The sequence below is a fragment of the Acomys russatus genome, chromosome 15 (genome assembly GCF_903995435.1).
Source record: "Acomys russatus chromosome 15, mAcoRus1.1, whole genome shotgun sequence".
Lineage (NCBI taxonomy): Eukaryota > Metazoa > Chordata > Mammalia > Rodentia > Muridae > Acomys > Acomys russatus.
Window position 1 is genome coordinate 49591173 of NC_067151.1, and position 72089 is coordinate 49663261.

General features: G+C 37.7%; 1 protein-coding gene across 1 annotated transcript; it reads left to right on the top strand.

Moving 5' to 3' along the window:
* Positions 1-16179: 16179 nt before the first annotated feature.
* On the top strand, positions 16180-46242 carry Serpini1 (serpin family I member 1). Its single transcript, XM_051157309.1, has 8 exons — positions 16180-16443; positions 17487-17717; positions 19714-19908; positions 22174-22378; positions 29128-29225; positions 42273-42359; positions 45329-45418; positions 45873-46242. The coding sequence occupies exons 1-8, from the start codon at positions 16194-16196 to the stop codon at positions 45947-45949; spliced, it is 1233 nt and encodes a 410-aa protein (XP_051013266.1). The 5' UTR covers positions 16180-16193; the 3' UTR covers positions 45950-46242.
* Positions 46243-72089: the final 25847 nt, after the last annotated feature.

Here is a 72089-nt window from a genome sequence, read left to right on the forward strand (position 1 = left end):
GAAATAATTAAATCCATTTCTCTCCTGGTATCTTAAAATAAGGAAGTACTATATTAAGAACCTTCTGGAGAAATACAATAAAACCTAGCTTTTTCCCCCTTCCTAACAAACGGTCACATTGGCTGACTTCCCTGACATGTCTTCCTACGTACTTCCTTAAAGCTGTTACTGTATTATGAATGCTGCTCTGAATATGAGAGTGAATGAAACCAGAATCCTTCCATGGGACCTTATGTCTTACTTGGTTGCCCACACTCAGTACTGCAAATAATGAAGTGTTCCTCAGTCATTCATGGCAATGAGCAGGATGAAAAAAACTGAGGTTTCCCCTTCTGCAACAGATTCATATGCGGCTAACAGGCAGATGTGTTCCCTTAGCCTTCATATAACTCTAGAGAATGTCAGGGAGTTTCATAACAAAGCAATAAACTTATTTTTGAACTCTTAATTCACTCTTCTCATAGTCTCTAGTTCTTAACAGGAATGTTGAAAAGTAATGTGTACAACTTCATTTCTCCATAGTAAAACCACTGGGTGCCATGAGTAGTTTCAGCATATACAGGAAAATACAAATACATATGCATATGGAACAGCAACTGATTAAAAAAAAAGAAAAGAGGCCATGACTTTGAAAGTTAGCGGGGGCGGTGGTAAGAGAAGGTTTGGAGGGAGGAAAATAATGTAAAATTATCTCAAAAAATAAAAACAAACATATTAAAGAAGAATTAAAAATAAACAATGTGCAAAAGGAAGAAAACTAGAACCCAAGAAGTGCTTCACTAATGTCGAAGCACCAGAGTTCTTTCTGTCACCCACTCTGCCTGTTCAACTGACAGAGGACAGAGTTCTTAGGGAAGTGATAATAAAGATTTCAGTCCAGATTCCTAAGTTAGTATGCATGTTTCAAAAAGCATCACAACTCTATGTCTTATATAAGGTGGAAAAATAGCATTTAATTGGCTTGTCTTCATGTTGACACACAATAAAGGCTCATTGTGTAGCAGGTTGAAGCACATGACATTCTTGATACTTGATGTCTTTGACATATTAAAAACTATGACGTCATAAGTGTGAAGTTAATTTAAAAGTTCTTCCTTATTTATTTGATAGCCAAATCTCATTAGCCACACTGCCCCTCTGAAAGATTCTGGAAAATGCTGTGCTTGTTAGCCAGACAAGAAAATAGCTTTGTGTGGTCTCAGTAGAGAGCAGAGTGAGGGAAACCTAGGGTGTTCGCCTCAGCAAAGTGTATGTTGTCCTCAGATCATCACATGTGTTCCCTAACAAAGGGATTGGGATACAGCTACAGAAGCTGACAGAACACAATAGCTCAGGCTACGGTCACAGGGAATGAGGTTCGGAAAACCCAAGAATATAAAGGAAAGCTTCTCTAAATACAATCTAGTACCATTTCATCTGAATTCTTTGCTGTGCGCCTGTAGTCCCATCATAGTTCTTGCTGGGATATCATTATGTTACAACAATGTATTTGCGTCTCTGTCATCAAGACGGGTCTAAAACTGACCTTGAATATTATGAAAGTTTCTGTAAGACTTTCCGTTTTCTTTTTGTATAGTAAGTGAGTTCTCTGAAGATTTTTTTTCTTCATTTCCCGAGCCCACAAGAACATACTCATGTGTCACTTTAATATGTAGATGTCTGAAAAGTGAGCCAAGGCACAATTCTTTGCTCAGCAAAATAAGTAAAAGTAATCTTACTTCTGGGTATTTTTAGACTTTTTTTTTTTTGAGAGAGAGAGACAGAGACATAGAGAGGTAGATAGACATACACAGATAGATAACATTTCAAAACTTTATGACATAAGCAGCATTTTTATAATGGAAAATCAGAAATATCTAACTTATAAAAGCTTGACTTGAAAAGATGAACATTAATTTGAGCGATATAGCTGTGTTACATAAAGGAAAACGCCACATGACAGGTCACTAACGTGATCCTGTCTCCTTCTACTTCTCTAGCACCTTGAAACAGGACCTGACATGGATTGGGCAAGGATTTATTAAATGAGTGGATGTGACAAATAAAATCTGAGTTATTACACATGCAAGTGAGTGTTTCTTTAGCTCTGAAATACCTGTGTCCTCAGGATTTCAGTTAATATAAATGACTACTTCTTAAGTAGAGAAAGATGGGCTCAAGAAGGTATTTCTACTAGCAAGACATCCAAGACCAGTGTCAGTGGAAGAAACTGTAGAGATTTCACAAAGAATTACTGGGGAAGTTGAGGTTGGGTCCATTAATGAGTGGCCTAGCTCTGAAGTGGACTTGGGTAACATGTGTCTTTGATTAAGGATGAGTTTTTAATCCATTTCTCTGAAGCAGCTCACTGAATCTTGCCTTCTGGTTTCATGTCTCTTATTTTGTTCACACACACACACACACACACACACACACAAACCACTTGTTGCCAAGTATGATTTTTCCCAACATGTGCTAAAAAGAATAATTTGTTATTATGTGGAAAACACAATTACATTTCCTGAATGCTTGGGGACTTGCCAGCTTACCTGGGATTGTTTAGGTACTGTTTCCCACCCCCCTTCCCCCGCCACTTCTCACCAGCTGAAACTAAAGCACATTGAATTTTAAATGGACCCTTCTTATTATTTGAAATTTATGAAGAAATGGAGTTTGTTTTTAAGTCAAACCATCTTAGGCACAGAAACATGTGTTGTAGGGTCCTAGATATGATCTTTTTTCTGTTATGGGCTATTTGATTAAGAAAAAATGTTATGAAAAGTTGATCACCTTCGTGGGGTGGCCACTAAAAACATGATCTACTTAAATGGCTTAAATTTATATAAAATTAAAGTATAAATTTTAGCTCTACTAACCACATTGCATAATACCTACTAACTACACGTTCCTAGTGACTACCTAATTGGACAAGCTTGTGCAGATAATAAATCTGTCCTTGGAAGAAATGGAAACAGTACTAAATAAAACTCTCTCTGCTAGGATACATTTCTGTGGACTCTTCAGTTATATATGGGATAGCTATACCCCTCCGCCAAGGTTCAGAGAGCACCCAGGGAAAGTGGGCAGAAAGATTGTAAGAGCCAGAGGTCTAGAAGGAGCAGGGGAAACATCTCTTCTGGACATGACAAAGGTACTGAACTTATGAGCTCACAGCAGTTGTGGTTGCCTACACAAGACCAAGGCCCTCAATATTCCAGCATGGAGTTGTGGGGAGCTCATCAGCCCCTAATCCCTAGCTGAGGAGCCATTGAAATGTGATAGCTTGTGTGACGGGGGGCGGGGGAGTCAATTTTCTTTTAGATTGTAGCCTTTGGTAGGTAGATAGCCCCACACCCATGAGCATGCTGGTGGCACAAATTGAATCCAGTGATGTGAAATTGGGAAGAGGATAGAGAGTAGAGATGGATCTAATAAGAGTTAGGGGACAGGCTTTGTGGTGCGCACTTTAATCTCAGCACTTGGGAGGCAAAGGCAGGAGGATCGCTGTGAGTTCGAGGTCAGCCTAGTCTACAAAGTGAGTCTAGGACAGCCAAGGCTACACAGAGAAAACCCTGTCTTGAGAAACAAAAAAAAAAAAAAAAAAAAAAAAAAAGAAAGAAAGAAAGCAAAGCGTTGAAATAGAGAAAATCAAAAGACATTATACACATGTATAAAATTCTCATCAATTTAATAAAATTATATTAACAAAATTCTCACTGCTTGACCAAAATCAGTCAAGTTTCTCAGAGAACCATTTTATCAAGTAGGCATTGGACTCTCCTGGGCCTGATTAAACCTCTAGTTTTAGTAGGAATCCAGCTGAGTCAGCTTTGCAATTATCTACTTCATTTGGTATCTGACCAAAGTTCTCATTTGCTGTCTTCAATATTTTATCATCCTGGTTTGTCTTTCACAAGAATACTGTCAAATCAAGTTGGGCAAATTACCCCCTTTTCTTTGAGTTTCTCTTAGTAATTTTTCTACTTATCTGTCCCCATTTTGTACACAGACACACACACACACACACACACACACACACACACACACACACACACACTTAATATATATCCATTAATCCTTTTGTTTATAATCATGTCAATCTCTCTCTACTACTTCAAATCACTCACTTCAGTATATTCTCTTGAGTAAAGTCTTCCTTATTATTGTTAACAGGTGTCACATTTGTGGCTGTTTGAGTAGGTTTGGTCCCTATAGATTCATGTGTTTGAATGCTTGGCCAATGGGAGTGCCACTCTTAGGAGGTGTGCCCTTGTCGTCACTGTGAAGGTGGGGCTTTGAGCTCTTAAATGCTCAAGCCACGCCCAGTGTGAAACATACCCAGTCTCCTCCTGACTGCCTTTCCATCAAGATGTAGAACTCTGAGCTCATACAGCACCATGTCTGCCTGCACGCTGCCATGCTTCCCACCATGATGATTATGAACTAAACCTCTAAAACTGTAAGCCAGCCAATTAAATGTTGTCCTTTATAAGAGTTGATGCGGTCATGGTGTCTGTTCACACCTATGGAAAACTTAACTGCAACACACACATTTTAATCATGTTACTCTAGATTAAAACAAACAAACAACAAACCACTAAGTATTTTAGCTCTTAATTTTTGAGACGTCTTTTAAAGAAAGGGATCAACTAGATATTTTTTTGTTCAATAGCTGCTTGATAGAAAAAAACAGTTTTCCAAAAAAAGTGATTGTAGTTATTAGTCTTGGAGGGTTAGACACCTTATCTCCTACAGGGCAAGTAATACCATAACCTAGGAAAGATCGTGGGAAAACTAACTGCTCTTGGAAGCCACAGGCATCGCCAAAGAAAGGGAGTCTTCTAAGTCCAAGTTCACTCTGATCCCAGTTAGTTTTGTGTTGATATGCTCAATTCAGAAAAGATCTTAAGCATATGCCAGAGGAAGTCATAAAGTCTGGTGAGCCCTCGCATCATATATACTGGCTATCTAACGTCAATGTTCATAAGACTAGACACGTTAGTCCCCAGGTGACGGGGCCTTGGACCAACATTCCTCCACATTGCAAGCAAAATATCCAATAAGTTAAGCTAGTGCTGGTTGCTATGTGATCAATAATTCCCAGGTGCAGAGTGCTACCAAATCATTGTGAGGCATCATGAGTGTAGTACTCATGCAATCAGTAACTAAAGGATATGTAGTAACAATTGAAACTGTTTTTATTTCACTTTTTTCCCACCCAGATTCTTGGGTTGTACTATGTAGAAAATATTCTTAACAGAAAAATTTCTAGCTTTAGGATTTTTAATCAATTAAAAGATAATTATTTTTTAAAGAGTATAATCTTAATTCACACAAATATTAACTAAAGATATGTTAGGTGATTTATTTAGATCCTTATGAGAGAGCTAGTAAGGGATGACCAATTCTGTGGAGAATTCATAAGGTAGACTAAAATATAAAGAATATTAATTTCTTAGTATTAATACTATTAATGCTGCATTAATATTATAATATGTATAATAATATGTATCATATATTGTCTGAATTCCTCAGCATCAATGGAAAGTTAATTGGATACCATTACTTAATAGATACAGAGCTGGTCTTGCCAAAGAGCAGTCATCAGCTGTCTTCCATCATGTATATGTGATGTGCATTTTTGTGGACAAGGATATTTGCATCACTGTCGGTCTTGTAAAATTTTAAAGGCTATAAAGCTGTTCAGAACAAAGGTCCCCAAACTTACAGAGTCATGTAAACTGAAAATATAAATACGTGTTTTAGGCAATATAGTTCTTCATTCAAAACACTTTGTCAGCATCTTGGCCCATTTCTTTCATAGTTTATTCTGATAAATTGAATCTTTACAGCTTACTCTATCCTCAGTTCTGCCCTTTTGATTTACCTGGCATTTTCCCAAGTTCAACTTTTTTGAGATAAGCCTGAAAGAGCTTTCCTTTTTGCCTGATTTAATCCCATGGGGGAGAGGGGAACACAAGCATTTATAATGCTGAAAACTGCAAGTTAAGAACACAAGGAAAGATGTGCTGAGTGGCTTCATTTTCATAAAAGGAAGAGGAAAGGACCAAATTGTTGCATTGTAGCAAAGTCCAGACTTTCCCTCTGCAGATTCAACAATTCAGTTTGCTGAAACAAACAGTATAAAACTTAAAAGGGAAAATGTGCAACAACACTAGATGTGCATAGCTTGGGAGCCTCACAACATGAGATCTCAAGGAAGGGCAAGATGTTGGAAGCTTAAATACTTCTTCACAAGGGGGGACAGCAGAGTACAGGCAATTTGGAGTAGTAATAAATGATGAGAAATTAGCTTTCCTTTTCGACGCTAAATGAACCTGGGAGAAAGACAATACCTTGTGACAAGGTCCATCCAAATACAATTCTGCTATCCCATCTTCTTTCTTGCAGCAGTTAGGAAAATCCAGGGATGGGTAGAAGGTATGCCATGCTCTTTGGCAGTCTGAGTTTAAGGTAGATAAGAGGGTTCCGACTAAAGCTGCTTCTAGCAATTGTTAATCTCTAAAGACCTTTAAGAGAATCAGCCTACAGGGAAGTCACCCTTGAGGGTATTGTTTTCTGAGTCCCAACGTAGACTGAAAGAACAGTCATGCTCCTAACTTGCCTCGGCCTACAGACTAGCTTGTTTCTTTCAATTAGAACAGTTATTTGCATTTCGGAAAAATTAAAACTGAGAAAGAGGAGAGAGACCCTGCGAGTTATAAATAGAAAATGTGCTGAATTACAGACCTGCTAAGGTGCAGGATGTTTTTTTTAAAGAAGCGCTGACATTTTCTATCTTAGTCCAATTACTCAGTAAGTTTCCCAGCATCATTGCTGCTGATTTGATACATGCCTTTCTCTAGTATAATAGAAAATATAGACCTGGATATTTCAAATTTGGTCAGAATACTAATCAAAACTGAAACGTTTCCAAACACTTTCCCAAATGCTCATCATAAAGTTTTTAAAGCTTAAGGCAAAGTTTTTAAAAATGTGATATTTTATGAACACAAAAACATTCAGTTTAAGAAACTGAAATGTCTTCCGTCTCCTTCTTTTTCCTCTTTCTGTTACTTATTTATCTTTAGTTATTTCTACATGCCTTTTTTATGGAGAAATGACCTTTATCCACATTATTCTCAACTTACATTAATGAAATCAGGGGCCTTTTTGTTGTTGTTTTTTGTTTTTTTGTAAATGTGAAATAATTGTGTTATTAAGACATCAATAAAAGGAATATTTTGAATAGTCTTACTAATTAGGTGAGGTGCCAGAAAGATCTTGTTTGTTTGTTTGTTTATGTGTGTGGAAGAGAGAATGTGTGGGATGGGTGGATGGGATGGGCACTTGCCACAGCATGCTTGTGGACGGCAGATACAGCTTTGAAGTCTCTTCTCTTCTTCCACCTTGTGTGCTCTGTGGTTGTCATGTTTGACAGCAAACTCCGTTACCAGCTGAGCTGTCTCAGAAGCCTGAGAAGTTTTTTTTAAAATATATTTTCAGTCATATGTACATTGATTGACTCTTTGTGTGTGTACTATGTGCATACTGGCGACATTCAGGGCTGTGACAGGATGTCAGATCCCCTGGGTCTAAGAGGTACAGGTAGTTGTAAGGAGCCCTATACAGGTGCTGGCAATGAAACTCAGGTCTTTCGTAAGAACAGCAAGTTCTCTTAACTCTTTACCCACTTTTCCAACCTCTTGAGAAGATTTTTTTAAAACTATCTATTTCATAGTCCTGCCATTTGCTTATATGTTTCCCATATATCAATTATATGAGTTTTGTTCCCTAATATGCTTTATGCTGTGTTATGTAATATAATGTGCATATATTCATATGTGCACAGCCTACCCTACCACTCATAACAAGGAGAAATGCAAAACTTATCAATAGTTTATTCAAAGCTGAATTCTTCTACCCTTTCTACCACTGTAGCATGTATCTCCTGTTATTTCAAGTACTGTAGCCCCTTGTAGTTCTTGTGTTAAAGCATTTAATTCTGTCCGTTGTAAATAATAAATCTCCAAAGGAAAGTTCCCTATGAGAGCAACTGGCTTGAGAATGTTGGTTGTTGATACTAGTGGACCTGCCATTTTGTAGACTAATGTTATCACAATGACATTTGGGTGGCCCCTGCGCAATTGCTCAAGGAGGTACACTTGTTCTTACTGCTTCCAGTGGCCAGCTGTCACATTTTAACAGTGTTGGTGACAGTCCTACTTTATCATACTGGAAAAGTGGCCTCACATTCAATGAGGAAACACTTCATCAAAAGGAATAAAAAATAAAAATGAGCTACTATCTTTGGGTTCAGAATGAATTAACCCTTAGTGTTAAGAAACGTCTACTGCTCCGGCTGTGCCTGCTGATGAAGCACTGTGTGACTGCATGTGTTACAGCCTACCAACTCAATAAACATTGATTTGTCATGTCCTTTATGTAATGCAGGCAATGCTTATTCTCCTTAGCCTGGGGTACACAAAAATGCCCTTCATTGGTGCCCTCAGAACCCTAAAAGAGATGCCACTTACATGGAATCACCTTTAATAGATGGAAGCAGAGGAGGACATTGTTGAAACTCTAACTGAAAAAGCAAGAGGGTGTTCATGAAGTTGTAGGGGCAGTGCAGAGACTAAGTCCTGGTTAGACTTGGAGCACGGTGAACTGTGGTAAGGTGCTTCCAGAAGGAGTTGCACAAGCCAGCAAGAAGAGTCCAACTTCCAGGGTTGTGCTGGGAGTCTGGCAAGAGTGGCAGGGTACATGAAGGAGGGTGGTGTATAGAAATGTTTACAAGGTTACAGTGCAAAAGATTATATATATAAGACAGATGACTTGGAGCCTTGTTCTACAGGAATGAGGGGGACTCTGGGGTTTTCTGAAATCAAGGAAATGACATACTGACACAGTTGTCTGGAGGCTACCAGCATGTTAGCTCGAAGAGGGTAGTAAATCGAGAATGCTGGTTTAGTTCTCAGGATGGATCAAATGATAATAGCCGCATGTGTGGCCTTTGAGTAAACACAGCAAGAGAGCTGCAAGGGATACAATATGGAAATACTGACAACCCACTGAAAATAAAGGAAACAATTAAGCTAGAACCAAATATTGATACTGTAAGAAAAAAATCCTTGATAGAGTGAGAAGCCCTGTTTGAGCCAGATGGAATTAAAGTGCTCATGTGAGTTTTAAAAACCACAGCTGCACTTAGCAACGCACATTGGAAAGCAGGCTTGAACATCTTTGAGACTATGTTAGCTATGATTAATAGTGAGACCCAGAATTTTGTAGAATGATAGGGGAAGTGTGTCCAGAAGAAGAGAGCAAGCCCTGATGAGGCATGGGGAACACATGCCCTTATGAGGTGTGTTAGGGAAATGAGATCTTACCCCAGGCAAAAATTAAATGACCAAGAATCAGGTTCATCGCACCAGAAATAGATAACAGGATAGCAAAGAAAACTTGGCCTGTAAACTGGAAGCTCACTTTCTGAAGCTGGGTATCTAAGCTTCTAAAATGCAGGTCTTTCTGTATTTTTGAAAAATGTTTCATGGTCTGACCTACTGACAGAGTCCACACCAACAGGCCCTTAATTTTCTAGTATAATTTTTCTCTCCAAAGCTATCTGTTCCTGGCATTGCCAGAAACCTCTCCCACAAATAAACCTGGTGCTTATTACTGGTATTTGCTGTCCTCTTGTTACTGGGAGATATATTAATAGTTTTGCCAATGGTTTCCTGAAGACAGGAGACTTGCAAAAAGCTGGGCTGCCAAACACAGATTCTTTTTTTCTTTATTATTAATTTATTCTTGTTACATCTCAATGGTTATCCCATCCCTTGTATCCTCCCATTCTTCCCTCCCTCCCATTTTCTCCTTATTCCCTTCCCCTATGACTGTTCCTGAGGGGGATTCCCTCCCCCTGTATGTGCTCATAGGGTATCAAGTCTCTTCTTGGTAACCTGCTGTCCTTCCTCTGAGTGCCACCAGGTCTCCCCCTCCAGGGGACATGGTCAAATGCAAACACAGATTCTTTAGCTGAGCTATCTGCTGTAGACCAGGGCATCTTCATCTGAAGTCCCCAATTATCATGCATAAGGAATATCTACTGCTCTCATCAATGTGACACCATTTTCTGAAAGATCAATTCGCTTTGTCCCAACTTTAATTGGATTGATTTTCTCTAAAACATAAAACTATGTATTCAAGTGTATATCCTCTACACTCTTGGTTGAATGAATGGACAAATATACTATATTGGCTAGGTCAGGGAGAATGATAAATCCTTCCTTATTTTTACAGACTCTTGTTTAACAGATGGGAACATGGAAAAAAGTTTTCTCATAGTAATGCCCCTGTTATTGTAAGTTTTATATTAAAATGAGTACTTCATACAAATTTTTTCCTCACTATTTCTTTTAATAATTTTGTACCAGGGGGTTAGCATTTTCCTTTGCAGATGTGGACACTAAGGCTGAGAGAATGCATCTGACTTGCTAGGGTCATTCACTGTACACTAACGCCTGTTCTCAGGGGCTTGTATCTTTTTGTTTATTCAAAGTCTGGAGGAGTACTACCTTAATATTCTAGGCCATATAAGGACGACTTTAGTCCCAGTTTTGGGTCTACAACTCCTATAATAATGGAAAAGTTTATACCCTCTCAGGTTACATTATTTTCGTTTATAAAATGGGAGTACTACTTAAGGGCAGCCACAAAATCTAAGCAAGATGTTTTGTTTTGTTTTTTAAGATCTGTATTATTTACTTGGAGATAAAACTATCTTATTTCATACTATGTAGACTTTAGAATTTTTAAACGATTGCATTCATTTATTTTGGGGGGGGGTAGTTTGTGTGCCTATAGAGGTCAGAGAACAACTTCCATGAATCAGTTCTTTCTCCACCATGTAGGTCCTAGGAGTAAAGCTTAGGCCTTCATATTTGATGGCATGTGTCTTTACCCACTGAGTCTTCTCACCACACCTTTTGTTAAGATTTAATTTTTTTCATTTTTATCTGATGCAGATGTGTGTAGGTGGGTGCCATGTATGCCAGTGATTGTGGAGGCCAGAATTGGGTGTTAGATCTCCTGGAACTAGAGTTATGAGCAGCCATGAGCTGCTTGATATGAACTTAGGTCTCAGGAAAGAGCAGCAAATGCTCTAAACCACTGAGCCATCTCCCCTGACCCCATAGTTTTCTGGGGTCTCCTTAGATCAAACAAAACTCAGCCACCAGGTCAATACAGATGACAAAAATTTATTGTAACCAAGCTGCTATTGGTCAGTCATGGCCACTGAACTGGGAACCGGAGCCACAATATTACAGAGATTTTAAGCTTGAAAATCACAAACATCTGTGCCAATTTAGTTACATTTCTTTCGCCAGTCGGACTTTCGGGTGGGGGCTTCCTTAGGAGCATGTCTTTGTGGTGCACTTATCCTGTTCTCATTGGTTGATTTGTTCAGGCAGGGCAGCTTGCCTAATGTTCATGTCTCAACTTGGCAAGCGGATGTCAGTTACCAAGGTACATGTCTCTTTCTAACAAGTGGGATGTCAGTTACCCAGGTTCATGTCTCCTTCTTCCAAGTGGGATGTCAGCTACCCAGGGAGGTCTTGGGAACTTAAACTATGTTTGACTCCTATTCAAATGGAAGTTTTACTCAAAATGGCTTCAGTTTGGTTTGGTTCCTTATAATACTACTTACTCTTAAATGAAAGTCATGTGGCCCAGGTTCAGATCCTCACAGGAAAGAAGTTAGATGGCATACCAGACCTGCTGAGTGTACTGACAAAGAAGATAGGTTTGGAGGGCTCATGAAATGGCTCATCAGTGCCTTACTTACTTGGAAGCGTGATAACCTCAGTTCTATGCCCAGAACCTACGTAGTAGAAGGAGAGAACCAACCTCCTCAAGTTGTTCTCTTTAGCATGTACATGTCCCCTACTACAAACAAACATAGAAAATGAGGAAGTAAATACAATCTCAGTTCTATGACCAGAACCTACATAGTGGAAGGAGAGAACCAACCTCCTCAAGTTGTTCTCTTTGGCATGTACATGTCCCCTACTACACACAAACATAGAAAATGAGGAAGTAAATATGTAAGTAAATGTAAAAAGTAAAGGCAAGAAGGGATTTTGAATCTGACTTGGATTTTTGATCCACTAAGGATTATTACACCCAATGAATTAAATAATAGATACGTCTTCAATTATTTTTAGAAGAGAGCCTGCTAATTTCCTTTTTGAATTCAGAAAGAGGAAACTCCAGCTATGTTCTCTGGGGAATCCAAGGAAGCAAGAACAACCAGCAGCTGTGGTCCTCAGTGCTGGACTCTTGCCAGCCGACTCTGCTTCAGGGCAGCCTGAATCACAGAGCAATTTACCTCCCGGTCGCCATACCATTTAAACCATAGGTTGTGAGAGACCCTATTGAGGCTACCTTCCTACAGGAAGGAGGATTTCTTAGACCTCATTACAAAAGCAAGGAGATGGGGGTTTTGGAGAGGACCTTTGGACACTGTAGACAAAAAGAAAACATGTATCCAGCTCTGAAGTGTGAAAGTAACCAAAGAGTTCTCTGAAACCAGAATCACAACACAGAGCAGTTAGAGTCTTCTGGATGAAAGTCTGTTGGAAGTGCATTCTCCTCAGTCAGATCCCTGGGTACACTGTTGTTTGATTAATTTAGACTATAAATCTAATTAAAATACAATTTTCCAAACGCGTTTGTTCATATTACTCTGTGTGGTGCTTTAATGATAGATTAAAAAACTGATCAAGAACAAATAAGTTACTTAATTGTTTGAATAAAGAGTATTGCCTTCCAGATGCCTATAGTGACGTAGTGGGAGGTTATCAGAGAGAGGGGGGGCGACAATACCAGATATTTTTTCAGTGTATAGGTCAGACTGTGTGAGAACTCTTCCAAAAACAAACAAAAAAAAAAAAACTGGTGCACAATAGGCAGAAACAGTATTTGGATAATGTTGGGCTTTGTTGTCAGTCAGAGGTCTCTAAAGGAGTACAGCCCATGAAATATGAATATATAATGTGTGTACATACAGATATATATATTAGAAGATGATTTATTAGATTGGCTTACACAGCGTAGTCTTGATAGTTCAACAGTGGCTATCTGTACCATGGACAGGCTGAGAATCCAGTAGCTGCTCACTCCAGGGACTGTATGTTCCAGCACTCAAAATCTTGTGCAGAAGGCCTGGAGAATTCCTGAAGAGCCACTGTGCACACTGGAAAACCCGAAGAAACAGGGCTCCAATGTCAGTAAAGATAGCAGTGATAGCAGCATTATAGATGCACTCACAAGCAACAGTTAAAAGGAAGCACACTTAAAGCTTTTTTAGGTCTAGTCTAGAACTTAAAATCAGGTACTCACATTTCCAGGACAAGTCCTGAGTGAGCTCTCCTCCCAGTCCTCATATTTATAATTCTAGCTAATTTTATGCAACTTGACATAAGCTAGAGTCATCTGAAAGGAACAAACCTCAATTAGAAAGGCTTCCATAAGATCCAGCTGTAGGACATTTTTGTGATTGGTTATTGATGCCATGCCTGTTGTGGGTGGCACTATCCTTTGGCTGGTGGTCCTGGATTCTATAAGAAAGCAGTCAGAGCAAGCCTTGATGGACAAACCACTTAGCCACACTCTTCCATGATCTCTGTATCAGCCCCTGCCTCCAGATATCCCAAGGCTTTTGAGTTCATGTCCTGATTTCTTTCAATAATGAGCAATAGTGTGGAAGCAAAAGACAAATAAACCCTCTCATCCTCAAGTTGCTCTGGTCATGGGGTTTGATCACAGTAATAGTAACCCTAACCGAGACAGAAATTGGTACCAGCACAGAGGGGTATTGCTGTAACAGACCTGGATTGTGAAAGGACTTTGGGACTTTGTTTAATAAAAGCCATTGGCTGTTCAAATCTTGGTGAGCTATGTGTGTGTGTGTGTGTGTGTGTGTGTGTGAGAGAGAGAGAGAGAGAGAGAGAGAGAGAGAGAGAGAGAGAGAGAGAGAGAGAGAGACTAGGTTTGGCATTTTTTAAACCTCAAAGCCCACCTCCAGTGACACACATCTACTCCAACAAAGCTACACTTCCTAATCCTTGTAATCCTTTCAACAAAAGTAGCTCCCTATTCAAATATCAGAGTCTATGTGGGCCATTCTCATTCAAACCACTGCATTCCATCCTGGCCCCTAGGCTTGTAGCTATAGCATAATATAAAAATGTATTCAGGTCAACTTCAAAAGTCTCCATGGTCTCAGCCAATCTCAACACTGGGTAAGAGTCCGGAGTTTCCTCTGAGACTCAAGACACTCTCTTAACTGTAACCTCCTAGAGGAAAGATAACATAATGAGGACACACTGGACCAACACAAGACCAAAATCCAGCAGTGCAAACTCCAAATTGTATATGTCCATAGATGATGCTGAGATGTTCATTAGAACTCCAACTTCCAGCTTTGTTAACTGCAACACACTTCTCTCTTGGACTGGATCCACACCAACTCTGGAGCTCTTCTTCGCTGGTATCCCAAGGCCTTAGTCTCTCCACCATCTTGAGATATCAAAGAAAATCGAAGCTCACCTTCACACAACAGCTTCTCTGGGCTCTCTGCAGGGACACCCCTGACACTCACCTGGTCTTATGGCTTTCCTTAGCCACAGAGGAAGATTCCACAACCCCTTTCCTCTATTCTTGGCCATGAAGCTATAACCACACAGTAGAAGCTGCCAAATTCTGCTGCTTGGTGTGCCCTGAAATCTCCTCTGCCAATACCATGAACCAAAAAATCTTCAGTTTATCCTCAGGCAGAATTTTAGAGCAAGGGCAAAAAGTAGTCACATTATTTGCCAAAATGTCACAAGAATGGTCTTTTGGGCACTTGCTAAAATTCCTCTCCTCTGAAATTTCTTGCACTGGGATCCCACAGTTCAAATTCCTCACATATTGTCTTCCTTACTTTACTAGTTTGCTCCACTAAGACCTGCTTAAAGCATTTAATTTCTTCCAAGCTCCTACAGAATAGATCACCAAGCTTTGAACATTCGATTGCTTTTCTTGCCCAAAGTCGCAAAATCCTTCCACAGTTCTCCCCAAGACAACATGGTCAGGTCTGCACAGCAATACCCCACTGTCCAGTACCAATGTCTATCTTAGTTAGATTGCTATGACTGTGATAAAACACCATGACCAAAGCAACTTGAGTAGAAAAGAGTTTATTTGGCTTACACTTCCATGTCACTGCTCATAATTGAGGGAAATTGGTACAAGAACTCAAATAGGGCAGAAACCTGGAGGCAGATGCTAATCATAAGGTTATTCAGCCTGCTTTCTTCTGGAACCTAGCACTACCAGCCCAGACACAGCACCATCTACTGGGCCCTCCCCATTAATTACTAATTAAGAAAATGTCCTAAGGCTGGATCTTATAAGTTCCCTCCTTTCAGATGATTCTAGCATGTGTCAAGCTGACATAAAATAAGACAGGACACCATATATACTCTTAATGTCATGAATGTTATGGTAATGTCTATCTTGCTCCTTATAGAATCCTCATAACTTGGTAGTCTCTTTTGTTCTATTGACGATTGATTGATTCTTTTTAAAAGTAGAACTTTGGGGATTGTGGCTTGTGATCGTTAATCATTATTGGCAACAGAACATATGTGGCAAGCAGGAACCTTGATTGAAGAACTACATCTATTGAACTCACCCATGGGCATGTATTCTGCCTTGTTCTTGATTTCTAATTGATTCAGGGGGGTCCAGTCTACTGTGACTGATGCAGTGCCTTCACTAAGCAAGTGGGCCTGAGTTGTATAAGAGAGATACCTGAAAGGCAAATAGGCCATTTCATCCTCAATTTTTTTTGTCCTGTGATTTATCATAGCAACAGAAAGCAAACTAGGACAGGAGTTTACCCAAAATTTAGAGCATGTTCTTGATATATATGCCTTCACTTCCAAGCACGCGCACACACACGCGCGCGTGCGCGCATACAAGCACGGCAAAGGATTTCTGTGAGTTCAGGGCCAGCCTGGTCTACAAAGAGAATCCAGGACAGTCAGGGAGAGGAAAAAAAAAAAAAAGTTCAGGTTATAAAACATTTAAAAATTAATCTTGTAACTCTACCAGTTTCCATTAACATATGAATTTTTTTCCAGACTTGAAACCATTTCATTATGGCTCACGTTGGACTGTTCTCTTTGCTGATCATGCAAAGTGTGGTGATAGGAGCAACTTTCCCAGATGAAAGCATAGCAGAGTGGTCAGTGAGCATGTATAACCACCTTCGAGCCACTGGGGAAGATGAGAACATCCTCTTCTCTCCAGTGAGCATTGCCCTTGCAATGGGAGTGATGGAGCTCGGGGCTCAAGGATCTACTCTGAAGGAAATCCGCCACTCAATGGGATATGATGGCCTGAAAAATGGTGAGTGCTTCGGTTTTATTTCTCACAATTATTTGAATAACCTTGAGTTCAACTATATTGCCTTATGCTAGAAAAAGCAATATTTACTACAGGAAAGAAAATGTCTTACTGCAAAAATATGGTTAGGAAGAGTTAGAATAAAATAGAGGGTTCATTTTTGTCTCCAGCTCTAGCTGAATAAATCTAAGGAAAGGGCATCTTCTCAAAAGCATTATTTAAATAAATGTGCATGCTAAAGAAAACAAAAAAAGTAGTTCTGTAATTTTCTGTGTAAATTGTCATACAAATAAATGAAAAAGTAATTGTGATGGATTAAAAAAGAAAGGAATCATGATTCTCAAAATATATTATATTTTGCTTATAATCAATGATATTCTAATTGTTTAAATAACATCCAAACTTTAGAAGTGTTTTATTATTATAAAAATTATATGTATTATGAGAAAATAAAGTGATTTTTGTTTTAATGGTTCTTTGTGTGTGCACATAAACAGATTCATGAGAAACTTAAAAATGAAAATAATGGATTTTGTACTTTTAATATTTAAATAGTGTGATGAAAATAAAATTTAACAAAATATCCCCTAGATAATTAATTTTTTCTTGGTAACACACACACACACACACACACACACATACACACACAAAGTCTAAGACCAATTGAATACAACTAAGTCAAGTACTTTGAAAAAACACAAATTCACTCCTTCTTTGTAGAGGTTATTGAAATAACAGTGAAAGGCACAGCAGTATCTCTGGGGCTGCAGTTGAGCCTCCTTGACATATGTAGGGTCCTAGGCTTGATCTCAGACTCTGCCAAAGTGACAAAAAAGAGCAGAAATGTATCACTTGGTACATTGGACTAAGTTAATTTGATCATCTACAAATAGCACTGGACTTTTCTTACCTTCTTACCATGTCTCTGTGAGGGGCAAACCTGCTGTTTTTCACTGGCCACTGTTCTCCTAATGTCCTTCACTTTGTTACAGTGATCTTTCACCATGTCTGTTCCACTGATAAACTTGTCATTTGTCACCTTGCAGATGAAGAATTTTCTTTCCTGAGAGACTTTTCTAATATGGTCTCTGCTGAAGAAGGCCAATATGTGATGAAAATTGCCAATTCCCTCTTTGTGCAAAATGGATTTCATGTCAATGAAGAGTTTGTGCAAATGATGAAAAAGTACTTTAATGCAGAAGTCAGTCATGTGGACTTCAGTCAAAATGTAGCTGTGGCCAACTACATCAATAAGTGGGTGGAGAATTATACAAACAGTATGTTCTTTCTTTCTCTACTTAGCTCACTTTTAACCATCTTTTACTTTGGGGTGTATGTGTGCCCTCACTTTTACTAAATAAGTTAAGCTTGTAGTGATGCTCTGGTCATCTGCCATCTATGTTCTCTTCTTGAGGAAACTCCTGGTGTAGCTGTGTGGAACTTTTTTAAAGTATTTAATATATTACTCAGAAAGAATGATAGTTGGTGATATTTTATCTGTAATAGTAACACAGAATAAGAAAGGGGAAAAATCAAAGTTTGAAGATGCCTCTTGGTTTTATAACTACATAGTTAATAGGTGATTTTAAGAAGTGAATAGTATCCATTCTAAAAAAAAGTGGTCCATTGTAGCCTACATTCTAATTATAGAATTAGAACCTGGGTGCACATTACTCTGTGTTTTATTTCTAACCCATGTTATATTTTTTGAATTTTATTTTTCTTTTACATGTTTGTGTGTAAGTGTTAGAGTGTGCATGGGAACCACTCACATACCCATGGAGGCCAGAAGAGGGCTTTAGATCCCCCAGAACTGGAATATGAGCTTCTCGGTGCTCTGAACTAATAATCCTGGGACCTGATTAAGAGTAGTAAGTAGTCTTAACTGCCAAGACATCTCTCCAGCCCCTTTAATTCATATGTTAAATGTATTTAAAACTTCTAGTAGATAAAACCTATCATTTATTTTCCAATTAGCCAGGAAGATAATTGAAATAATAATTTAAAAATTGATACAAATTTAAAAGTAATTTAATGGAAGAGAAAGGGAGAAGAAAATTAATGTAGGAGAATATATGGATAATCCATACAATAAACAATATATATGATGTATGAAAACTTAAACATAAATGAATTAAAAATAAATTAACATTTTCAATAGATTAGTATAGCTGCTCATTACTAAAAAATCTTAATGTCAAAATTCCCCAGATAGTTTTATTCTAAAATGTTATGCTACAACAACAACAACAACAAACCCCATTAAACACCCTAAACACGACAATTCACAGAACCCTAAGATATCCATAAGAAGAGATATGGTTGATAAAATGAGAAAATATTAAATAGTTTTGATCTTACTTTTTCGAACTATAAGATTGATTTGTGCTGTAAATGAAATATTTTAATATTTTTTTAAAATTCAAAAAGAATATTTATCTACCTGATATATATTACATTATTAAAATGCTGACTTTCAATTTTTTTTTTTTTTTTTTTTTTTGGTGGAGGAACCTTACCAAATCTGCTATCTTTATTAGGCTTGAAGAAAATTCAGATGATACAAAGTAATTTATCATGAGTTAAACTTCCGTTTAGCCATCTGTTTGTACCTCATCAAAAACAGTAGGAAGATGACCAATACTCAAGAGAGGCAAGTTTGAATGATGCCTATGTGCCTTGTATAAGAATAAAATTAGACAGGTGGAGAGTTGGCTCAGCAGTTAAGAGCACTTGATGCTCTTCCAGAGGACCCAAGTTCAGTTCCCAGTACCCCATGGTATTTTACAGCCATCTATAATTCCAATTCCAGGGGATATGATACCCTCTTCTGACTTCCATCAGCACCAGTCACACATGAAGTGCTTAAGCATACATCCAGGCAAATGCACATACACGAAAAAATGAGCAAATAAATATTTAAAATATAAACTTTGAAACATTAGTGTGCTTTGTCTGTGTTCATAGTTTTACATGTCTCATTGCACCAAGGAATTGTTGAAGGCCAATACGGCTTTGGATGTGGGTGGGTAGTCTTTGCATCAGGATGCTATTAGGCACACTCTCGGTTTTGATGCCCTTAATTGCTAATGATGTAATTATGTGTGTATGTGCATAGCACTTTCCACTTAAAAGTAAGACGCTTGTATTTCTGTTACATACTCACTTTATAACCTTAAGGACCACTCTATCAGATGGCGGCATTGACAACTCTTTTGTTAACCCTTCCACTTTTCAATTTAATGTGGATTTTCATCTGCTTCACCTAAATAGGTCTGTTGAAAGATTTGGTGTCTCCAAGGGATTTTGATGCTGCCACTCATCTGGCTCTCATCAACGCTGTATATTTCAAAGGCAACTGGAAGTCACAGTTCAGACCTGAAAACACCAGGACTTTTTCCTTCACTAAAGACGATGAAAGCGAAGTGCAGATTCCAATGATGTATCAGCAAGGAGAGTTTCATTACGGCAAGTGTTCTAGATTCTTGTAGTGTGTCAACAAGTCTTTTATAAATGTGAGATATTCATTGCTCCAGCTCCTTGTGAGTATAATTGAGGATATAGTTCAATTTGCTTTGCTGCATTTCCAAAAGCTTGCTATTAGGTCATGGCTGACTATTATTAGGTATTGACAGTTTTCCAACACGCTTCTTTAATTTATAGCCACCTTCCAAGTGGCTTTACTCATCTAAAACTGTCTGATATTGGATTGGCATGGTGTCTCTATGGGTAAGGTGTTTGCCATGCAAGCATGAGGGCCTGAGTTCAGATCCTCAGAACTCAACCGTCCAGTGCTTCTACCTTGAGATAGGAGATAAAGATAGAAGGCTCCGTGGAAACTCATGACACAGGTAGGCTGGAGTATACAATAATAAAACAATACAAGACCATATATCAAATGAAGAAGAAGGCAAAGGAAGACCTTTGTACATGCTCCAAGCCGTATTTGCACGTGCACACAGACACACAGACACATACACACACACACACAACACACACACACACACAGGAGCATGCATGTGTCATAAGTTCTGATCTTGGGTGACAACATTCTAATTAACTTTGGCATCGTCTTTAGCTGTATGGTTCACCCAGAGCCTGTGTTAGTTTTACGCATTGTTACTATTTATTTTTTTTATATTTATTTGTTTGTTTGTGGGATTATATACAGTAGCACATGTGCAGAAGTCAAAGGAAGACTGAGTTGCTTTTCTTCATTCACCAAATGTGTTCTAGGATCATAATAAGGTCATGTGACTTGGCATTAATTGCCTTTATCCACTTTTTAATCTCTTATACAGCCCATGTAAAATTTTTCTTTAAAATTCAAATATCAGAGGGTGGAGGTATAGCTCAGCAGTTAAAACCACTGCTACTATTGTAGAGGCCGCAGGTTCAATCCCCAGAACACCTCACAACTGCCTGTGACTCCAGCTCCAGGGGACCTGATGCCCTTTTCAGGCCTCCGTGAACACCTGTGCACATGCAATGCACTTACATACAGCCAGGCACAGATTCATAAACATAAAATTATAAAAATGAATCTTGAAGCATTTTAAATCTCAGATTTGTATATGTATGGCTGAGAGAACTGTATATGATGTAATTCAATAATCTTTGACATTATTTTCATTGAATTTCTTTGTATTCTTCAGATACTTAAGGTATTATTTCCTCCTGAATTATAATAATTAGTTAAGTCATTGGCAAAAATGCACTTGTAACTAAATATATGTTAAAACTAACAGTTCTAACTAATAGTCAAAGTAGAAAAAAATACCTATTTATATGAAAACCGAGATGATTAGTACCATGTCTAGGGTACCTAGGAATATATGCAAACAAGTATTATTCTCTATTTTGATGATAGAGAACAATTAAAGCAATGACAAAAGTTTGTGTTCTAAAGACACACCACAATCTCTCTCCATGTGTGTGCAATGTGTATGCACAGATGCATAAGAAATCCTGCTAAATTTATAGAATACAAAATAAATTATCTCACTTAATACCTAACTTTGATAATTTTATTATCACAAATACACTTGATATGCTTATGTAATATACAAGTACATAATGCTTAGATTCTATTTTAGCTGGCAATATTGGCCTTGTGTATTGCAATTGTGGTAACAATGGGGTGCCCAGCACTATATATTATCTTCTTAAAATTCAAGAGTATGGGTAAATGTGCACATTGGTACACCCAACGTAAAGCCGGGGATTTATTTTTAGAACCAGTTTTTACTGTGTTAAATTGAGTTATCTTACTTAAAAATAAAAAACGGTCTAGAGAACATAAAAAATGTGAGATAATTCAAATTAATTACATTTTTTTGGTGGTGAGGACTCACTTACTTTTGAGGTCTATTTTCCAATAAGTCATTTTGCTTTGGATGCCGAAATTTCTTATTTTATAAACATTATTTTCTTTTTCTTTTAGAAAAGAATCAATTATCTATAATAGTGCTTTTCTTGCATATATGTAGCATACTACGTGTGTGCTGGTCCTAGAGGCAGCCAGAGAAGGTACTGGATATCCTGGAGATAAGTTACATATGATTGTGAGCCACTGTATGGGTATCAGGAACTGAACCCAGATCCTCTGCAAGAGTCTCAACTATGGAGTGTTTCTCCAGACCCCAATATTCATTCTAAGTGAAGACATAAAAAAACTGAAATCATCTTCTGAAAGTTTTGATGTGAGTTTTAAAGCTGTCATTTTGTTTGCAGGGGAATTTAGTGATGGATCCAATGAAGCTGGTGGCATCTACCAAGTCCTTGAAATACCCTATGAGGGAGATGAGATCAGCATGATGCTGGTACTGTCCAGACAGGAAGTTCCACTGGCCACACTGGAACCTCTGCTTAAAGCACAGCTGATCGAAGAATGGACAAACTCTGTGAAGAAACAAAAGGTGGAAGTGTACCTGCCCAGGTGAGGACGTCCTGTGAGGCCCTTTGCATAGCACAGTGCTATGATCCACAAAAATCTCTTGCAAATGCATTGGAATTTCACTCTTCTTTTTTATCCTATTTCTCTTTCTTCATCCTCCTTTCCTACTTTTCATCCCTTCCTCTCTTCTCTTTCTTCAACCTCCTTTTCCTCCACAGCTTCCTCCTCCATCAACTCTTCTTTTTCCTTCATCTCATCCATCTTCTCTTTCTTCCTTCTCTCTGCTTCCTCTTCCTCCTTAATATTCTTTAATTCGGACACGATCCTACTACCTGAAGATACACATCTACTTTTTTGATTTGTTCAGCACTGAGAACCATGTGTTGTTGAGTTGATTATAAGTAAGCGGGAAAACCTCTGCCGTTATTGGAAGCACTTGCAAACAGGCAACTGTAGAGGTACTGACATATAGTCGTATATAAACAAGATACAAATCTACTCCAAATACTCTCTGTGGTCAACAAGTAAGATATATGCATAGACTTACTGCTCCGACGACTGTTCTTTTCTTTACTCCACTGCAGGTCCCTCAGAACATCCCTACTTAGCAGCATGTTGTGTCCATTTCCTGGTAGCTATGGCACGTACCTGACTCTCCATTTCTATTTCTGTATTGATCTACAGTACCCTTCTCCAAGTATTGTTCATTTAGACATAAAGGTCACCTGTGACACTAGACCTTCCAGGAGGCCTTTCACAAACTGTAGGCTTACAAGCATAATGAAAATAATTTACATTAGAGAACAAGATACATCGATTAATAACATATGTAATGGGCATATGTGCACATGGCAGTACAGTTCTGGGTCTCATTTTACATTAAAATGTTCAAATTTAAATTTCTATAAATACGAAATCATGATGAGTAAATTAATAAATCTGGCTTATTAAAACTTATTAATTTCATCCCAATTTTAGGAGGTTGATATATCAGTTATATTTTATATAAATATGCCTATTTTTTCAAAAAATGTAGATGATGTTTGCCTTTGTAAACGAAAGAGATCTGTTTGTATTGATATTTGTAGGAAGAACATGATTCAGCCTTCATATCCTTCTATACACGTTGTGGACATATATAAAGACATATACACTTATATACGGATATGTACATATAGCTATCTCTTCCTTAGTCTTCTTATAAAAACTAAAGTGATCATAACCTAAATAGTTCAGGCGTCTAAGATAATTAGCATGAATCACTTTCCATGATAATGCGTTTACCTAGAAAGATTCTACTAGTCTATTCTCAAGAAAAAGTCAGTGACTATCTTAACAAATAACAATTTGTTAGATATAAAAGTTGATTTCATATACATATTTTATGAGCTATGGTATTTTAAACTATAATATTTATTTATAAGTATTAATGATTGAGTATAAAATATTGCCTAAGGCATAAAGTTGTAATCAATTTAACCCATTTTAAAACTCATTAAGTCATTTTTTTAAAATCATGAATAGTTTTTCTCATAGGAAAATCCTTGTTATAATGTAACAAATTCAATACAATGTTAAAGCTTCTGTTAATAAATTCCATAAACTCAGTGTAGTATCTCCAGAGGCTTAAGTTCTATGAAGATATAAAATTGCTCAGGGGTATTTTAGCAGAATTCTAAATGAGTGCTTAAGAAATATTATATATTCTGTCTCTTCCACATTCACTAGAAAATGTGTCTAGGTCATGTCCACTGAGAAATAGATTGTGGCAGCAGAAGAAAATTAAATTTTCATTTTCTCAGTTATTCTTCATTTATGAAAATTCAGTTCACTTGCTCTCACTAATGCCTGTTACTAAACTAGGCTCAGCTAATTACCATGCCTCCATTCCTTCAGGAGTTTTGTAAACTTTCCCTCTGTATGCATATATAGGAAGAGTAAATAGCTCACTGGGACAAACTTGGTTCTTCTTCTGTAGCAAGGTGACTGTTGAAACAGTTGTATGTTGCAGTAATCAGTGGCGAAGCTCCTGCACATTTTGTAGATGTAGGAGCCAACTAAACATTTTAGGAAGGTAGTGGCTTCTGCGCCTCAATATAAGGAAAGGTCAAGAGTAATCTAACAGCTAGATTCCAGTTCTACTCAGGGATCAAATTTTAATGTCTCATGCAATTATCATGCGGATATATTATTCTAAAAATGCAAGGTTGAATTTTTTGTAAGTGCATATTTGTTCTATCAGACATAGTTTCACTCATACTAGAGTTTGAATGGACAGTATAAAATACCAACCATCCTTTGGGCTGTAGAGTAGAAGGGTACAGCTGTAGCTCAGCTGATAGAGTGCTGGCTTAGCATTCTTGAAGCTCTGGGATCTGTTCCTAGCACTTAAACTGGGCATAGTGGCACACACATTTAAATCCAGAACTCCTGAGGTGGAGCCCGGACATCAGAAGTTCAAGGTCATCTTCAGCTACATACTAAGACTGAAACCAGAGATCTGTAGGAAATTTGGAAATTTGTGCAGTCAGAAAGACCACAGTTACTATTTTCATTTTTCCGCCATGAATATGAATAGAGCAAGTGGCCTAGTTTTTTAGACTTCAGTTTTGTCTTTTGTAGCCTGGAGAAAACAATACTTCCCTCTAGAGATCATGATAAGAAACAACCCAGACTGTAAAATGTGTGAAGGGTGATAGTAACAGATAACCATACTAGTAGTCTGTACTAAGAGGACAGAGGTGATGTTTGACCAGTAGCTATTTTCAGTTGCTTGCAAGGGAAAAAAGATAGGAACAGACAACTGGAGATTATTAACAGTTTTTCATTAACTTTGAACAAAAATCTTATAAAAAGCTAGATATTAGCTATTTGGACTGATAACTATTTTCCTATTCAAGATATTTCAAACATTAAAATAAATTCGACGCCAAACAATTCTGCTTTCACAATCTTCATTTTATGGTATAAACCATCACTAAAGTAAAACTATAATAATTTTCAGTATGTGGATTAGTATGTTTGATATACAGAAAATTTTCTCTTGGTCTTTTTTTGGAAACATTAACTTGCCAAAATTATTTTTTCTCAACCATTCATCTTCATATGTGAGTGTTGTTTTGATAGTTTTTTTCTTCCAGTTCATACAATGTCAGATATTATGCTAATATAATGTCTAGGGGGTGGTTTGACATCTTTCATTAAAGACGTATCCTGTTGCCTAAAAATTTATATGTAGCATGTATATACAGCAAAAGGTAGTATCAGAAAAAAAAAAACATTTCTTTCTCATATATTTTGTGTTGTTTTTAAAGTATTAAACATGTTTTTATTTATCAAATTAAAAAGTATAGACATGTTTGTTCTGTATCTCTTCCTAGAATGACTAAAAGTATGACTCATTAGTTTAGGGAGAAATTATATATTAATCAATAAGCCTTACCATAGAAACCATTTGTATAAAGTTAAGATCTCATCTATGGTTATGATAATTAATGTTTCATATCTTCTTAAAAAGCTGATGCATTTTTATATATTATTTTGTGCATAATAATTCAAAATCTTTTAAAAATCAAAATTTTGTTTTTGCTTTCAAAAGCTCTACTGTAATTGGAAAAACATACAGCATTGTATACATAATATTTACCCAATTTTCATTGATAAGTAACTTTTTGCAATGATATCATGAATATACCCTTATTTATATATAAGCATTTAGTATAACTACAATGATTTTTTAAGAGGTTGCAAAAAATGGAGTTGAAATGCTTACTATATTAATATATTAAGTTTGTTGCTTCTTTTACTCCATACATGGTAGGTGGCAAATGGAGAGGCAGTATCAACTGACCAGATGTGTGTGTGTGTGTGTGTGTGTGTGTGTGTGAGAGAGAGAGAGAGAGAGAGAGAGAGAGAGAGAGAGAGAGAGAGAGAGAGAGAGAGAGAAACAGAGTTTATTAGCTCTGTCAATAGAACAAAATGGCAGTTGACAGATTGGGAAAAGATCTTCACCAACACTATATCTGACCAAAGGCTAATATCCAAAATATATAAAGAACTCAAGAAAGTAGACACCAACAAACCAAATAATTCAAAAAAAATTTAAAATGGAGTACAGTGCTAAACAGAGAATTGTCAACAGAGGAACACTGAATAGCTGAAAAACATTTAAAGAAATGCTCAACTTCCTTAGTCATCAGAGAAATGCAAAACGAAACAACTCTGGGATTCCATCCTACACCCCTCAGAAAGGCTAAGATCACAAACTCAAGTGACAGCACATGCTGGTAAGGATGTGAAGAAAGGGGAGCACTCCTTCATTACTTGTGGGTGTGCAAACTTGTACAACCACTTTAAAAATCAATCTGTAGTTTTCTCAGAAAATTAGGAATAGCTCTATCTCAAGGCCCAGCTATACCACTCCTGGGCATATATTCAAAATATGCTCCATCATACAACAAGCACACTTGCTCAGCTATATTCATAGCGGGTATATTTGTAATAGCCAGAGTCTGAAAACAACCTAGGTGTGGCTCAACTGAAAAATTGATAAAGAAACTGGTGCATTTACGTAGTACAATACTACTCAGAAATAAAAACAAGGAAATTATGAAAATTTCAGGCAAATGGATGGAACTAGAAAAGATCATCCTGAGTGAGGTAATCTAGGCCCAGAAAGACAAACATGGTATATACTCATTCATAAGCAGATATTATCCATATAGTATAGGATAAAGATAATTTTTATACCCAAAGAAGATAAGTAACAAGGTGGACCCAAGGGAGGATGCATAAAACAGAAGGGGAAATAAAAGAGACAGAGGTAATGGTTGAAGAGAGAGAATGAGGTAGGGTAGGGAGTGAGGAGAGAAACAAGGGTGAAGATCAGACTTGGGGAGAGGTGGGGAGCAGGAGGACAAGAGAGCCTGCAGAGAAAATAGAAACCAAACTGTGGGTGGGGCAGCTCTGGAGACCTTAGTAAGGGTAAGGTTTTTTTGGGGGAGGATATGGGGGTTATTCTAGCTGAGACTCCTAGTATTAGGGGTCATGGAGACTTAAGAGGACACCTTCTATCTAGACAGAACTCCTATTGGACAGAGGGGAACACCAATTTACCCACAAAAACGTTGACCCAAAATTTACCCTGCCTATATGATATGTAGGGATAAAGATGGAACAGAGATTGGCGAATATCTACCAATGACTGGCCCAATCTGAGACCCACTGTATGGGAGAGAGCCAACCCCCGACACTATTAACAATACTCTCCTATGCTTGCAGATGGAAGCCTAGCATAGCTGTCCTCTGGGAGGCTCCTCCCTGCAGCAGATGGAAGCAAATGCTGAGACTCAGATTCAAATAGTGGGCAAAGTACAGAGAATCTTGTAGATTAGGGTGGAGGGGGGAATAGAAGGACCTGGAGGGGTCAGGAGCTCTACAAGAAGACCAACAGAGCCAACTAACAAGGGCTCAGAGGGGCTTTCAGAGACCAAGACACCAATCAAGGACCATGAATAGATTGTGCCCATCCTTCCTGCACAGATGTAGCCAATGAGCAGCCTGGGCTTCATGTGTGTCCACTAGTAAAAGGAGTGTGGGCTGTATCTGACATGGACTTTGTTACCTGCTTTTTGATCACTTGCCCTGGCCACAGGGAAAAGAGGATGCACTCAGTCCTAATGCGACTTGATGTGCTGGGGAGGGCTGTTGGAAGGGGAGGGGGCTCCCCTTTACTGAGGAGTAGTGGAGGTGGAATGGGGAAAGGGAGGAGGGAGGGTGGAAATGGGAGGAGAGGATGGAAGGGCTGTGATCAGAATGTAAAATAAATACATATATAAAAATTTAGAGGTCATTATTAGCTTGAAAAATCATGAATACTATTTAATACATTACAGTATTTTGAAAAGTATTCATTTAAGGATTTTAAAAAATATTTGTGTGTGTGTGTGTGTGTGTGTGTGTGTGTGTGTGTGTGTGTGTGTGTGTACAGGCACGCATGCATTTATCAGGCTTGATAACAAGAGCCTTTACCCACTGAGCCATCAAGTTTTACATAGTACTTAACGGTACCTAACCTCAACATTCCTTTAAACTTTCATGTACTTTAGTTGACTGTCTATAGCAAATATTTTTGTACTAATGAATTTAAATCCTATTATCTTATGTCATTCTCTTTGATCCCTTCCTTCTTATTGAAAAAATATTTTTATATAATATATTCTGATTGTGATTTCCCTTCTTCCAAATTCTTCCTAGATTCTCTTTATTTCTCCATCTACACAACCCCACCCTCTTTCTCTCTAAATATCAAAAAAAAAAAAAAAAAAAAAAAAAAAAACCTCTCTTTCCTCTCTCTCACCCCCACAGAAACCACAGAAATCAAAATATATAAGCCAAAGACTGATAAGACAAAAAATTCAAACTAAACAATATGAAACAAAAGCCTGAAAAAATACTACAGAGGTCAAGTTTCTTTTGTGTTGACCATGATCTGCATAGGTTCAAGGCAGAAGGGCTCCCTCCAGTTGAGAAGGAGAATAAACACAGGTTCCCGCATCTAACCAAGAATCTATGTGTAACTGGTACACACTTGCAAAGGAAAACTTAGTCCTTTCCAATTGTGACCCCCATTTTCATAAGCACAATTACATACTTCTTTCAGTCCAAAGTCAGTGTTAGCATAACTTATCTACTATAGAAAATACTTTTGTCATCAACATACTTAGTATTTTATTCTTACTGCCCATAAGAAGCTGCTATACTTAAATATTTTCCTCCCATCTCTTCTTTAGGTTCACAGTGGAACAGGAGATTGATTTAAAAGACATCTTGAAATCCTTTGGGGTCACTGAAATTTTCATCAAAGATGCAAATCTGACTGCCATGTCAGGTAAGAAATGAATATCAATTAAAATGGTACTCATAAAATGCTCAAAATAATGAGGGTCTACTCATCAATTCTTAATGGATTTCTTTAATATAGTTATTATTTATCAAGTAAATAAAACAAAGGGTGTATTTACTTATATAAACAAAACCATAGATATAGCTATAGAATCTTGTATTGCATGATGTGAGCTCTTTTAGTAGATTGCTTTCCAGAATACTTTATACATATTCAAATTCTCCATCCGATCTAATGTGGTATCTTGTAGAATAGATAATCAGTGAATATACTTGTTGAATATCTAATTATATCTCTCTGGAATAGGTTATAGTGGAAAAGTGAATGACCACCTCTTCCTGCTGTGATAAACAGACTAAAGATTTTTTTTAAACAGAATAAAACCTACCCAGTGAGATGTGGTAAAGCCTTTCCTAAGTTTTCAGTAAAAATAATATATTTTAAAAGTAACTTTAATGTATTCTAGAAAATAAAAAATAACTACTTGAATTATTAAAGGACAAAGTTAAAATGTTAGTACCATTAAAACACTTATGATCTTTAAGTAACTTTGGATATAGTTTTAAGTGATTATCCACAAGAAAATTGCCATTGATAAAGGCAACAATAAACTTAAGCCTAAATAAATTTGTAGAATTATGGTTTTCTATTATTCTCTGGAAAATAGAAAAATAAAATCATTTTTATAAGAGAAGACAAACAAATATTAAGATAAAAGAAACTAAACTTGTAAGGCCTCTTTATAGTCAATATACTTGGACCCAGTATTCCAACTAGAGTAAGAAGAGTTAGAACCATCCTAATCAGTTCTTGGGTTAAGAAAATGATTTAGTTTTCTTCTCCTGAATATGCCACCTGCATGAAATCACAGCTTCTATGCCTCAGCTGAATTCTGGAAATACCTTCTCTACTTCTAAAAGTGCTTATACATTTGTGATTCCATATTCTTGTATACGTGTATTTTTGGCGGGGAGAGAGAGACAGACAGACAGAGGCAAAGAGACAGACAGAGAGAGAGACACACAGAGACAGACAGACAGAAACAAAGACAGAGACAGAGAGAGGGAATGAATCATAGAATTCTACGACATCCTAACACTAACCCTCCCAGAATTAGGACAGTGAGCGTTTTTTAAAAGAATCACTCATCCTCTGACAATAAGCTGAGACTGGTGTCTTTCTAATGTATTTGTCAATGTAACTTCTATTCCTCATTCAAGGAGCTTGATGTTCTAAGAACCAACAGAGTTTGAAAGCTGGCTGTGTAAGTGGCTCTGTCTACACAGGAGAGATGTGTTTTCCTTTAGTAAAGGTCTTCAGGGTTCATGTCACAGTTCCTAGAGTTGTAAGCATCCCTTTGGAATAATCAGACTAGTGGAGATTCGAAAGACCATATGGTGTCTTTGTACCTGAGTCAGGAATATATTCATAGCTGAAGCATAGCATAAAATCCTAATGCTGTCTTCCTTATAAATTTAAAACATTGATCTTACTTCACTGGCTGAGTTCCCACTGGATAATTACATTCTACTTTTTTTTTTACAGTGATTCTTCACTGTCTTCCCAGCATCCAGGCAGATATTTTACCCAAATATAACACCTACTGCCACTCGGTCCTGAGGGGTTAGCTCTGCTAAAGCAAGCCAATCGCTGTGGTCAGTGTAGCTTATTTTAGACATATTTGGGTTCATAAGGTAATATTTCATTTTGTTTACCATCACAGAGATAGTACACTATAGCTGTTTGCTATGAATCAAATGGCTTGGGGATTTAGAATAAGACTAAAGTCTTCTACAGAATTCTTTACTAGTCTGTATGCAAAGCATCTAGTCAGTTGATCAAACCTATTTGAAAGAGTTGGAACACAGTGATTGCTGAAGACTAAAGTGGAGTAAAAGAAGGGAATCAGGCTGTTAGAGTCCATCTTATACACTATAGTTCTTGGGAACTGAGTTACCATGCCAGGACTTACTGTCTTAGGCATCACCCTGTTTAGGTGTCGGAGTTACTTGAATGGATCTGAAGAAAACCTCTTACAATTTGCAATGAGACTTTGTTGATTATTAACTTAGTAGTTCAATAAAACAGGGATAGCTCTAGGATGTTAGCACCCCAACTAGTCTTCCTTTCTCCCTCTCTCTTTCAGTTTCCCCTTCTCTCCTTCCTTTTTTATTCCCTCTCCATTTCCCTCTCTCTTTCATTAATTTATGAACCATTCATTTGATTGCCTCTGCTTTTTCTACTTTCAGTGTAGTTTCTTGGCCTTGTTTATTTGGGTACCATATGTTCTACCTTACATGGTTCAAATCCTTTTTAGATGACTACTTTTTTTACCTCCACAAATAACACGAAAACCTTGATGACCAGAGCTCCTGTAATCCTTAGTGACCTCCACAAGGACTCAATTAAAATATTTGCATGTGTTTAGTAAATATTTTCTACTTTCTTAAGGTTTGGGGGCACTAAAGATATATAATATGAATGATAATTCGTGCTGTACTTATTACTTTGATAAAGTAGCCACTAGTGAGGCAAATGTTTAAGAAAAGTGCTCTGCTATAAATTTAAGAAACTCTTACCTGACCCAAAGAAACAATCACAAGTTTTAAAACATGTATTTGTCTATTTTTATTTGTAAGGGTAAATATGTTGAGACTATATTTGTGTACCACATGAGTGCAGGGCCCACCAAGGCCAGAAGAATGGTGCAGATCTTCTGTGACTGGAATTATAGACAGTCGTTTGCTTCCATGTTGGTGTTAGGAATCCAACCTGGAAACTTTGGAAGAGTAGCCAGTGCTCCTCACCACTGATCCATGTCTGGAGACCCAAAACCTGGAGGGCTTATAGGGAGGAAGATTCAGCAGCCTAATTTAACATAAGAAAGCCTGAGAGAAATGTTTTATCAGAACGTGTTTCTCAAAATGTCAGGTGTCCTTTTCACATCCCAGGGATGTGTCAGCAATAGCTCCAGACTTTCTTGTCTATCACAATGGGAAGTGGTCCTGGTCTTCAGCTAGAGGCCAGTGATTCCTCTATACATCTACAATGCACAGTACATGCTCCCACATTGACTAGCTACCCAGTCCTCAATGTCATCCGTTGACCAGCAGATGGGAAATCATGGATTAGAGAAAAAAGTTGTGGAAAGAAAGAAGAAAATAAACCAAAAGACAAATAAAACAAAAGACAGTTGCAGAAGACAGAAATGAATCAGTACAGAAGTCTTTGATTATTAATAGAAAGAAGCATTTGAATGCTGAGAATATTTCTGAGCAATTTAGAAAGTAATAGCATCTCTTGGCTGTAGAATAGAGATTTTCCTAGGTGAAAGTGGAATCCTCATTTCTGTGTTTGTAACTGTGTATATATGTGTACGGTGGTTGTGGTGTGTGTGTGCATGTGCGTGTGCGTGTGTGTGTGTGTGTGTGTGTGTGTGTGAGAGAGAGAGAGAGAGAGAGAGAGAGAGAGAGAGAGAGAGAGAGAGACGGTACCCATGTGAATATGTGGAGGCTGAAGGAAGACCTGGGGAGTTTTCCGCTTTTATTCTCTGTCTCCTTTTGAAAAAGGATCTCTCCTTGATCTAGTCATTGTTATTTCAGCTAGACTGGCTGCCCAGCAAGTCTCTGGTATCCATCTGTGGCTGCCTCTTAGAGCTGGGATGATAGGTGTATTTTGCCACCCCTGGCTTTTTAACATGGGAACTGGCAATCAGAACTTGGGTCCTCATGCTTCTATGGCATGCACTTTACACATAGAGCCATCTAATTAGCCCAAAATTTTTATTTCTTACAGATCTGGGTGTTGTTTGGAATGTTACCTTGTACATGTGTTACGTTGTCAACAAAAATTCTATACAGTGTTTAAGAAAACCATTTAAACATGTTAATGGTAGAATTAACCTGTGAATTTGAAAACCTTCAAAGAACCATGCAAAAATACAAGATTCTTAAGTCATGTGTGGAAAAGAAAACAAGCTACCAGCTCCACCTCCTTTCACTTCAGGGGAAACCGAGTGACTTGAAATCCTTTGCTAAGACCCCTTGGCAGAGAGGCTCATTCAGTTTTATCCCTTTGAATCCATTCTTGTTTGGATGCTTATTATCATTGCCTTAGGCTACTCCAATACTCTGCTAAATGGCTTCCAGTTTCTCTCCAATCTAATCTGTTGTATCTTCCACTGCCAAGATTAATCACCTTGACACTCGCTCTCAGGTCATTGCAGCACCAGCTCTAAGCTTCCTTAGCTTTGTGGGTCACTATCGCGTGCTCCACAGAAAACAGAGAACACCTCCCTCTCACCTACAGCCCTTCGACTTAGCTTGTGTTCTAGTCACTCTGCACACTTGCTCTGTACCTCCTCTCTCCCCAGATCCTCACATCTGCGAGATCTCTTTCCTTTTCACTGAACCTCCAGATAGCCCAGACTTCATCATGCCACCAAGATTCCATCAACTAGAAATAGTCACTTATTAGGTCCCTGGAATTTTGTGTTCCTCTTTGTTTTACATAACACATATTTCATATTTATGTTACTTATGCCTTTAATATCCCAGGTAAGGATAAATGTCCTAAAGATTGATTCTGATGCATGTTTCCTCAATGGCCACCACTCTAACTGAATGGAGAAGCAAATGAGGTAGGCTGTTCAGTATTTATCATGTTGCCTTCATCTCAATTCAGTATCCATTGCTTCTAATGCTAAATTTCATTAACAAAAAGCCCAGCAAAGACTCATACAATAAATGTGGAATGCACAGTACTGAGGATCATTTTTTTCCTCAGGTTCCATTTAAAATGCTCAGCTCAAGGATCCTCCTATAAAGGAGGACTATTTTTATAATGGAAATGAATGACATTTGGATTAATAGGTAATCTTCTTGGATGGTATAAGAGGCAAGAAAAAGACTACTAAATCCTTCAGCATAAAGTACAAGCTTTAATAAAGGAGCCAATAAAATAAAGGACTTTAAAAAAGGCACAGTGAAAGGCATATTCAGGTCAAATGCAAGTGCTGTAGATTGATGCTGGCCCAGCTCCTGTATCCTTCCCCCCTGTTGCTCTTTCTCCTTGCTTTGTAAGCCAGAGGGCTTGCTTCTCTTTCACTGTCACAATTTTACTTCTGTTCCTACTTTCTTGCCTGACTGTTGTAAAAGGGAACTTGATCTTTCTGCCCCTAGGTATTTTCTCATTTAAATAATCTCTTCACTGGTATATTCTAAATTCAAAGCAGACATATGGCATTATTTCTGGACCAAGCTCAGGCTCTCTGACCTGATGGTCAAAACTCATAACAGGAGACACTTTGCTGCTCTCCAACTTCTGCACTCCACACTTCCATAGTCCACACTCCATTGAGAACTTTCAGTCGTTCCTCCTATTTCTCTCATTTTGATATTTCAATCCTATGTCCAATGACCTTGCCTCCTTCTTTTTCACTCCTCAGCTTATTGTTCCAGCTGTCACCATTGCCTGGTAACCCTCTGTCTTCCTAGGCAGTTTCCTTTTTTTTCAACTGGAACCCAGTAGAGCTTCACACCTATATCTGCTACCATGCTTCACCTTTCACTTGGATTGTCTGTTCGTACACTTGTCTCTGAGCTACAAGCAGTTTCAAAGTTTTGGCTATGTGGGAGAGGTCATTCTGACTTCAGAGATCAACATGGTTGCTGGCATAGCATGGAAGATGAGCGAAGAAGTGCAGGGAGCCTGACAATGGATGCTGCCTGGATTTGCATGAGGCTGCTTCTCAGTAGATGGGGGTTTTTCTGTAACCTGTGTTTTTCATCCACACCCTTTTTGCCAGAAATAATGATTATGATGCTTAAATATATTTACAAAATCCTAGGCCAATATAGCTAGGCATGTCCCATGCCTTGCTCATAACTAATATCCCATTTATTTTATTCTATATTGTACCTGTGGCTGGTTACCGCTGCTTAGGTTTCATGCATATGCCCTTATCAGTGCCCCAGGGAAATTACCTCCACCTCTATCGGAATTCCTCCCTCCTATTTCCTGCCTTAACTATAGGCAAATCAGCTGTTTATTGACAGGTGAAGAATCCATACAGTATGCAGGCGATTATACCTACACTTCTCCCTGCTTTCCACTCTGTCTACTTCCATATTCAAGTCGCTGGGATTTCTTTAGGTCCCTCCCTAAATGTGCACAGTTTGAATTTGTCTCTGCGCAAGTTTTCACCTGCACCTTCAGGTCTTCTCCTGGCTGATTCTTTCATATTCACTTAGACTTAGGTCCTATTTACCCTCCCATCTTTCCTCACCTAACACTCTTCCAAGGAGATGCTCCCCACTGCCCCTGTCATCTACTAGCATACTGTTTTACCTTGTTTTCTGAGGTACAAGGACTGCATCATGGTCATTTATGGATTTGCTTTATTGGTGTTCTTTTATTTATGTCCCCCTGCCTTTGTAAAGAAGGGACTATCAAGTGTCAGTAGTATGCCTAGTATACACAGTAGTTACTTAGTACATGAATGAACAAATAAGTGAATACTTTCTGCTTCTGGAACTAAATCTGAATGAAAGCAAACACTATTCTAATCTGAAAAAAAGTCAGATTCTGGGAAAGTTTTCTAGAGCTTTAATAGTGGTGCAGAAGCTAAAAATTATGAACACATTAGAGACACTTTTTTCTAGGGTTCTGCTATGATACTCTTTTCATTTTGTTATTTTAAGCCTGCCCCTGGTGACACAGATGTCTATTTAAATTGCTTGTATTCAGAAACAGTGCCACAAAGGAAGTAGAGGCCAACACTTGCCTGATGGCCCCCTGCCAGCAGGATATGATTCTCAGATGCTCAGAGCCTTGGTGTCCTGGCCAATAAGTTGAATGGAGTGCTTGCTCAATAAGTATTTGCTCAGCTACTGAGTGGATGACTTAGTACTTTGCTCTGCTTTCTTCATAAGAGCTTGGTTTGCTGCCCAGCTCGTCTCTGGATAGCCTAGGATTTGCAGGCTTATTAATGTCTTATCCATTGTAAAATGTCTGGGCCTTGGCTGCCTAGAGCCAAACATTGAACAGCAGTGCCTGCAGTGACCAGAAAATCGGTCTGTTTGGGGTCCATGTGTAGACATTAAATACAAAACAATTTACAAAAGAAAGCAACATTTGTAGACAACAAATACAATACTTGACACATTAAGCATGGAAACCTAAATTCAATCCCTGGATGTACATTAAAATGCCAGACTTGTAAGGAGGTAGGGGTACAGGCAGTCCGTGGGGCTCTTTGGTTAGCTAGACTATACAAATTAGTGAGACCTCCACCACTGACAGAGCTTGTCTCATAAAAACAAGGTGTATGGCTCTTCAGGGCCGAAACCCAAGTTTGACCTTGGGAACCATGTGCACACATGTACATCCCTACAAACATATGTACTCACATGATCACATCTACATGTACAAACACACACACGCACACACACATACACACACACACACGCACACACTAATATCTATTTGCTTTGATGTACTTGCTGAGAGAAGAGCTAATTTTTTTTCTAGTCAATAAGAAAAAAAAAATCACTGCAAAAATTCTCCAGTACTCTTCGTATTCTAATTAAATACATTAAATATCTGAGTGCATGCTTAGTGCCTGGAAATGGACAGGATTTAGATGAGATGAATAGAGCTGGTGAGATGCCATCGCTTGTGGGTCATATGTCCTGATTGGCATATGATGTCACAGGACAAAGTAGAAGCACGTGTGTAAGAACCCATGAACTTCCCTCAGTCCCCACATGTCTTGATCCAGTTCTACAATTTGGTTGCTACCCACACGTGCTTGCTCTAGCCATTTTCAGTTAAATTTGATTTTAATGTGATTGTTTGAAGCTTATCCCAAGAGGGAGAAAAACTCTATTTTACTTAATTGGAAAGTGTTACTATGTTACCACAATTCCTTACTTGTCACATTTCTTCCTACATGTACATTTATCGTAATAGATTTTCTTCAGGTCAAGTGTCAGGAGATATTGTTCCATCTTCAGACACTGACCTAACCACTGGGAGGCGGTTAGTCATGCTATAGAAAGATGAACACCGGATTCAATCTTTGCTTTGCTGCCTTTGAAATAAAGACAGTAATGCTGGACCACTAGATCCCGTTAGCATTGCCTTTAAACTGCATCTAATTTTTTGAATCTTTTAAAGCATGTGACTTCCATGCTCTTTTCCGCTCTTACTGCTCCTTTCTTGGAACATTTACTTTGTATTAATATCAAATATTTTATTACAAAACTGAACCTTACAGGCATACTTGTGAGCAGAACTGTGACCATGGTGTCCACGCATTGTCACACAAAGCTGGCACACCCACAGTCTCATATTGTAAAAGAGCTAAGAGCTTTCATTAAACAATTACTGAACCCTGTGAAGCATGGTATGCTGGGTTTATACTAGAAAATAACATATCAGCAGAAATATTCCCTCTATTCATGAATTCACTTTTCAGACCCAGCTATATACCAGAAGCTAAGAGTGCTCAGATGAATGGTAGAGCCATTGCCTTAAGAGGGTGGCAGTCCAGGAGGAGACAGACATTAATGTGAATATAATATACTAGAAAAGTTTCATAGAACCAGTTTCTAGGTCCATGGGAAAAGAATGGTCAGATCTAATGTAAAGATACAGAAATCAAAGGGAAGCAAGAAAAGTCTCCTGGGGTAGCAGCTGAGCCTAGGAGTACAAAGGCTAAGGGAGGAACTGGGAAAACAAAACAGGGGTGAGGATGGAGCATTTTTAACTCAGATGACATGAACCACAGAGTGCAAGACAGAGAATGTGATGAGGGAGGTGCTGCCTGGTGGAGGTGCTCCGACATATGTAAATGTGAGATAACCCTGAAGGTGAGGCAAAAGGCAGAGGGGTAGAGGGGAGGGGGTGCTCTCAGCAGAGTCCTGGTAAATGTTGGTTTGCATTTGAATGTGATCATCCTGCCCAAAGCCTTTGTGTAAATAGTGCAGGCTGCTGAGCATTCTTTCCAGCACCTAGGTCTGACATAGTGTGACAGCCACTGCAGCCTAGTGAGCTTCATTTATACATGCTACCTGGTTTAACTTAAAATGTTTATTCCTAGATGACAGAAATAATAGAGAAATTGCGTTGTAATGATATATCAGGTAATATTTCAAATACACACATGGACCATATGCTATTTTACAATTCTCAGTCACATTAATTTCTTTATTTGGGGAAGGCATGCACACATCACAGCACATTTGAAAAAGTCAGAGAACAACTTGTGAGCCAATCCTCTCCTCCACCATGAGAGTCCTGGGGATTGAACTTGGGCCATCATACTGTGGGATCAAGCACTTTTACCAACTGACCAGTCTTGCCAACTCTAAATCTTTAAAAATTAACTTTTCATTTATCATTACTTGTGTGCATGTTTGTGTATGTGCATGTGCCATGATGTGCATGGCATATTGGCAAACAACTTTATGGAGCCATTTCTTCTCTTCCTCATTTATATGAATTCCAGGGAGTAAACTCAAGACTTCAGGCTTACATTGCAAATAGCGACCATCTGGGCAGTTCGGGTGGCTCTTGACTAACATTGAAATTAGGCTGAGCACAACTATCTCCTTAAACATTTATTCATTTATGGTTAGAAAAAAAAAAACAAGGAAAAATTCAGAAATGCTTCAGTGTAGCCATTTGAAATTTACAGTATGTCATCATTTGGAGCTAACAAGCAGAACTTCTTACTCCTATTTAACTGTAATATACTGTCTATTGATGAACCTTTCCCTATCCCTCCAACACTTGGACAGAGGCCATGTGTAAAGGGGTCATGTTTTTCTTATTTTCAGGTGTCTAATGCATATACTAGGACAGGTCTGAGAGCTGCAGGCAGTTTCGTCTGCCTGATGTGTTTCTGCTCATCAAGTGTCTTTGTAAATGCCCCTTTAGCTTAGTTAAGTGGCAATTAGCTGGTAAAGTAGGCATCCATTGCCTCAAGGAACTGGGTTCTATTGCTCTTGCATTCAGGCCCATAATTGTTTCTTGATTCATTACCTTTCATTAACTTACAGGATGAAAAACAAAAAGCATCCGAATTTGAGAATAGTTATCAGTTATATATTTCACAGCCTTTAGATCCATGTGTTTGTTTTACCAACTAAAGATACCTGATTAATAAAATGGTTTACATATCCCCTTTTGTTAAATAAAAACAAAAGAAGTCTTGGGATTTGAGCAAGCTAATTATGCTTCATATTTCTCATATTTTCATTTTATTTTTCTTTTAGTCATCAAATGTATTTTGTAAGAAAATATAATATATGAGATGGATTATTTAATATTGTGATAATTATTACAGATACCAAGTATAATCTAATTAATTCCTATTAGAAATATATTAACAGATGCCATTGTTGGTTACCATGGTGATCATTCAAAATAATCAGGTGCCATTTAACAGACATATCAAAAAGTTGGTGAATATTGTTTTCTATGTATAGAAGATAATTACGTGTTTTTGAAAACTTGAAAGAAAACGTGAAACAGGTTGAAGTACATGCATGTTTAGGTACACATCTATACAAGTGTATGCAAAGCTCAGAGGTCAACATCAGGTGTCTTCTCCAAATCTCTGCTTTAATTTTCTGAGACAGGGTGTCTCACTAACTGGGCTAGACTGGCTGGCCAGGAAGGCCCAATGGTCCTCCTGTTTCTGCCTTCCCACTGTATCTGCTTTTTCTTGTGGGTGCTTGGGATCTGAATTCATGTCTTTGTGGCTTTGTGGCAGGCAATTTACCAACCTATTCATCCACCCAGCCCATGGATTGTATCTTTTACAAGTGATGCTGGACATGAACAATGCAGATATTCATCTGAAATTTAGTATATATCTTCTAGAATTGAAGAAGAGGAAAGAATTGTATGGAGTAGAACACACTTGAGTAATCCTTTATCTTGCTGTCTGTGTTTCTCCTTTTCCAAAAGAAAGAACTTGGTTCTTTTATTTTCTTATTGGGGAACAGTTGTGAACTCAAAGCTGGAAGATATTTTATAGTGTGTGTGCTAGGTCATCCATAACAAGAAAGCATAGCCTGTGAGAACTTCCAGGCTGGTTTACAAATACCTAGTGGTCAGCCTTGAACAAGTAACAAGTTACTTTATACAAGTAACATTATACAGACTGAGCAGGCTGTATTTATGTATTTGGAATATATATATATATATATATATATATATATATATATATATATATATATATATTTATATATGACATATGTGTAATAAAAATTTTAATGGAGTGCATGGAGTAAAGGAAAGAAGAAAAATGATTTAGTTGTACTTTAATTTTAATTAAAATATTTTAAAAATTAGAAATTCATATTCTTACTTGTTCTATAGCTAAAAGTCCAAACTAAGAAAGTCAAAAGGATTTGGATTTTCTTTTCTTTCTTTATTTTTTCTATTTACCTATTTATTCTGCAGTTTCCCCTTCCTCCTCTCCTTTCAGCCTCTCCAGCCCCTGCCCTGTAATCCATACTCCCTTTAGAAAAAAGGATCAGCATTTTCTGAGTTCTCCTTCCTTGGCTTTTCGATTACAGCTTCTCTACTTATCTTCACATGTACAATATATGTTCCTCCAAAGACATAGGTCATATGTGTGCACATATGTGCATATATGTGTCCAAATATTATATATTTTATATGTGTGTTTATACATGGATACTTTCACATTTGTATAGAAGATGGATAGTTAAAAAAAGAAGATGGATAGTTAGCCGACCAGATAGAGAAGGTATATAGATAAATGATGGGAGAGAGAGAAAGAAAAGAGAGAGAGGACAGAGAGAGATAAAAGAAAGAAAGGTGATAAATTTGTTTTTAGATATTGGATCATATATTGTGGAGCTTTTGTAAATGAAAATTCTACAGAGCAGACACACAAGGAAGAGTCATAGTTGAGTCCAAAGCTGTCTGGTGACTAAATTCTTTCTTGCTTAGAAGAGATGTCTTTGTTCGAATACAACTTCTTCAGCTGATTGGATGAGGCCCACCCACACTGGGAAAGTAATCTGTTTTATTCAGAATCCACTGATTGAAATGGTAAATCTCATCGGAAAACATGATCACAGAACCATCCAGAGTGTTTGTCCAAGTTTCTGAGTACTAAATCTTGGGCACAAATGGACACATGAAAGGGAGCATTCCATCTCCGCTTTTCTCTATGGCTATCTCAGTTCAAATTCTTTTGGTTGAGTGGGAACTAGTCGTATTTAATGAGCACCCTCTACAGTGACGTCATTATAAGGCCTTGTTTTTCAATATGGTCACATGCTGAAGTCCTGGGAGCTAGGACCTGACTATGTGAATGTTCAGGGATCATAAATCTGCACCAAGTGGCATAAATTTCAAAGTAAGTAGAAACTCAATTCAGTGTGGAAAATGTTCTTCCTTTTACTAAAACATGTATTTGCTAATGCTCAGATAAGCCAGTAAACCAGACTAGAATGCCGTTTTATGTATTTTTCATTTTCACATTTCTACAGGCTAGAAATCAATTTTACTTTTCTTTGTTAATGCCATTGATATTATTATAAAATTTATTTGTTAGGTTTAAGAAAAGAATATTTTTATTTCTGGATCTTTACCAGTTTCTATTGTGTACTTTTAATTTCAACTTAGAGAGCAATGAGTAACATATTTTTATCATGAATTATAAAATCATTTGAGGTCACTATTAAAAACAGAGTTTCTGCTCCCCTACCTCCAGCAATAAAAGAAATAAACAATAGGGAAAAGAGAAATAAACACTGGGAATTGGCTGATAAAAAGAAAGGAGTAAATTCAGAATGGGGTAAATTATAAAATGGGGAAATTTAAAAAATTATACCATTGGTAGTTCTCCTGTGCCATAAGTAAAATCTGCCATGATTTTGTCTTTTCTCTCTGTGTTTTGGTTTCTCAAAGCTCTCAAACTCACTTACCCAAAGGGTCAAACGTGTCTCTGTGTATGGCACTAATGATCTTATTTCTTCTTTGCAGATAGGAAAGAGCTGTTCCTCTCCAAAGCTGTTCACAAGGCCTTCATCGAGGTTAACGAGGAAGGGTCGGAAGCAGCTGCAGCCTCGGGTACACACTAAGTCATTTTCTGAACGCTTCTTACTTCTTCCAAATTTATGTTTCTAAACAATTTTGGGTGGAAATAGAAATCCCTTTCAGAAAGGCCAACTATCCCAAGTCAGAAGTCAAGCAGATGTTAAAGCAGCCAGAATGTTCTCAATAGAAAATGAACTGGGTCATAGGTCCATGGCTAGCCTCCCACTGAGGCATCACACAGCGGCAGTTCTAAGAGAAGATACCCCTGCTGTGAAATTTGCACAAATATTTTGATATTCTACTGTGCATTCAAACATTTTTCTTCCTAGTTATTCTTGGAAGTTAGTTCTTAAGTTTTGTCTATAGAAAGTTGATTTTTAAAAATATCATACACAAAGTTGATAGATAGAAAAATCCTTTTAAGTACTTTTAAATAATAATAGTCATAAAAATACTTTTATTTGTTTTTGGCTTTTTGTTTGTTTGTTTGTTTTTGTTCTTTGAGATGGGGTTTCTCTGTGTAGCCGATGCTACCCTGGACTTTCCTCTGTAGATCAGGCTGGCCTTGAACTCAGGAATTTGCCTGCTTCTGCAATGAGTGCTGGAATTGAAGAGATGTGCCATCACCTCCTGGCTAAGAAAATAATTTTAAACAAGCAATTTTTAAATGGATCTGTATTCCATTTCCAGATTACAGTAATTAATAGTCCTCCATCATTTATGTGTTACACTTTGTATGTACATACATGAATGTGTGTGTTAGGGGGTGTTTGTAAGGCAGAGGTAGATATCAGGTGTTTTTCTCAATAATTTTCCATCTTATTTTCTTAAGACAATTTTTTTTTTCACTGAATCTAGAGCTTATGAATTCAGTTAGACTTGTTGGCCAACAAGCCTCTGAGAGCTTTCTACTTCCTCAGCACTGTAATTAAAATGCACCCCATCCTACCATGCCTAGCTTTTTCCATGGGTGCAGAGGATCAGAACACAGGGCAGGGACTTTACTGACTGAGCCTTCTTCCAGCCTCAGCCTTGATCACTAGGTGGTTGTGATTGCCCCTAGATAACCAAGAATGATTTATCATTGCTTTTCCTTCATTACTTCCATGAGTGTTGAACGGATAAAAAGCAAGTTTAATAAAGTTTTCTGTCAACCTGTAATATATTACCTTACTGGAATGTATTGTTTCTGGCCTCAGCAGTGATAACATTCTTAGGTTATCAAAAAAGATTAAAATCATCAGATAACTAAGCAGACTATAGCAGATAAGTAAGAATGGAATGTCCTGCCTTTCTTACTGCTGCATTTTCCTTTATCCTCGCATCCTGTTCATTTAGTGGAACTCTATAGAACCACAATGTACAACCTTGCTACAGGCAACAGAAATAACTTGAAAATATAAAAGACTGCCTTCACTTTGACAATTCTTTCTTCTTCACCGTAGTTGAAAAGGCAGTTTGATCAAAGCACAAATATTTGTCTTAGACTAAGGATAACATTTTTTTACAGCAGGAAGAGTAGTAAATTACCCTACTATTTTTTATGGTGTGGAGGGAAGAAATGACTTGTATATTTGTTGTAGTTGTTTTGTTTTCTTTAAAATACCAAGTATAAATGTTAAGACTTTTAAAACATTTATTTCTTCTTTTTCATTTATTTATTAATTTAATACAGTATTAATTTAATACAGTCTGATCCAAGCCCCCTCCCTCCTCTGCTTGAAGTCCCACCCACCTCATATCCACCTCCTTCCTCTCCCTCCACTGCCCTCTCTCCTTTTCCTTAGAGAAGGGGAGTGAGCCAAGGGGTATCAACCCAACCAGGCACCTCAAGGCAAGCACCCTCTCCCACTGGGCCTAAGGAGGCAGCCCAGCTAGGGGAAAGGATCCAATGACAGGTGGCAGAGTCAAAGACAACCACTACACCTATTGCTAGGCAACCCACATGTTGGCCATGGTGCACATCTGCTACCTATATGTAGGGGGTCTAGGTCCAGTCCACGCCTGCTTTTTGGTTGGTGATTTAGTCTCTGTGAGTCCCCATGGGCCCAGGTTTTCTTGTGGTGTCCTCGACCCCTCCAGCTTCCTCTATCCTTCCTTCCTACTCTTCCATAGAACTCCTTGAGGTCAGCCTACTGTTTGGCTGTGCATCTTTGCATCTGTTTCCATCACCTGCTGAATGAAGCTTCTCAGAAGACAGTTATGCTAGGTACTCATATGCAGTCATAGCAGGGTATCACTAATATTGACAGGGATTGCCTCCCTCCTATGGGGTGGGTCTTGAGTCAGGCCAATCATTGGTTGGCTATTCCCTCAATCTCTGCTCCATCTTTACTCCTCTACTTCGTGTACACAAGACAAATTTGGGGTCTAAGATTTTATGGGTGAGTTGGTGTCCCCCTCCCCCCATTGGAAAGAGCTATAGGAGGTGGCTCTTTTAGGCTCCTTAACCACTGCTGCTAGAAGTCTCAGCTAGGATCATCCCTATAGACTCCCGGGAGCCTTCCCTGTCCCAGAGATGCTTCCCCACCAATTTCTGTTCTCCCTCCTGGTCCTCATCATCTGCCCCCATACCCCCACTCTCTGCACACCTTATCCTCACAGCAGCTACATAGTGGCACACATCTTTAATCCCAGCACTTGAGAGAAAGAAGAAGGTGGATCTTTGAGTTCCAGGCCAGCCTGGTCTACAGAACACGTTCCAGGACAGACAAAACTACACAGAAAAACCCTGTCTTGAAAAACCAATAAACAAACAAAGAAGCAAATAGAAAAGGACCGTAGACACATGATGCTGAAAAAACAGAGAAATCTTCAAAACATGCATGCTGTGTGGTGACAGGAAGGAGACACAAAGGTTACATAGCATTTCTGTCTTAAAACTTCTGCTTTCTGTAGATTGTTGCCTTTTCATTAGTGGATAGACAAAGACTGTTTTTGACAAACTGTCGTGAATTTCTGCACATCCCTAGATATGTAATTACTTTCTCTCCACACCATAGGAATGATTGCAATTAGCAGGATGGCCGTGCTGTACCCTCAGGTTATTGTCGACCATCCATTTTTCTTTCTTATCAAGAACAGGAAAACTGGTGAGTGTGTTGTGTGAATACAACATTATTTCACAAGCCACAAAGAAGCTAAATTTTTCATTTAAATTTATTTATTTATTTACTTTACAGCCAGATCGCAGCCCGCTTATCTCCTCCTCTTCCCACTCTCCCTCCCTCTCCCCAATTATGCCACACCCCTAGTCCTCTGGGAAGGGGAGTCCTCCACCCACACCAACTGACCCCAATCTATCAAGTCTCATCGGGACTGCTGGAGACATGGCTCAGCCGTTAAAGGCTAGGTTCAGGCTCACAATCAAAAATACAAGCTGCCTATTTTCAAATGATATATATTTTTAAAATAACTTCCAATGTTCTTATTTTTAAAAAATCAAAATAGTGCACATTTTAATTTTTTTCAAACATCGATAACAGGAAGTTTGTATCTCATTGTTTTATTCTCTCTCCTCTCTTGTTCACTTCCAAACTAATGCAGGTACAATCTTATTCATGGGACGAGTCATGCACCCTGAAACAATGAACACAAGTGGACATGATTTTGAGGAACTTTAAATGATGATGTTTGAGCATAAAAAGAAAGCAGTAACAAAGCACATTATATTTGCACTTGGTATATATTTAGGATTTTTGTTTTGCAGTATTACTTAAGGAAATATTTAAATAGTACTGGATAGTAGTAATACACGTGACATATGAATCAGCCTGTCAAGAAATGTTAGCAGTATAAAGTAAATGGTCCTGTTGTGTTATTGTGTCTGTTATGCTCTTGTTTAAAAAATAAAAGTACGTATTGAATATGTGAACAACGTTTTTTCACTTTAGAGGTAGTTGTAGTATATACCACTATATTGATATTTGAAAACTGTGCTACTTCTTTAGTAGTTGTAGTAAAATGATCCCACAAGGCAAAATGTAGAAACTGTCATTTCTGAGTTTCTTCATAATCACGCAGAATCAACACCAAAGTGAGCAACACATGTATATAATAAGCAATAATGTGAAGTGGAGGCAAGTAAGCCTCAGGAATAGGATTTGTCATTTACTGTAGGGCTCCATGACAAAATTTTTAGGGGAAAAATGGGATATATAAAGCCCGATGATGTTAGTGACTTGTATGTATAATATTATACTTTTAAAATCATTAGAGTATACCTCTTATATTTATATTTTTGAAAGTTTGCCGTGAATTGGTATGCCAAACGACTAAGAAAAAGCTCAGACATCTCATTACCCATTCTCAATGGCCTCAAGAGGCCCCATGAAGGGGTTATCCTGCACCATTTACGTTTAAATGAATTTCTTGATGTTTACACAAAGATGAAGTCACCCAGTGGCACATTCCCTAGAATACACCCAAGACATCATATGGTGTAATGGATGTAATGACTTTACAGAAAATCATTGGTTTTCTATATGTCTGCATCATATGGAATAAATGCTTCTCAAAGTTAGTCTGTGATGTTGTCACCTGGTCACTTATTACAAATTTCAAGGTATCCAAGGTAGAGTGGGGATCATAGCTTTCTAACAGCTTCCAAATGCTGCTACAAGTGCTTTACCATGCAGTTTGCTATTTATCACCTGAGTAGCAAAATTCTACTTAATGTAAGCATCACATGTGTGATATTTATATACATAAATGGAAAAACTATCTCACTGAAAAGGATTAGAAGGAATCAGGGTGAGCACGGGATGAAATTTACACTAATAATACAATACCCTGTCAAGAATTGGTGTGAGGCCAAAGTTTTTCTAGTACATTCTATAGATAAATGTGTGAGATATTTCTGTGTATTGCAATACTTGAAATACAGTGTTTAAAAATATGGAGACATTTATAGGCAATACCCAGGAAAGAATTTATGAATATCCAAGGACACAGTACTTAACATTGAATTTTTTTACAGCTTATATGTTCAGAAGACTTGCAGTTTATTCATAAATCACATTACTGTAGAATAGTGCTCTTGTTTTCATTTATAATTTATGTAGCTGGGATGGCTGATGTTAATTTAGTGTTCACATTCTGGGCTAAGAACAGTCTTTATTACTATATCCTTCTTGTTAATATTACATGTATGCCTACACCTGTATGTTCATTAGTAAATGTATTGCCTGTAAGGAAGAATAAACATCGTTATGCAATAATGTGATTCTGTAAAGTCCCAAATGCTATTTTTATTAACAGATATAAGATGAAATTCTACCATTTGGAATATTTATCTTAAAAATTTTCAGTATAAGTTAGGTGTTACTTAATTGACAGTGGACGTTTCCATGCTGTCAGAAAGCTTAGAAATAATAACTTACAACACTAAGCTTTTCTTTTTAATTGTGTGTGTGTGTGTGTGTGTGTGTGTGTGTGTGTCCTATATAGAACACAGATATTCATTCATATGCCACAGTATGTACACCAAGGCCAGAGGACAAATGGGGAGAATTGGTTGCCTCTTTCCATCTTGGGGTCCCATAATCACACATGAGTTACCAGGATTGTACAAGAAGAACTTGTATCCACAGTATTGTGTGTCACTGGCCTTCAAGCTTTTCTTTTGCTCTGACATTGCTTTTTAATTTCAATAATTTTCTTTCTTTCAAAAAAATAACACTACGTATTTCCTATTTGTTTCATTCTATTTACAATGGATAATTACTATAAGTATACATATGCACATGTATGCATGCATATGCATACACACACACATACAAACACACACACAAACACACCATTCATAGACTTTTGTTCTTTGAACTTATATTTGGAAGATGAGATTCTTATTTTGGTTATTTATGTGTATGCAACAGACTGGACTTAATAATTATAGATAATATAGTCCTACATATTTTGATATCACCATCATACCAAAATAAATATTAAAATTATTACATAAGTGTTTATTTAAATACACCTAAAACATTCACTTTTATAAGAACAATGACAATTAAAAGAAAATACAGTAAAGAACATGTTTCATTCTCAATAAATATGTAGACAATAAATAATAAAACTTACTTATTTTTTTATATATAATCAGTTTATTAAATGTATAATGTAGTCATTTTTTCTTATCTGCAAGCCTGTCCTATTTTTTTCTCTAATACAAGAGTGATGGTGGCATTTCCCTTAATAGCTGAAGGCAAGTTGAACCAGTTGAAACTTATCTTTGTGAAGCAAAGGCCTTTGCTGCAATCTTGAGCAAAGAAAAAATACAATTATAAAAATAAGAGAAATAATAGGAATAATATTGTTGGTGAAAACTCTGCAACTTTGCCTTATACAGAGAGCCTTATGACATCATGGTCCATTATAGAGGGACTCTTCTAGAAACAGACACAGTGCAAGATTTTTTAGTTAAATGATTAATCTGAAGAATATCCTAGGGTAGAGAGAGACTCAATAAAACACCTTACCAAGGTCCCAAGGTTGTGATAGCTTCCAGGAGGGCTAAATGGCATATTATGATTCTGGTGCATATGAAAAACTTGCTAGTAAAACATAGATACAGTTAATATTATACAGATTGAGCAAATTGTGCTTAGGAATATATGTCAATATAGTGCATATATTAATTAATTATAATTGTAGTTAATATAATTAATTGAAAAAAGAGGTCAAGAATGTGAAAGAGAGCAAGGAAAGTATATAGAGGGAGTTTAGAGGGAGGAAAGGAGAAATGTGGTAATTATATTAATTTCAAAAAAAATTGGAATAAACCGAGGACAAATATCCAGTTGACTGAAGCACACAATTAAAAAGAACTTTCAGACTTGGGGGACCATCAGTCCAGATCCTGCAGCTCCATTCTTTGTCTCTAGACAATGATAGAATCAGGAAGGCTGTGCGATTTCCAGGATAAGAAGACACATGAAAGAGCAATGGTAAAGTAGGCAAATTTTAAGTAAACAGTCACAGGATCTTACTAATTGATAAGTAGACCACTAACAAATCACGTATTATTCAAAAGATTTAGTTATTTTCCTATTTTCAAATTGAACTGGTAAGTCATTCCATTACATTCTTGTCAGGTTGTGTGTCTTCATGTGTGTCTAGATATATGTATATCAGTGTATGTCTCCATATGTGTGTGTTTGTGTGTCTCATATTTGTCTCGGTGCAGGTTTCTTCTACCTGTGTGTGTTTGTGTCTCAGTATGTATATGTCTCAGCATGTGTGTGTGTCAGTGTGTGTATGTGTCTCTGTATGTGTATCAATATGGTGTGTATTTCACGGTGTACATGTCTCCCGTGTGTGTGTGTGTGTGTGTGTGTGTGTGTGTGTGTGTGTGTGCGTGCGTGTGAGTTTGTGCCTCAGTGTGTATGTGTCTCAGCATATGTGTCTTAGTTTGACTCACTGCCCCATATGGTCATGAGGCAGGCAAGCATAGGAAATAGTTTAGCTTGGAACCTTCATTTGAATTTAGGTTATGTGCGCAGACACCCTTATAATACTGAGTTACAATGCCTAGTTCCCTAACCTTCACTTCCAGCCTTCCCCTCAAATAAAGAAACTATCAACTTCAAAACCGCATGTGTCTCAGTGTATATGTGTGTGTGTGCGTGTGCGTGTGCGTGTGCGTGTGTGTGTGTGTGTGTGTGTGTATGTGTGTGTTGGCCTGTTTTGTGTGTGTCTTCATTATTTTTCTGTTCCTGTTTGTTTTAACAGCTTACTCTCTGCACTGGAGATTTATCTCCTTAATGTGTCTGTAAATGAGAGTCCTTCCGCATTATTCACTGGGGAGCCATTTGCTATTCCACTAGGACGCTGACTGTAATTACTCTAAACCTTGAAGAATCCCCTTTAGAGAAAAGAAAATGTTTTTATGACATGAAACTCATCTACATCTAGACTGTTCTGAAAGTACTTTCTCATCCAAATTTTTAATATTTTGAAATAGAGCAAGAAATATTGCCAGTTTTAAAAACATGTAAGCTGAGTAGTATTCCATAGTGTATATGTACCACAGTTTCTTTATCCACTCTTCTACTGAGGGACACTTAGGCTGTTTCCATGTTCTGGCTATTATGAATAAGGCTGCTATGAACATGGTTGAGCAAATTTTCTTGTTGTGTGCTAGAGCATCTTCTGGGTATATTCCAAGGAGTGGAATAGCTGGGTCTTGAGGAAGCCCTATTCCCATTTTTCTGAGATAGCACCAGATAGATTTCCAAAGTGGCTGTACTAGTTTGCATTCCCACCAGCAATGAAGGAGTGTTCCTCTCTCCCCACATCCTCGCCAGCATGTGGTGTCGCTTGAATTTTTGATCTTAGCCATTCTGATGGGTGTAAGATGGAATCTCAGAGTTGTTTTTGATTTGCATTTCCCTGATGACTAAGGAGGTTGAGCATTTCTTTAAGTGTTTCTCAGACATTTGATACTCCTCTGTTGAGAATTCTCTGTTTAGTTCCAAGCCCCATTTCTCAATTGGGTTATTCGGTTTGGTGGTGTTTAATTTCTTGAGTTCTTTATATATATACACTATGGAATACTACTCAGCTATTAAAAACAAGGAATTCCCGAAATTTGTGGATAAATGGATTGAGCTAGAAATGATCATAATGAGTGAGTTAACCCAGAAGCAGAAAGAATCAAATGGTATATACTCACTTATATCTGCATACTAGCCCAAGGGGCATGTCCCACGAAAGCCTTCACTTACCAGGAAACTGGGACAGAGGGGAAGGCATCCTATTGGGACTCTAAATGAGAGACGCATGGGAGAACAGCAAAATAAAAGGATCCAGAGGGTCCTAGAAATCTACAAGTAGAACAATATGATAGGCAGATTTGGGCCCAGGGGTCCCGCTCAAACTAAGGCACCAGCCAAGGACAATACAGGAGGTAAACTTTAAACCCCTTCCCAGATCTAGCCAATGGTCAGAATATTCTCCACAGTTGAGTGGAGAGTGTGATACGACTTTCTCACATACTCTGGTGCCTCACATTTGGCCATGTCCCCTGGAGGGGGAGACCTGGTGGCACTCAGAGGAAGGACAGCAAGTAGCCAAGAAGAGACTTGATACCCTATGAGAATATATAGGGGGACGTAATCCCCCTAAGGAACAGTCATAGGGGAGGGGAATAATGGGAAAATGGGGGGGGGGGAGGAATGGGAGGATACAAGGGATGGGATAAACATTGAGATGTAACAAGAATAAATTAATTAAAAAAAAAAAGGGAAAAAAAAATAAATAAAAATAAAAAAAAATAAAATAAAAATAAAAAAAAAAAAATAAAAAAATAAAAAAATAAAAACATGTAAGCTAAAGTTTTGAACAATTAGTTGAATATGTTATAGTCAACTACATAACTGAAGGGGATTAAGTGATAGTCTAATTAATTGTCTTACACTATTCGATCATCCTAGGTGTCTGGTTTATATATGAATGTGACAATATCTTTGATGCTGACTAATTATTTTAATAGTGACTTCTTTCCTAAATTCTACTAGCTCCGATTCCCATCAATATCTCCTGTCTTAGTGAAGCCACAAATAAGAAGAGTCATAAACAGAAGAATCCCAGATGACTTTATGATAATTAAAACAAATGAAATGCTCACTCTTCCAAGCTCAGTGATATTTAACAGAGATGTTTTCATCATGCCTGCATCTAACAACATAGGAAAGAAACTATGAAAGAAGCAAACTTCTTCAGGAAATTTTTCTGGAATTTGATGCTAGTGTATGTAAATCTTGGATTTCTTTTTCCCATGTCTTGATAACTTGCAGATCTATTTTTTTACAGTAAGAATAAGTAGTGGGGTGTAGCGGCTCACATCTGTAATCATAACACTCTGGGAGGCAAAGACAGGCAGATCTCTGTGAGCTCGAAGCCAGCCTGATAGCAAGTCCAGTACAGCCAAGGGTACACAGAGAAACCCTGTCTCAAAAAAAAAATTTACTACACTGAAAGTTGATCATTTTGTGTATGATTCTTTGACATTTAAAATGTGTAACTGTGTAATTTTTATAATCAAATATATATATTTCCCTTCTTGCACTGTCCCTTCATGATCATGAGGCAGGCAAGCATAGGAGATAGCTTGGGACACCCATTTGAATTTGGGTTTTACACACACACACACACACACACACACACACACACACACACACACACACACACACAAACTAATGCATTCCATAGCCTAATTCCTTCACCTGCAATTGCATCCCTCCACAGACATACACACAAGGAAACTAGGATCTTCAAAAACTCCTGAACCCTTATCTGAATCAGGGTATATGTATTATCATCCTGAACAACTTTCCCCACAGCTGGTAACAATCAATTTTTAAACTATTACTGCTCATTGAGTTCCCAACTGTACTTCCTTATTCGGTCTGAAGAACAGAAGATCTAATCTTGTCTTAACTGGTTTTGGGTACCCTGTATAGTAAAGCAAAATTCTGTTATCAAGTCATTTGGGGAATCCCTGTTTGCCATCTTATACCTATGCATAATTTGGCATATATATGATTAAAATTATATGCATTTTGGAGATAGTCACAATAGAGGAAATGATTATGTAACATAATCTGTCAATCAAAATAGATTTACTCAAACTATGCCCCTTGGTAGCCAGCCTTTTCTTCTTCTTCTTCTTCTTTTTTTAATTTAATTTTATTAATTTATTCATATTACATCTCAATGGTTATCCCCTCCCTTGTATCCTCCCATTCCTCCCTCCCTCCCATTTTCCCCTTACTCCCCTCCCCTATGACTGTGACTGAGTGGGACTTCCTCCCCCTGTATATGCTCATAGGGTATCAAGTCTCTTCTTGGTAGCCTGCTATCCTTCCTCTGAGTGCCCCCGGGTCTCCTCATCCAGGGGACATGGTCAAATGTGAGACACCAGAGTACGTGTGAAAGTCAGACCCCACTCTCCACTCAACTGTGGAGAATGTCCTGTCCATTGGCTCAACCATGTTCATAGCAGCCTTTTCCTCTTTTTTTTAAATTGAAATTTATTTTTAAAAATTTATTCACGGGGTGCAGAGAAGAAGGTGTATTCTTTCTTGTTTGGGTGAAAGGTTCTATAGTTATCTGTTAGATCCATTTGACCCATGGCATTGGTTAATGATGTTATTTCTCGGCTTAGTTTCTGTTTCAATGACTTATCCTTCAGTGAGAGTGGGGTGTTGGAGTCTCCCACTATTATTGTGTGGGGATCGATGTGTGGTTTAAGCTTTTTTAGGAGATCTTTTACAAATGTGGGTGCCCTTGTATTGGGAGCATAGATGTTCAGAATTGTGATGTCATCTTGGTTGACTTTACCTTTGATGAGTATGAAGTGTCCTTCCTCATCCCTTTTGATTAATTTTGGTTGAAAGTCTATTTTGTTCGATACTAAAATGGCTACACCTGCTTGCTTCTTGTGACCATTTGCTTGGAAAATTTTTTTCCAACCTTTTACCCTGAGGTAATGCCTTTCATTATGGGTGAGATGTGTTTCTTGGATGCAGAAGAATGTTGGATCTTGTTTATGTACCCATTCAGTTAGTCTGGGTCTTTTTATTGGAGAATTGAGGCCATTGATGTTGAGAGATATTAATGACCAGTGACTGTTAAGAGTCTTAATTTTGATGTTGTTTCCAGTCGAGCGTTTGTGTAGTTGTGTTTTTGCCATGGGATAGTTATCTATTTCCTGGGTAGTTTTGGTTGTAGCTTGACCCTTTGGGATGGAGTTTTCCTTCTAGTACCTTCTGTAAAGCTGGGTTTGTGGATAGGTACTGTTTGAATTTGTTTTTGTCATGGAATATTTTGTTTTCTCCATCAATGGAGGGGTGACCTGGTGGCACTCAGAGGAAGGACAGCAAGTAGCCAAGAAGAGACTTGATACCCTATGAGAATATACAGGGGGACGTAATCCCCCTCAGGAACAGTCATAGGGGAGGGGAATAATGGGAAAATGGGGGTGGGGGGGGGAGGAATGGGAGGATACAAGGGATGGGATAAACATTGAGATGTAACAAGAATAAATTAATAAAAAAAAATTTATTCACATTACATCCCGATCATAGCCCCTCCCTTGCCTCTTCCTGGTCTCACCCTTGCTCCATCTTCCCCCATGCCCCCTCCCCTAGTCCTCAGAGAGGGGGAGCCCTTATCTCCTATCAACTGACCCCAGCCTACCAAGTCTCATCAGGACTGCCTATATCCTCTTCCTCTGTGGCCTGGTAAGACACCCTGCCAGGAAGAAGTGATCAAAGCGCAGACAATAGAGTCTATGGCAGGGACAGCCCCTGCTCTCCTTACAAGTGGACCCTATGGATACTGAGCTACCTATTGGCTACATCTGAGGAGGGGACCTAGGTCCTCTCGATGCATGGTCTTTGTTTAGTGCATCAGTCTCCTCTGGGCCCCCTGGACCTAGATTTGTTGGCTCTGTTGGTCTTCTTGTGGAGCTCCTGTTCCCTCAACTACCACAGGGTAGCCTGGGCTCCTTGAGCACCCTTATTAACATGGCCCTCTATCCACCTCTATGCACCATTGCTTCACCCTGGATTAAGTTGTCTTGCTTCTTTTGCATGTCTACATGAGCCCTTATTTTCAATTCTTAGAATACGAGGCCAAAACCATGGAAATAGTAGACACAGTCACCAGTAACAGTCATAGCAATTCTGCCTGTTTCTTCTAGCAGCCATTTATTTTCTCTGTACGATTTTGTCTTTTCCTGACTTGTATAGCCATAATAATACATAAGGTAAAGTTTTTCCTTTTCTCCTTTGTTTTTAAACATTATCTTTAATTTACATATTCACTTTACATCCCAATCATAGCCCCTTCTCTCCTCTCCTCCTGGTCCACCCACCATCACCATCATCCCACTATTCCCCATCCCCTTGTCCTCAAAAAGGAGAAAACCCCCCTAAATTATCAGTATTCCCTGTATGATCAGACTAGGCATCAATTAAGACACAGACACTTGTTGTATTTTAAAATAGCCTTAGTTAACCTGGGGCAGGGCAGACATTAATCATCTAAACTACTTCCCATAGTGGGGCAGGCATGGGATCTCAGCCCCAATCCCATATCATCTGTTTGTAATAACTTCTATCAAGCTACCTCCCATCTGTAATTGCAAATACTTGTTAATGTTCTTCATCTGGGCTGGAGTCTCCATCCACACCAGCCATGTGCTTCTTTTCCATCTAACCCATGGTGGTCTTCTTCTCCTCCTCGGGTCTTTCTCCTTCCTCCTTGTGGCGGTTGGTCTTTCTTTTTCCACCAGGATTCTTTTCTCTAAGCCCCACCTACCTCCTTTGCCCTGCCCAGGTGGAATAGTTTTTTATTAGGCAAAAGGTGGTCACAGAGACAGCAAGCAGTAATTAGCATCAAAATACACGAGACCATCCCCCAACATCTCCCCTTTTGTGTCTAAATAAAAAAGGCCGTATTTTATATATAGTGAGTAAAATTATGAATAATTATAAAAAATAAATAGGTAAGAGTTATACACATAATTTTTAATCAAAATGTATTTGGCAAAGTTGTAGAAAATATTATCTATTTTAACTTGGTAAATCTAGTTTTGAACCTAAATCAACATCTATTAAAGCTCAAGTCTATCAACCTAAAAGTATCTATCTAGACTTAAAAGTATCTTTTTAATTCTTAACCAACTAAGCTTAATTTTAAAATTAACTATCTGGTCTTCAACCCCAGAGACTTAAGAAGGAATACATTTAACTACCTGAGTAAAAGGGAAGTGTAGGTTAGCAGCTTCCAAAATGAAAAAATGACAGAGACAGCTTGCTGCCTGAACAGATACCCAAAATTCTCTATAACGTTGGAGCATCATCTTCAGCCTTCTGGCCCAGTATATCTGACAGACATATTTGTGAAGCAGGAACCATTGAGGACTTCCTTACCCTGTCTTGGCAGAGTCTGGCCATTAACTCTGCTTGTATCCAAGTTTGTCCATTTTAGGCAGAATTTTGTCTTTGGGAGAAACGAGGACATTTTTGTTCAGTCGCTCTTTTGCCACATTCAAAGCCGTCTCTACAAGGAGGTTCTTCAATGTTTATCATCTTTTTTATGGAGACTGGGTGTTGCCAGGAGTTAACCTGTCTTATGTCAAAGAATCTTCAAAATAATAAAAACATTTTTAAATGTCATATTTGTAGGTCTTTGAGGTTTCTCAAGACGTTATCTATTTTACCATATCTATCTATAGAATCATATCTGTTAAACCTAGCATGTATATTCTTATACTTGACATGACTATGAATTAATCAACAATTTAATTATCCTAAACAGCCTACAATAACACTATCAGATTATTGGAAGTAAACTATGTATTAATTGAGCTGTATGTTACAATACCTCATGCTAGAGTAGAAATATAATGTGTGAAGAACAATACCAAATTTGAATTTCATTTTAATGTATCAAAATTAAACCTATTGTATCAATAGGTTTATATCAATGAATTTTATATCAATGAATAAAAATTCACCCTATTTGTGAGTAACAATTAAGGCCTCAAGTTGAGGAATAGACTCAATAATCTACATTTTGTCCTATCATCTCTACATATCTCTATACTCCCCTTTCTTTTTTTAAAACCCCTATCCCTATACCTCTTAATGACAATATACATCTATAGCCCAAGAAAGCAACCAAAAACCTACCCAAGCCCTCAACATCCTCCAACATCCCCCTTCCCGCCATCAACCCACCAAAGTGATTGAAAGTAGGCAACAAAGTTCATGTCATAGACAGTACCCTTTCAACTTAGTAGAGGACTTTCATGAAGATCAAACTGCCCACCAGCTGCATATGTATAGAGGGCATAAGTCCAGTCCATGCATGCTCTTTGGTTGGTGTTTCCATCACTGTAAGACTCCATGGGTCTGTGTTAGCTGACTCTTCCGTTTTGTTTTGTTTTATTTGTTTTGTTTTGTTTTTTGAGACAGGGTTTCTCTGTGTAGCACTGGCTGTCCTGGACTCACTTTGTAGACCAGGCTGGCTTCAAACTCACAGCGATCCGCCTGTCTCTTCCTCCTGAGTGCTGGGATTAAAGGCGTGCGCCACTACTGCCCAGCCTCTTCTGGTCTTCTTGCAGCGTTCTTCTGCCCTCTTGTTCTGCGAAAGATGTTCTAGATGCTAATATTATTCAACTGTAACATGTTTGAGAGTCATAAAATTTTTTAACTTAAGTTACATGTTCTTGGTTTTTATGACAGCATTGAACAATCACATACGGATCCCATGATGTATTTATCTGATAACACATTAATGGTATTTTTGCCACTGTTAGTTATTGGCAATTATAAGCAGTACTGTTATAAACATTCATGTGAAGGTTGCTGTAAACTTATATAAAACCTTGTTCCAAACCTTCATGATATAACAGAGAAAGCGGATTACTGAATTATGTAACAATAGCATATTTAGAAGACATTACCCAAATGGTGCATAGTAACTGCACTATTAGCCCTTTTCAGTGTTCAGATTGTGTACACATATGTGTGCTGACATATTTCTGTGTATGTGTTGGCCAATCAGAAATCTGCAGTGGTTTATAATTATTTAAATCCACTTACCTCTAATGACTTTATTTCTGTATTTAGACATTATAATGTACTTTTGACAACTATGCATCTTCTCTGATAATTTTTAAAATCTTTGGATTATGGCTTTTATTAGATTTTTTTTTGTTTTTCTTATTTGGATTCAAAAATTCAAATAGTTTGAGTCCACTGTCAAATATGTTACTTGCAAGCATTTTCTCTCAGTCTACAGCTTATCTCACTTTTTTAGCAGTATAACACAAAAATATTAAAACATTATTAGTCTCAAAGAAATCAATGTTTCTCAGCCTGCGTTTTGGTGATGTTGTAGGTTCATTTATACTGTTGTGATTAATATCAGGACAAAATGCAACACAGGGGAGGAAAGGCTTTATTTGCCTTACACTTCCAGATGATAGTTCAGCATTGCAGGGGAGTCACAGAAGCAGTAGCTTGGTCAGATCACATTGCCTCCAAGAGCAGAGGGAGATGAGTACACCTATGCTGTGTTCCCGCTTGGTAGTTTTCTCTGCTGTGGCAGAGTTGAGGGCCCAGCCGACGCAATAATGCTGCCAACATGCAGAGTGAGTATCCCCAGCTCAGTTAACAATCAAGACAAGTCCTTACAGATATATCCACCCGCCAACCTGACTGAGACTCTCTTCCCCTGTGACTCTACATGGTGGCAACTTGACAATAGAACTAACAATCTCAGGTGATCAAAGATTTATGCCGAGCCTAAGAATGGATTACTTTCTCATATGTCTATGGTTATTATATTTACATATTTAGCACATTTCAAATTAACTTTGTGAAGCTGTGGAGTATTTAGTGTTTCCTTGGCCTTCTGATGTACAATTATTATAGCCCCATTTGTTGAAGACTGATCTTACTCCAGTGAACTGCTTTTGTGTCTTTGTGAAAAATACATTGACAACATTTCTATGAATCTATTATAGTCTCTTTAGTCTTTTCTATTAATCTATATATCTGTCTTTTCACCAATAACAGATTGTCTTGGTTAAATAATTTCTTACCACGTCCTAGTAGAATTTTTCATGCTTTATATATACTGTAAATAAATAAATAAATAAATAAATAAATAAATAAATAAAATAAAGTGCAAAAGGGAATGACGTTGAGTGGAAAAGGTAAACCACATTCACACCACTTAACTCTAAAGTTTTAATTTTCTGAAACACTTGCAAGTGATTCTTTTAAAAATTGAAGTTCTCCAATTACTTCTTGATTATACAAGTATTAACTGGTTATAGACTGAATGCATAACAGTGGGTTTTGTTACATTCACCCACTTTAATAATTTTAGCAGATAGCTTGGGATATCTAAATACACTATTATGTCACCAGCAAAGCTTCTCACCACCTGATTACCTCACAGTTAACCAAGGACTGCTCATTTTAAAACAGTTTTATTCTCCTGTCCAAATTGTCTCACTTCTATTGACCTATGTTCAAGTTCACTAACTCTTTCCTGTTGTTAATATTCTACTATTAATCTCACCTACTAAATTATTTTTAACTGTATTTCTCATTTTTATTTGATCTAAGTACTATTTATTTTTCTATTGAAGTTTTAATTTTAGTATTCTTTAATTGTAAGAGTGTTTTCCTCTTATTCATGTTGTGTAATATACCTCTCTGTACACCAAAATCTGCCTCCTCATATCCATGCCTAGAGCTGTATGCATTATAACAATATTGAGCCAAAAGTAATTAGGTCAAAATCCTATGTGACTAGTACAAAGAATAGATGATTGTGAGTGCTTGTATTTTCTGCTGTGTCCTTTAGTTATACAGATTTATTTTTCAATTTTTACTGTTCTAGATGCATTTTGTATTGCTACCTGTACATGATAAAAACTATTATTAGGAAGAATCTAGAACTGTTAGGTACTTAGCCTTTTATTTTGGATAAATATTGGCACTATAAAATGTAGGGATTTCAGAACAGAGTTTTCAAATTCTCTAATTTGTGAACAATTATTTGTTTAATTTTCATTTACATCAACATTTCTTTCTTGTGAGTGTGTGTGTGTGTGTGTGTGTGTGTGTGAGTGTGTGTTGAAGAGGGATTTCACATTACAGCATAGGCTACCCTAGATGTTCCTGCCTCAGAATCACAAGTATGAGATTATTGGTGTACATTATTATGCCTAGAGTTCATAGACATTTTTAATATTGTTAAACAAAATGTTTGCAAGAAATAAAAAGTTTAGTTTGTTAGTGTCCATTTTAAACTTTATAACATCTTGAAACTTTCACAGAACTGTGAAAAGCTAAAATCATTTGCTTACTCAAGTGGGAAAAGAACCTAATGGTTTACATATTTCTTTGATTTATACAAACATGAGACTGTGATTTTATCTCATGTGCTTTGTTTCATGTCTTCCAACAAAGTTATTCTTCAGAGGACACTGAAGCCTTGATAAGTACATAGGAACACCTTGCTTAAAAAAAAATTATCTTTTAAAAAGAAAGAGATTTCAACTTAACATTTCATTACGTTCTTTGGTTCAAAGAGTAAGAGATAATTCAACATTAATAAGCCAAAAATCTAAAGTTTATACTACTGATACTGTGTTTTTATTTTGATGAGACAAAGATATATGAAAAGGATGCAAATTTTATTAAAGTAAAAAATTGCCAAATTTGAGTATCGTCTGTTCAACCTCTCTATTATTATACCAGAGTATATGTACTTCTCTCTGAAATTTTAAGAATTTTTAAAGGAAAAATAAAATGGTTTTCTGTAACATATGGCATGATTCAAAAAACATGTCTTCAGCAGTCTTCGCAGTCAAACTAGCTGATGCAGTTTTGTTCCTCCTCAAATAGATGTTGTTTCATTCCTCTTCCTGTTCTGTGGCTATAATTCACCAGAATTTAAGTCTGACATTTGTTCACACAATTGTTCTTCTCTCTGACATCCAAGGAAAACTGCCAGTGAAGAGATTACCCTATTCCATATGATTGAGTGGCCTTTTTTTTTTTTTTGATGAAGTACTTATAAATCCACACATATGAGAAAAAAATAGTAACTTTGAGAACTAAGTAGAAGCCCCAGCCAGCTTTTAACTAGATATGTGTCTTTGAAGCAACTTACTTAATTACAATCCATTTATTTTAATACTGGTACCTACTTCATAATATTATAGTAAAATATATATGACATCATGTGAATAAAGAGTATGGGTATTTGGTACTTAGCATCAAGAAAGATGATCTCTTAGCACTGAACTTCCCTCTCTGCATCCCTTCTGAAATATACCATCTTCCACATTTCATATATATGGCAGTGGAGGAATCAAAGGTATTTGGGGATCATTTGTGGTCGCAGCAACCTTGTCCATGACTGGTGTCCCTTTGGGAACTCAGTCAAAGAAACAGCTGAGACAGAATTATAATGATCATTTTAGAAAGCATCATAAATCTTGGTTATTGTCTAAAAAAACTTTCATTGATTTTCCTGTAAAATAAAGTGCCCATTTCAAGATGTTAAGAATAGCTGTCAACAGCTCAGAGGAAAGTCTCAGAGACAAAAATTTCAGGACTCTTCGGCCAGCACTGAGTTACTGGTGCCCTTGTCAATGGTGTGGGCAAAGATGAGCAACAGTCATTTTGCAGAAGGGAGTTGGAGCTGGACTCTGCTGTACAACCATTGAATATTGTCTGTATTTTTATTTTAAATATAAGTATGTGGGATATATAAGAAAATACTTTGAGTTAATACAAATAGCTTTAGTGAGTTCTTAATGAATTTTAAATAAACATTATAGTCAATGTTAGTTTATCTCAGCACTTTTTATTTTTTTCTTAGCAGTACATTTAAAAAAAATCTTATTATTGATGTCCAAAAAAAAAATCTTGTTATTGATGTCCAGCGTCCTTTGAAATGTGGTAGATATTATTCACCTCCAGCCCTATAAGGGCTTTATTTATTAAAAGTACACAGCAAGGAGAAATGTTGTCAACTGTAATTTCCTAAAAGTATTATTGCCATTGGCTATTCTATCTTAAGGGTTATTTAGAAGGGAAAAGAAAGGAAGAAGAGATGAGAAAGGCAAATAGCTGGAGGCTGAGGGATCATAGGACTGTTTTTAATCAGATGACTGTGTCTTAGCTGAAGTAGATTAAACATGGCCATTGCTCACCCATGGCCTAGCAGTGTAAAGACTGGAGCATGTGTTTGTGTGGTGGGGATGAAGGAAGGCTAGCAGTGCTGAGTCTGGTTCAGTGAGCCTCTGCAAAAAGCAAGCATCTTTCAGTGATATTTAACCACATTCATACCTGACATACATGCTAATTAGTGGCAGCCTTTGAGAGGATGATAATCATCAGATATAAAGAGAAGAGCTTTAATTTTGCCCCAAGAAGTACCTTGGCTTTCAATAAAAATTTTTCTAATTAGTTAGATTTAATAAGTTCTAGAAGTTATGATCTCGGTAATTCTTCCTTAGCAAGATATTTTTACAGTTGTTTTTCATTGTCTTTGAATGGATCAAATCACCACCACTTAAATAGAAATTTTCCTATGTCACAATGATGTTGATAGAAAAACCAATTAAAAGGAAATAGTTTAGTATTTTTGAAAATTAACAGTTTTCTAATTTAAATTATTCAGAAATACTTAAAGTGGTATTTTTTGTCCTGTAGGGTCTGCTTTAATTAATAGTTTTTGACATTTTGATTAACATTTATAATAAAACAAAGGCTGAGTTGACTGAAGAGATGACTCAGTCATTAAGAGAACTTGCTGCCCAGATCATTTGTCAGTACCTGCCATTTTCCAGCAACTGACAGCTGCCTACAACTCCAGTATCAGGGGATCTGACTTCCTTCTGGCCTCCTAGGGTACCAGTACATAGGCAGTACATGTGTACACACACACACACACACACACACACACACACACACACACACACGCATGTAGACTCGATTTTCTTAACCAAAATATTTTATTAACAACTTAGTGACCGAGCCTACGTCAATTATAACCCAATTAACCAAAACAGTAGGAGATGAGGATTAATGGACACAATAACAAAACCTTAAGGATATCAGTTCTGAGAAACGATTCTCCTGTTGGGAGCCACAGGATTTCTTCCATGGGAACGTGGGGTAACCAGACCCTAGAGCCTCAGCAGGAGCCGGAGCTCTGAAGCCTTCCCTCAAGTGTTTTCTCTAGGAGCATCTTGAAGGGCAGCGATGAACAGCCAAATCTATCCCAAGTCTTCAATCCGCCCCCACCTCCAGTTCTGGGCTCATTTATATATCTCCTCCCAGAGTCTGTTCACGGGATCCTTTCAGCTGGCAGCAATTCAGCTCCTGCACGAGGAGGTTGCTCTTCCAGTGAATTAACATCTCTCAAGAGACCGTTCTGATCCCACACTTGGGATCCTAAAGAACAGGTTTCTCTCCTTCACACGCACGTACACATACACAAACATGTAAATAAAAACAAATAAACTTTTTAAAAGATTAAGAAGGTTTAGATCCAAGCCCCCACTCCCACCCACCCCTATCCCCCACCCCCATCCCCGCCGCATAAACTTTTAATGGAAGAATGACATGCCACAATATGTCATTGCAATCCTGATAAATTATTAATACAAGTAAATGATTTCCAATTTTTCAGACTGACACAAAACTACAAAAAGCATCCACTAAAATAAGACTATTGATATCAGTGGTAAGTTTCAGAGACCAGAATAAGAATCTTTCACCCTTCGCCCTTTTCAAGTAAAATCATCTATACTTTTCATGATATCCTGTTTCTGCTTCAGATTTGAAGTGAATACTTTTGACTCTTGGAAATAAAAGTCAAGGTTGAAGAATCAGCTCTTTCTATGATGCTCCAGATGCTCAAGAAATCAACCATTGTTAACGAGAATGGAGACACAATGGAGTGCAGTTTGGACTATTACAGAAAACAAAAACATCTCTCTTGGCCATGTATTCCAAGCTGCATATAGTAAATGGATTCCTCATCCTTGTTAACCGCCTGTTGAAGTAAGTGCCCTTCCTGTTACACCCTGTAGTCAGCACACACAGACCAAAGGAGAGGCCATGGACCTATTTCAACCACAACAAACTGCTGCAGAAAAAGTAAGCAACATTTTTAAAAAATTGTCTTTCACAGAAGGAGCACATGGCGCTCTGAATCCACTAAGCAGGACTCATACGGGCTTACAGTGGCTAAAATGCAAGCAGTTCCTTTGATTATATAATATGGTTATTATCTTGGTGGTTCTGTGGGACTCCGAACAGTAGAAGTGGGTGTTTCTTGGACTCTTTTGCCCACTTTTGAGACTCTTTTCCTCCTATTGGGTTGCCTTGTCCAGCCTCTAAATGAGCATGCTTGCTATGTCTTATTGTATCTTGTTTTGTTCTGTTTGGCTGTCTTTTCTTGGAGGCCTGCTCTTTTCTGAAGAAGAAACAAAGACGGAGTGGATCTGGGAAAGAGGGGAGCTAGGAAGAGTGGAGGGAGTAGAAACTGGTTGGGATATATTTTATGAGTTAAGAATCCATTTTCAGAACTTATGATTCTCACATGGTTCACTCTGCTTTATGTAGCTTATTTTATGCATGTGTAATAAAATAAATATATATGAAAAAAGAATCTATTTTCAAGAAGAAAAAAAATGTTCTTTTTTAAAAAATAGGGAAAACCTAGTAGACTATTTCCACCAGCAAGTCATTTGAGCTGCACGGATACCTTTGCTGTCCATAATGGGTCTTTGCTTCCCCTTTCCTCTCTACTGGAATTTTTCTAACTAACTCACTTACTAATTACTAACTTACTCTTCACTAGTGACACATAGACACATAGACACACACACACACACCTAGCACTAGGTGTGTTTTTAAGCTCTTGAAATCTGATTGAGGGTATTAAAAATAATGCTGAGAGAGAAGCTTGTACAGATGCAGTTGACGGTGCTCTCCCTCACATCTCAGGTTGCTGGTGATGGAGACCCAGAGATGTCTAAATGCAAAATACTTGAGGTGATTGTTTATTACCCACTATGCCTCTTTGTTTCCTTCATACTCACATAAGATCTGCCCAGATGCAGAATTTTGGTTTTACTTTCAGTTTGATCAATTTATGTAAATAAGATAACCATTCTTAATTTGTATGACATTACCAAAATAGAAAAAAAAAAAAAAAAAAAAAAAAGAGAGAGAGAGAAACTATTTACTGTAAGATAGAAAATCTTTCTAAAAAGATGTACTTTAAAGCAGTGCTTGGTGGCTGCATGATCATATTGGATGCCCATACCCACTTGCTATTGCACATAACCTGTTACAGAACCGTCCAGGCATTGAGCCACACATCTATTTAAAAAAAAAATGAAAACACACATCCTAATGCACAATAAAGATTCAGCAAACCCTACTGTTCATCCAGTGGGCTTGGAGTTCTCTCAGTGGTAATGGGCATTTTCAGTTCCTCAAGCTTATCCACTGGAGTTAGGAGTGTGGTAGGCCATATCTGGTCCAGCCTGAGAGAAACATAGTCCTAAATCATAAATATCTTGTTGGACAACTTAGAAGACAAGAAAGAGACGTTCCAGTCTTTCACAGCAAAGAATTTTAAAGTTAGAGCACAGATAGTCCCACCAGATTTACATAGCTCTCTTTTTTTATGGTGAAAAAAAAAATGTGTATTTAGAATTAGCCAGCAGGACTCAGTTCAGATGACCCCCAAATTTTGTAGGCAACATCCAGAGCATTATAATTAGGAGCTCTTACACAGGACATATCACAGACAGGCACTTAATGTGCTTTAGAGGACTGTCATGGCTAAGAGAAGACAGGAACTCTTTCACAGTCCCTACAGTCCTCCATCTAAGGAGAATCTTACTTCACGAATGCCATCAGGCCACCAGACTTGGACAGCCTCTGTGAGGGAGGCCCTGGTATGTGGTGTCCACTCACCCTGCCACAGGGCTATGGAATCTTTGGCATGGAACAAAAAATAATTCAGGAAAGGAAATGCAATGGCACAATGATTATCTTTAATGTATTATACAGCATGCCTTTCGGTTGGGTGCAGTCAGGTAACTATGTTCTGGCCAACATGAATTGACTTGAACATGTCTCTTTACTACCCTTCGGCCCTTGTTCCACCACTCTCCCCTACTAGCTGGATGTAGTGTGTCTGAAGAGAGACTCTAATTGTGTCTGACAGAAAAGCTTCAGCAGGAAAAGAGGCCAAGTTTCTATTTAAAGGACAAATGACCAGTATAGCCTTAGGACCAGAAATATACAATTGGCCATCACAAAAATGAAATTTGAATAATTAAACAGATAAATGTGCATTTGCTCATTTTTACAATCCTCAGCCTGCTGTGTACTTCTGAGCGTGCATATGCCGAACTTATTCTCATAAAAAAATTATGCCACTCCACTTTTGTTCCCGTTTTTTTCCTTTTCCTTGGTATTTCACCAAAATAATAAACTATGTAATATACTCACTCATGGCAGCTGTGTGGTCTCTAGTCAGAAAGACACATTTATTTTAAAACAATGCCTCATCTTCGTGGGGTTGCACATACTAAAACCTGTTGAATAATGCAGGACAAGTCTCTAGCATCACAGGGCCCCACACACAGCCCAGTGGGTCCCTTGACAGATATTGATTACATTCTGGCTACTTCTCTGCTTCTGAGACTTGAAACAGCTTTTGCTGTTCTGTGCATGCCGGCCCCAGGATCCACATCTTTCACCTGATCGCCACTGCCTGAAGAGCTTAGAATGGCAGCTAATAAACTTGACTGGCTCTACTGAAGCCAAGGATGCAAAGATACTAGTGAGCTTTAACCCTATCATCTTTCCCCAGTAAGCTATACAGTAGGATAGCCATTCAATAAATGTAATAAATGTTTGCTCGTGTGCTATTCCATTAACCATTTGTTGAGTACCTACCCACTAGAGTCTTGAGGACACATACATGTAAGTGAACTCAACCTAGCTCTCACCCTGAGTTCACTGCACTGGAAAACAGTGGGAAAGAGAGGCAGACATGTGTGTAGGCAGTTAGGATATTGTGCGAGGTGTGAGACATAGGATGCTATGGGGATTTGTCAAAATCAATTGAGCTGGGCAGGCTGCAGTTCTGTGTGTCCTAGTATATGCAGCAGCATACCTTTGTAAATTACTATTTCAAAAATTAATCTAGAGGTTGAAGAGATGATTTGGCAGCTAAGATCACTTCCTGTTTTTGTAAAGGACTGGAATCGGATTGTCAGCATCCACATGGGTCACAACTGTTTGTGACTCCAGTTCCAGGGGACTCAATGCCCATTCTGACCTCTGAGGGCCCCAGGGATATATGTGATACACAAACGCGTGTGGGTGCTCACACACACACACACACACAGACCCACACACACACACACACACACACACACACACAAGACAATGCCTGAACAGAAAATAAGAACAAATCTTTAAAAATGGAATTTACAAAAATTAATGAGTGACATTTATTTGTAGTCTTCCCACTTCTCTGTTGCAAGAAAAGCTTCCTTTTGCCACACTACATTTTCTTTTATTCTTTTCTCTCGTTCCTTTATTTTCTAAAATAGTGTCTCCTGTATCATAGGCTAGGTTCTAACTCACAGTGTAGCTAAGAACTTCTGATCCTTCTACTACACCTCCTGAATGCGGGAATTACAGACATATGCCACCATGCCTGGTTTATCTGCTGCTGGGGTCAAGTCCAGCGCACTAAGCTATACTCTCAACCACTCCTAGTACATTTATTTATCTGGATCTCACCTGTTATTTCTAATTTTTAACTTGGGTCTTTATTTTTCTCTTGAAGACTCAAAATGTTTATTGACTCTTTCTGAACCTACTTTTGAGCTATTTAGGGATTTCACATTTCACAAGCATAACAGAAATTAAAACAGTGCTAAACTATTTTAAAACTATGAAGTGTTGTGGAAGCTTTAAATTTTAGTATCGAAGATGAGAAGGGGTTGATGATGATTTAGCAATTTTGTGTACATATTTCCCCTAGGAGTCAGACAGCTTTATTATAAGAACTTAGCTATGAAAAAAGTACAAAAGCTAAGCCTGATAGATAAACTCCAAATCCCCAAATATCAAATCAAACATGCAAATATGACAGACAAAAAAAAGTCATCTAACCAAAAAAATAATCTAACTGTAATCATCATGGCAAAAATAAAAACAATTTTTAGTCAGCAAAAAGAACTTTATAGAAACTTACTCTGTGCATTCACAGGACCAGCATTGTTGTCTGTCTGCATTTGCATTCTTGACAAGTCTTTACAAATCTCCATGAACTAGCTGGGAAGTGTTAGTGCACACCTTTATCCCCAGCATTAGGGAGGCAGAGACACATAAATCTGAATTTGAGCCTACCCTGGTCTACAAAGCACATTTCAGAGCAGTCAGGGCTACACAGCGAAACCCTGTTTCAATCATCTCTCTGCCAAAATCTCCAGGAATTTACTGTAAAGTAATGCAGGTAGTGGAGTGTTTTACTAGAAGACATCTTTAATCAAGCCGTAATGAACATGTCTTTAAAGAGACCTTACCTCAATTTGAGAAATAGGCACAGTAAGACACAGTTTTCATCAATCAAACCACTATTATCAGCTTTCTTACCAGATTGGTGCTTACTATGCATTTTCTTTCTATGTGATGGGCACTGTGGTTTGTAAACAGTGTACTGTGTTGCCATCTTAACCACACCAGGTGCTTTAAAAATTACCCTCTATCAAGGAAACCGAGATCCAAAGCAGTCATATATTGTGCTTTGAATCATAGAACTAAAACTCAAGCCCCAGTTGTCCATCATCAGAACCGTAATTACTCATCACTGTATAAACTGTGTTACTCTACTGCTGGAGCTTAGAACTAACCAGCACAGGTAGCAGTTTCAACAGATTTCGTTGTTCACTTTTTCCACTGCACAAGTAAATGGATGAAAATGGAGTGGTAAAGTATATATGGTATCTCACGGTCAGGTCTGTAACAAATTTTCACCAGTACATTTGAAATCGTTGTGTATTATTCTCATTCTTTTCAAAATTACTGTGATAGGCAGCTTCCATCATTGTGATGACACCTTAGGTAAGGAACTTTAACGGAGGAGAGGATTATTTGAGTTCACAGTCTTGGATAGTTCAGTGTATGGTCTGTTTTTCTGTGGATTTGCAGCCTATGGCAAGATTGGCACATCATGATGGGTGACTGGGAAGGAGTAGTAACTGTTTCACAAAAGCCAGGAAGTGTGATAGCAATGATTTATGCTCCTAACATCGCTTTCAAAGTCATACTTATTAATACTTACCTTTTTTTCCTCACTAGACCTTACTTCCTAAAGATTTCACTGTCTCATGACAGCACCACAGACTGGAAGCCAAATCTTCAACAAATGACCCTTTGAAAAACACTTAACTAAACCATAGGCTATTATAATTATTTTCTTTCTTTTCTTAAAAATTATTTGAGTAATTTCCCTTTCCCTCCTCCCTTTCTCCCACATCCTATTCCCATCTCCTAGGTCTGTGACTGAAGGGGACCTCCTCCCCCACCCTATGATCACAACTTATCAGGTCTCATCCTGGTAGCCTGCCTCCTCTTCCTCTGAGTGCCACCAGGTCTCCCCACCTTGGGGAAGTGGTCAAATAGGGGGCACCAGAGTTCATGTCAGAGTGGAGAAGGTACTTACTATAATCTTTTTCTTAACAAAACTTAGACTGTGACTAAAAAATGTACCTGAGTAAAGGTAAAAATAATAAATAACCAATGAAGTGGAGAACATGAGAGGAAGGAAGAAATAGTAATGTTTGGGGAGTGTGGGAAGGGAAAAGAGAGGGTACTGGAACACATGTGACATGAAAGTAGAGAGGAGCTTGGAGGTGAGGGAAGGGACCAGTAAGAGGATGCAAGGCATTAGAAGAAGGTAGTGGAAGAGGAGGCATCTCAATTTCCCTTCATGTCACTATGATAAAAATCCTGCCAGAAGAAATGTACAGAAATGGGCATCTATTAGACTTAAAATTTCAAGTTATAATTTATCATTGGAGGGAACCCACGGTGCCTAACGTGAAGCAGTGAGGCACAGTCACAGTCATGAGCAGAGAGAAGGAACGCATCCACTCTCAGCCAACTCTCTACTCTTAGAGCACCCAAGAACTAACTCCAGTAATGGTGTCACCTACAGTGGCCTAGGCCTTCTCATATCCACTAAGGAATCAAGACAATTCCTCAACGAAAATTACTCTAGACAGTTCTCCACTGAGACTCTCTTTCTAGGTGATTATACATTGCATCAAGTTGACAATTAAAATTAATCATCACATAGGACAAGTAAGAACAAAGTATGTACAAAAAATGTCATAATGAAATAAATCAGTTTGTATCTTAACTTAAAAATAACTAATGGACAACAATTATAAGCCAATGTATTAACAATATCACATTTTAAAACCATAATAACTTTGTATAGCATTCAGATATACATATATACATATATATGAATACACATATACATTCATACTTGCATACACATTCCCTAAGCAGAGGTTATGATGTAGACAATAATGTATTACTACTGTCACTTCTTTACTGAAGCTTCAGGGTACATCTAGCGTCTAAGTATTGAATAAACAGACTCAACAAGGCAGACTCACGTCTGTTGTAAATCTATTACAATAGTATTTCAGATTTTCTAGAACAATGGCAATTTAAAGTCTATATTGTCTCCAAAAATCCTCATTTCTGTATGAAATGTCCTTATTTTGACATGAACATACTCCCTAAGGCCTTTTCTCAAAGTCAGTAATCAACACATGAATTTATTAATTAAATATTTACTGGCCATTCACTTTGTGTGAGGCCTCCAGGGTAGGCAAATGAGCATTATTTCCATGTGTGGGTTCAGAAAGAAATAAATAGCTGTAAGTCAGTTGATGGTGAATTGTACACATGTTGAAAATTAACTGACATTTATAGAAGGTTAAAACTCTCATCCTCTCAGTTATATGTAGGATTATCTAGGAAACTTCCATTAAAAAGAGATGAAAAATGAAAATAGATTTTATTTTAAAAATTAATTTTAATATTTCCGAAAGGAAGAAGTTTTGAGAATTAAAGATAGAGGAATTTTAATTTATTATGAATCATAAATAGAATTCACCACAATATAAGTTTCCATGTGTATTTGCATTTGAGTAGCTTAATTAATAATTCCTACCAGACCTTGCAGCCATATGTATTAGTAAATCCCAACACTAAATTTTTATCATCAACAACCTCAACTTGTGATATTGTAATATGTATTCATTGCATAAAATATGAGTTAAATGTCCATCAAGACAGGAATTGATGAATAAGTTATCACAGATTCATACACTCAAGCATATTTTAAAGATAACAAGCTACAGTTTCAACTATTAAAGTTAAAAAACTAAAAGATATTATTTAGTAAAATATATGTAATTTATGAAGTTTCTAAAAACATTTAAAGTATACAAAATAATTTATTGCATTTTTGCGGAATGAGCGTTGGTGTCTCTCTCTAACGCTTATTCTGCAATCTTACGCGCAGGTGTGAAGGAATTGGGGGTAAGGATTGTTGGGTATAATTATATAATGTGTGTATAATCCTACTTAAAGGCCCTCAGGAAGCTCCTGATATGCTTTCTACCTTGGACGTTCAAGGAGAAGATGGCGTACTGCAGCCTACAAAAGGACCCACACCAGGACTTCACCACAGACCTTAGCCTGGCCTCTGGAACTGTGAGTAATGTATACATACTTGACATGCGTTATTTTGTTATTGCAGCCCAAATTGACACAGAAAATAAATGTCCACAGTGGGCCTGTAAAAATGTGTGTGGATAATAAAAGACAAAATCAGGATAGTGGGGAAGAAGCAAAAAGACAAGACCATAAAAATCGAGAAGATGTGTACGCAAGAAGGCCAATGCACCTTTCATTTGGAACTCTTTCCTTGTTTGTATAACATATTCCTCCATACTGATGAGTCTTTCCAGGCACCCAAAGTTCCCTGCAACTTAACTCTTATTTGACTGTGGTCACTGGAGGAACTTTCTCTTTTATTCTTCCCTTATGTTTCAGCAAAGTGCTTATAATTTGCATTGGCTTCTCT

What these genes read in the sequence shown, in the direction of transcription:
- Serpini1 (XM_051157309.1), top strand. Translation starts at nt 16,194, where the DNA reads ATGGCTCACGTTGGACTGTTCTCTTTGCTGATCATGCAAAGTGTGGTG. An exon ending in ATATGATGGCCTGAAAAATG is followed by an intron (nt 16,444 to 17,486) that starts GTGAGTGCTTCG and finishes GTCACCTTGCAG; the next exon opens with ATGAAGAATTTTCTTTCCTG. An exon ending in GTGGAAGTGTACCTGCCCAG is followed by an intron (nt 22,379 to 29,127) that starts GTGAGGACGTCC and finishes TCTCTTCTTTAG; the next exon opens with GTTCACAGTGGAACAGGAGA.